The sequence below is a fragment of the Myotis daubentonii genome, chromosome 5 (assembly GCF_963259705.1).
Source record: "Myotis daubentonii chromosome 5, mMyoDau2.1, whole genome shotgun sequence".
Lineage (NCBI taxonomy): Eukaryota > Metazoa > Chordata > Mammalia > Chiroptera > Vespertilionidae > Myotis > Myotis daubentonii.
In genome coordinates, this window is record NC_081844.1 from 18,346,259 (window position 1) to 18,414,957 (window position 68,699).

A 68,699-nucleotide genomic window follows, 5' to 3' on the forward strand; every position below is an offset into this window, starting at 1 on the left:
TATAGTTCGTTTGTTCATTTGTTTGCTGTAAGGGTTTGCAAAGGAACTTGTAGGGCTGGTTTAAAATAAAATGTGTGAATAGAAAAGTTGAGGCTGAGTAAGGCCAACAGACCAGAAATGACTGCCATTGAAAAGATGGTTTGTTAGTTTCCAGAGGAGGGAGCATGCCACACCATGCAGGAAAGCATCCGGATGGCTCAAGAGGGAGAGAAGAAAACTGAGACATTTTTCTGCCTGGAAGGAATAAGATGAGAACAGAAAAAGTCGCCTCCTTTTGTCTGGCTTGAACGCTATGCTAATGGCTGGAGCAGAGGCAGCCATCATGCACCCATAAGGGAGTGACACCAACATCTGTTAATGGTGAAGTAGAAAGGTGGGTGGCATCTGAGTCATTGATGCCATTGTCGGGCCACTAGACGACCTCTAGCCCTCCCATCTCTCACACATTCAAACATTAAACATTAGATGCATTTGTAGTTTAAGCCACTCTTTGTGGGATTGTCTGTTACTTTAGCCACATATCTGATACAACCTTCAAGTCTCCATTGAAAATGGAGATAATACCCCCAAACTCAGCAGCTCAATGCAGGAAAGGCCAAGATGTTAAGTCTTCCAAGCTAAGAAGTCCACACACCCATTCACTCCTCAAGTCTCCACCCCAGGCCATGCTTATGTCAGGACAGAATGACTCATACCTGGCAGGGATCAGGATACAGCTATCTAGACTCTCAGCTCAGGGCTGTGTCCAGAAACCTCAACCAATCATGGGCCTGGAAGTACTGGGGGGAAAGGACGTTGTCTGGATGAGGAAGCTGGGCTCTGGAGCTGGCCTGGCTGGGCTTCCCAGGGCTCCTCCATCCCCATCTCACTCAGCATCCAGGTTAGTTATCTGAAGCAGAAAGGATTGGGCAGGTCCATGGACTGGACATGGACAACTTTGTTTGCTCCTTCTGTAGCCTGGGCCAATACCCCCTCATCAAGACACTGCAGCTGGAGCTAAGTGAGTAAGGGGCCAGGGACCAGAATTCAGGGATAGGATATGAACCCTCTTCCCTCAACGGCAGGTACTGACTCCTTCTGAGGAAGTGACTTTGCCCCATACTATGATTTCCCAAACTTCTTGCACCCCCACCCCCTCCATGAGCTGAGGAAGTGGTTAACATGATTCTCTTTTCATGCTCTTCTGTAGCAATGCCTGCTCAGGGTGTTGGTAACAAGGGCTTCCCTCCAGGGGCCCTCAGACTGGGAACAGCAACTGGCTTCTGTCTCCTCAAGAAGCAAGCCTTCACTCATCCTCTAGTGTGAGACCTCCACGGGCCCTATTATATGGTTGGGCTTTGCAGATGGTAGATGGCCACTGCCTGCCTGTTACATGCATAGCCCCAGTGTTTAACGGTGTGGCCATTGTCTGGCTAAATGTAAACTGTGGGATGTTGAGCTGCTGCCTGCCTAGGGTTGCTGACCATGTGCATGGCCTATGGATTTGGGATCTCTTGGCTGAATCTTTAGTTTTCCCAGGTCTTCCATATATACATTTATCTCCCTCTGCCCGCCCTCCTCCCCTCACCCCCCACCTCTCCACTCCCCCACCCCCCACCCCACCCCCCACTCCCAGCTCCCCCCGAGCGTGAAGTTCCCATATCAAGCCAGAGGTCTGAACCTGAGCGTGGCCCCAGCCTTGGACAAGACACCTTCTGCCAGGGCAAACCTGACAGACTCTACCCCAACCCTCAGGACAGGTCCAGCTACTACAGCTCTGCACGGTGGCTGTTCCAGCAAAGCTGCCCCAGGAGCCTGGTGTCCACTCCTCCTGTAAATACTGCATCTGGAGTTGAGTCCCCAAGGCCCCTTCAACCCTAGCCTCCATGCCAGAGCCTGGGAGCCCTCCACAGCCTGTCTCCCTGCTCTCCTTAGGGCCTGCAGTCTGGATCCTACAGGCCTCTCTGTGGTCTGTGCATATCCAAGCTCTCTGCTCTCAGACCTGAGTTCCGTTCTGTCTGTTGCACCTGGGTTGCCTCTTCCACGCAAAATGAATCTTTGGTTTGCACTCCACTGCTCCCAGATGTGATGATTTACAGAGGCTTCCTAAGAACATTGTTAGTTCAAGAACTGTCCTTGCCCTAGCCTTAACCCTAATTCTAAACCTAACCCTAAGCCCCTAATCTTCTAACCCTAAGCCCCTAATCCTAACCCTAAAACCCTAGCCCAAACCATAGCCCAAACCCCTAACCCTAACCCTCTCACCCTTACCCTTATCCATTAACCCTTACCCTAACCCAGAACCCAGACCCTGGACCCAAACCCTAACTTCCAACCTTAACCCTAACACCCTATCCCCAAACCCTAAACCTCAAACCATTAAGCCCCTAAACTTCTAACATCCTAAACATAAAACAATGTTACCATTTATAACATCATGATATTAAATGAAGTACAAGAGAAACTGATGCAATCAAGAGACAGTAAACACAGGATATATGAGGTGTAACACAGCATACTGGGGTATTTTTGTTGTTGTTTTCTGTTTTGAATTTCCTCTTTATTACAACACTACTTAAAAAAATCAGCATATTACAAATTTAAATGCACTTATGTGTATTTCCCTTTACTCTAAATTACAGCTGAGGTAAAAAAAAAAATTACTCTAGAAATATCTTTATTTCCTTTTTTTAAAATATATTTCATTGATTTTTTACAGAGCAGAAGGGAGAGGGATAGAGAGTTAGAAACATCAATGAGAGAGAAACATCGATCAGCTGCCTCCTGCACACCCCCCACTGGGGATGTGCCCACAACCAAGGTACATGCCCTTGACCAGAATCGAACCTGAGACCCTTGAGTCTGCAGGCTGACGCTCTATCCACTGAGCCAAACCGGTTAGGGCTCTTTATTTCCTTTTTGAAATTTATCTTTATTGTTGAGAGTATTACAGATGTCCCCCATCTTCCCCCATTGCCCCCTCCATCCCAGGCCTTCACCACACTATTGTCTGTGTCCATGGGGTGTATATATGCATATGTTATTTGGTTAATCCCTTCCCATCCCTCCACCCCTCTTCCCTCTGAGATATGTCAGCCTGTGCCATGCTTCCATGCCTCTGGATCTATTTTGTTCATTAGATTCCACATATAAGTGAGATCCTGTGATACTTGTATTTCTCTGACTTGCTTATTTCGCTTAGCATAATAGTCTCCAGGTTTACAGGATATAAAACACAGCATACTGTTTCACAGCAAACATTTTTCTTCATAAGTAGAAAGAGCACGTTCTATGATAAAATGATAGTATAGTAAATACATGAACCAGTAACATGATCATTTATTATTATCAAGAATTTTGTATTGTACATAATGTATCTGCTATGCTTCTATACAATATGTTTACACCAATATTACCACGAACACGTAATGCATTGTGCTACCACCAAGATGTCACTAGGTTTTCACTAGACAGCCATAATGTCACTAGGCAACAGAAATTGTTCAGTTCCATTATAATCTTATGGGACCACCATATACGTGGTCTGTCATTGATCAAAATATCATTATGTACTACATGACTATACATATAGGTGAATGGAACTGAACTGAGAGCCCAGAAGTAAACACCCATTTATAGTCATTTAATGTTGGACAAAGGCAGAAAACATTAAATTGGGTAAAGAAGGGTCTTTTCAATAAATGGTGCTAGGCAACTGTCTTTTCACATACAAAGGAATGAAATTGGACCCTTACCTCACACCACATATAAAAATTAACTCAAAATAGATAAAAGGCTTAAATGTAGGAGGTTAAATTATAAACTATAAAAAGAAAACATGGGGATGAATCTTCATGATCTTGGATTTAGCTATGGTTTCTTAGATCTGACACTGAAGCACAAGCAATGAAAGAAAAAATACATACATGCGATTTCCTCTAGATTAAAAACTTTCATGCATCAAAAGACTATCCAGAAAATGAAAAGACAGCCCACAGAATGGAAAAAAATATTTGTACATTATTTATCTGATAAGTCTATTCTCTAGAATACAGAAAGAACTTTTACAACTCATCAACAAAAAGACAACTAAACTTTTTTAATGGACTTTAAGAGACCCTTCTCCAAAGACATACAAATAGTCAATAGCACACAAAAAATATAAAACAGCACTTTTCATGATGCAAATACAAATTAAAACCACACTCACTAGCCCTAACCAGTGTTTCTCAATGGTTAGAGTGTAGGCCCTTGCACCAAAGGATTGTAGGTTCGATCCCTGGCCCCTGTTGGGGCATGTGCAGAAGGCAACCAGTCAGTGTATCTCTCTCATATCAATGTTTCTCTTTCTCTCTCTCTCCCTCCCTCCCTTCCACTCTCTCTAAAAATCAATGGAAAGGGGAGGATTAACCAAACAAACAAACAAAAAAAAAACACGCACACACACTGGCATGGTTATAATGGAGAAAACCCAGACTTCTGCTGAGCTCTTCTGCCCATCCCCTTCATCAAGTCTCTCAGTGTTTCAATGACATTTCCAGGGTCTTAAGAGCAGAACACTACCCAAAGATTCCTATCACAAAGCAGCAGCAATGTGATTTGCAAATATCTCTAATACATTACATTTAAGGTCAAAAGATATTTTACTAATAAAGATGTTTATAGATGGATAGAGGAGGGGGAAGGGATGGAGGTGGACACAGATGGGTGTTGGACACAATTTTACGTCTGTGTCACAAGGAACATCTTCCTGTCAGTGGATCACCTTATATTTGGTACTTGTACTGAATTTTCATTATCTTCCAAATGAAATCAAAGTAGAAAAGCAAATAAATATCCTCTAAAGAAATTCTCTAAGGTTATAAAACATATTCCGAAAGTTAGTACTAAAAGAAACTAGTGTCATTGTCATGAGCAGCCACACACTGCCCTCTTGTGGCCAAACGAGAAATGGTACCAGTGCTACAGTTCTCATGGTTCTATCCCTAATAAAAGTCAACACCAAACTGAGACATCTCCCCCAGACTTGCTGTTAGACCAAAATAAATTTCGTTAAGATTTAATCTCTGGGTGGGAAGGGGGGGGGTGATGTGTGTGTGTGTGAATTCCAGTAGAAGTCATTATCTTGGTATTTCTCACTGTGAGAAAAAGTAGTCTAGTTCCCAAGTACAATATTTTTAGGGAGTATTTATGGAGCACCTGAGTCAGGCCCTGGGTTCCAGGACAGAAAATAGGAAAAGTATGGAAATAACTTGTCTACATCACAGCTCTGTGTGTCTTTATTTTTTAAAAAATAATTATATAGCCCTAGCTAGTTTGGCTCAGTGGATAGAGTGTCGGTCTGTGGACTGAAGGGTCCCAAGTTCGATCCTGGTCAAGGGCACATGCCCAGGTTGCAGGCTCATCCCCCAGTAAGGCACGTGCAGGAGACAGCCAATCAATGATTCTCCCTCATCATTGATGTTTCTATTTCTCTCTCACTCTCCCTTCCTCTCTGAAATCATAAAAATATTTTTTAAATCATAATTATAATTACTGCTTCAATTTCATTAGTTGTTGTTGGTTTATTCAGATTTTCTGATTCTTCCTGATTCCGTTTTGGAAGATTGTATGTTTCTAGGAATTTGTCCATTTTACCCAGGTTGTCCTATTTGTTGGCATATAGTTGTCTGTAATGTTTTCTTACAATTCTTTGTATTGCTGTGGTGTCAGTTGTTACTTTACCTCTTTTGTTTCCTATTTTATTTATTTGGTCCTCTCTCTTTGTTTCTTGATGAGGCTGGCTAGCAGTTCATCAATGTTATTTATCTTTTTTTTTTTTTTCTTTTTTTTTTTTTTTTTTTTTTTTTTTATATATTTTATTGATTTTTCACAGAGAGGAAGGGAGAGAGACAGAGAGTTAGAAACATCGATGAGAGAGAAACATCGATCAGCTGCCTCCTGCACATCTCCCACTGGGGACATGCCCGCAACCCAGGTACATGCCCCTGACCGGAATCGAACCCGGGACCCTTCAGTCCACAGGCCGACGCTCTATCCACTGAGCCAAACCGGTTTCGGCGATGTTATTTATCTTTTCAAAGAACCAGTTCTTGGTTTCATTGATCTTTTGTATTTTTTTTTAGTCTCTATGTCATTTATTTTCACTCTGATCTTTATTATTTCCTTCCTTCTACTTACTCTGGGCTTTTCCTGTTGTTCTCTTTCTAATTCTTTTAGATGTAGGGTTAGTTTATTAGAGATTTTTCTTGTTTCTTGGGGTAGGCCTATAGTGCTATGGACTTCCCTCTCAGGACTGCTCTTCAGTAGATGAGTAGATAAAAAAGATGCTATGCAGCTGTAAAAAAAGAAGAATCTCTTACTCCTTGAAACAGCATAGAGGGACCTGGAGGGTATTATGCTAAGTGAAAAAAGCCAGTCAGAGAAAGACAAGTATCACATGATCTCACTTATATGTGGAATCTAATGAACAAAATAAGCTGACAAACAAAATAGATGCAGAGATATGGAAGCATACACCAAACTGACAAATCTTGGGGGCAGGGGGAGATAAGAAGAGATTAACCAGAGAACTTATATGCATATATGCATAACCCATGGACACAGACAATAGTTCAGTGAAGGTCTGGGGAGGAAGCGGGAATGGGGTGGAGGGGGTCAATAAGGGGGAAAAGGGGACATCTGTAATACTTTCAACAATAAAGATAAATTTTAAAAAAATTATTATATAAAACAAAGGATATTTGTGATCTCTTTCTGGTTATATGAATAAAACATTCTAGAAAATTAAAAAATAATAACATCTGTATAATTTCATCTAAGTTTATATAGATTTTTTTAAAATATGTTTTTATTGATTTTAGAGAGAGGAAGGGAGAGAGAAAGATAGATACATCAATGATGAGAGCGAAACATCAGCTGGCTGCCCCCTGCACCCCCTACTGGGGATCAAGCCCACAACCCAGGTATGTTCCCTGATTGTGAATTGAACTGTGACCTCCTGGTTTATAGATCGATGCTCAACCACTGAGTCACACAGGCTGGGCTTATATAGATTTTTTGTTGTTGTAGTTCGGTCTAGTTTTACCCATGTCACTGCTTTTAGCCTGGAGTATGTGCCAGGGCTGAGTGTATCTCAGGAGATAGTGTCAGAGCTGGTTCTGGAAATGGCTCTAGCTCTATCTTGGCTCTCAATCTGGGACAGGAGCTAAAGTCAGAGCTGGTGCTGGAGCTTGCTCTAGCTCAGGAGGTGGTGCTAGGGCTCATTCTGGTGTTGGCACTAGCTCTGGAGATTGTTGCAGTTTCATAACCAATCTCTAGCCTACCTCTATTGCCAGCTCCAAGGCTAGAACCTTATCCAAATCAATTCCAGGTTAAAGACAGCACCAGGTTTAGAGGAAGAGCCAGCGCTGGCAACAGATTCACCTTTTAAAATATTTTGTACAATTTAGGACATTAACTACATTCGCTATGCTGTGCACCATCACCACTATATAGTTTCGAAATATTTTATTACCTCAGGGACCTCATACCCATTAAGCACTTCCTCCCCCATCCCTACTCATCTTAGATTCTGGCAACCACTAATTTATTCTAAGACAGAGAAAAACAAATATGATCTCATTTATACGTGGAATCGAAAAACATGGAACTCAAAAAAAAGTAGAATTGTGGTTGCCAGGGACTGAGGGGTAAAGAAAATAGAGAGAAATTGGTTAAAGTATATGAACTTCCATTTATAAGAGGAGTAAGTTCTGTGGATTTAATGTTCATCATGGTTACTATAGTTAACAATATTGGATTGTATACTTGAAAGTTGCTGAGAGTGAAACTTTAATGTTCTCATCATAATGACAATAACAAAATTGTAATTAGGTGAGGTGATGGATGTGTTAACTAACCTTATTGTGGTAAACATTTCACAATATAGATACATATGTATCATATATCACATTGTACACATTAAACTTACACAATAGATATGTCAGTTATATCAGTAAAGCTAGGAATAAGTAAATAAATATCATGAATTGCCATTAAAATAAGTGAACATGGATGTTTATAGCAGCTTTATTCATAATTGTCAAAACTTGGAAGTAACTCCATTAGGTGAGTGGATAAACAGTGGTTCATCCAGATAATGGAATATTATTCAGTGGCAAAAATAAAGGAGCTATTTGGACATAAAAAGACATGGAGGAACCTTAAATACATATTATTAAATGAATAAGACACTTCGAAAAGGTTCTATATTGTATGATTCCAGCTATATAATATTCTGGAAAAGGCAATACTATAGAGACAGTAAAAAGATTGATGGTTATCAGGGGTTGGTGGGAGGAGGGATGAATAGGGAGAACAGAGGATTTTTTAGGGCAGTAACACTACTCTGTATGACACTAGACTAGAGAATGATGGACGCATTTCATCATATATTTGTTTAAGTCCATAGAATGTACACCATCAAGAGTGAACTCCAGTAAAATCTAAGCCATCTCACATAGCAATATGTTTACGGATACATCTCCTAGCAGTGGTTCTCAACCTTCCTATGCCGCGACCCTTTAATACAGTTCCTCATGTTGTGGTGACCCCCAACCATAACATTATTTTTGTTGCTACTTCATAACTGTAATTTTGCTACTGTTATGAATCCTAATGTAAATATCTGATATGCAGGATGTATTTTCATTGTTTGTGACCCACAGGTTGAGAACCGCTGTAGGGCAAAGGAAACTAAGGAGAAAATAAACAAATGGGACTACATCAAAATAAAAAGCTTCTGCACAGCAAAAGAAACCACAATCAGGTTGAAAAGGGAACCCACTGGATGGGAGAACATATTTGCCAATGTTATATCTGATAAGGAGTGAATATCCAAAATATATAAAGTACTCATACAACTCAACAAAAAGAAGACAAACAATCCAATTTAAAAATGGGCAGAAGGCCCTGACCAGTTTGGCTCAGTGGCTAGAGTGTCGGCCTGTGGACTGAAGAGTCCCAGGTTCGATTCCCATCAAGGGCATGTACTTTGGTTGAGGGCACATCCCCAGTAGTGGGTGTGCAGGAGGCAGCTGATGGATGTTTCTCTCTCATGGATGTTTCTAACTCTCTATCCCTCTCCCTTCCTCTCTGTAAAAAATCAATAAAATATATTCAATAAATAAATAAATAAAATATAAATGGGCAGAAGACCTGAATAGACATTTCTCCAAAAGGACAAACAAATAAATGGCCAAGAGATACATGAAAAAAATGCTCAAAGTCACTAATCATTAGAGAAATGCAAATTAAAACCACAACGGATATCACTTCACACCTGTCAGAATGGCTATCATCAAAAAATCAACTGACAAGTGCTGGCAAGGATGTGGAGAAAAGGGAACACTATTTCACTGCTGGTGGGATGCAGACTAGTACAGCCACTATGGAAAACAGTATAGAGTTTCCTCAAAAAATTAAAAATGGAACTTCTATTTGACCCAGCGATCCCACTTCTGGGAATATATCCTAAAAACCCCAAAACTCCAATCAGAAAGAATATATGCACCCCTATGTTCATAACAGTATTATTTACAATAGCTAAGATTTGTAAACAACCCAAGTGCCCATCAGTAGATGAATGGATAAAAAAAAATCTATGGGATTTTTATACTATGGAATACTATGCAACTGTAAAAAAAAATGGATCTCTTACCCTTTGGGACAGCATGAATGGACCTGGAAAATATTATGCTAAGTGATATAATCCAAACTGAGAAAAACCAGTATTACATGATCTCACTTATTTGTGGAATCTAATGAACAAAAGGAACTGACAAACAAAATAAGACCCAAAGCAGGGTGGCATGGAACAGATCAAGATACCTCAATGTGGGGTTCAAGAAGAGATAAACCAAATAACTTATGTACTTACATGCATAGCCCATGGATACACGCAATAGGGTGGTGAAGACTGGGGGGTGGGTAGGGTCTTGGAGGAGGGGGGGAAGAGGAAGAAAATGGGAAATATCTGTGATACTATCAACAATAAAAAATATTTTTTTTAAAAAAGAGTGAACCCTAAATTGGTGGGGGGTGCAGAAAAAAGTCAAGGAGCGTAAGAGGTGATAGAAGGAGACTTGACTTTGGGTGGTGAACACACAATACAGATTATGTATTATAGAATTGTACATTTGAAACCTATATAAATTCTATTAACCAATGTCACCCCAATAAATTCAAAAAAAAACTTTTAAAGTGTAACATTGAGTGCTCGCTTCGGCAGCACATACACTAAAATTGGAATGATACAGAGAAGATTAGCATGGCCCCTGGGCAAGGATGACACACAAATTCGTGAAGCATTCCATATTTTTTAAAAAAATAAATTAAAATAAAATAAAGTGTGACGTTGGGTGATTATGATGCATTGACCAATTGTAACAATGTACCACTCCAGTAAGGAATGTGATAATATGGAAGGCTATAAATGTGATATTATAGGAAACTAGAGGCCAGGTGCACAAAACTCAATTCATGCGCTTGGGGGGTGGGGGGTCCCTCAGCCGGGCCTGTGCCCTCTCGCAGTCCAGGAGCCCTCAGGTGATGTCGGGCTGACGGCTTAGGCCCCTAAGCCGTCAGTTGGACATCCATAGCACTGCTATGGAGGCAGGAGAGGCTCCTGCCACCGCCACTGTGCTCACCAGCAGTGAGCCCAGCTTCTGGCTGAACAGAGCTCCCCCTGTGGGAGTGCACTGACCACCAGGAGACAGCTCCTAGGTTAGCATCTGCCCCCTGGTGGTCAGTGCATGTCATAGCGACCGGTCGTTCTGTTTGGTCGATTTGCATATTAGCCTTTTATTATATAAAATAATTCTACCTTTCTCTCAATCTTCTTTGGAACTAAAATTGCTCTGATAAAATAAAGGGTTTTTAATTTTTTTCCAGTTTTATTGAGATAAATTGACATACATCACTATATAAGTTTAAGGCATATAGCATAATGGTTTAACTTACATAGACTACAAAATGATTACTACATGTTTTTAGCCTCCATCATCTCATATAGAAACAATAAAAAAGTGAAAGCAAAAAAGAAAATGTCCTTGTGATGCGAACTCAGAATTTCCTGTCTTAATAAGTGTCATAGATATCATACAGCAATGTTACGATAATCATGCTCTTAGATGCCTAGTACTTACTAACCTTGTCACTGCTTTGTGTACCTCTTGACCACCTTTCTCCAGTCCCCCCACCCCCATCATCGCCAAAGATTTTGTCAGCTCAACTTTGTTCAGTTGAGCTGCCACAAAATCATATTTTCAAAGTCTGAGAGAAGAAAAATGTGCTTCTGTAATTTGGAATTGCATTGAAGATTAGAATAGAGAAAACAATTACAGTCATGCAGAAATTTACATGTCGTTTCTCCAAAATTCTTTGATGATCTCTGAAGAGGCCATAAGGAGCCCAGACAAGGAAGAACTGACTGAGGCTAAGTTGTTCAATGTTTGACAAAAACTCATACAGAAAAAGAAGAAAAAAAAGGACTCATTTTTAAAATAAGACTGCTTCAGAATTCAAAATGTCATCAGAAAAGGACAGTCGAATTAAATAGGACATTCTCAATTTCTCTCCTAACTATTTGGATGCCAACTTTGATTACACAACTTCAAATCACCTCTATGCTTTAAAACCGTTCTCCCCGAGAAGGTTTCCTTTATACTGCCTAATGGGACAGAAATAACGTCATCGTTATTTTATTAAATATAGAATAGTATCTGTCTTGCTGCATTTAAGTTCTCCTTTTACACAATCTTACATTTATGTAACTTAAGAATATGCCACCAGATTTAAATATCCAACAAAAAGTTTAAAAAGTAGGTCAAATAAATTGCTGTATAAGAGGACACAAAGAAACACTATAAAAATAATTCCACTTTTTTCTCCCATGCATTGTTTAATCAATCGTACTATAACTACTACTACTTGTCACTGTTAAGTAGTTCTATTGCGGTTTTGTTCAAATGATAGCGAGAAAGTAAATAAACACCAATTTTTCATATTTGGATATTAAAGCAGTAACTTGGTGTGTGTGTATATTATCTTTTACATGACGGCTCCTGCCCAGCGTGGCGGTGTCCTGAGCTAGCTCCCCAACCCGCCCCACAGCCCTGCCCAGCACCCCAATAGAGAAACCCCGGGGCCCCAGGCGACCTCCCTGGGCCCCGCCCCGCAAGCCCCGCCCCCATAACAAACCCCGCCTCCCCAGCGCGTCCAGGGCCGGGAGTTCCGGGCTGGCCCCGCCCCCGCGGTGTCAGGCTCCTCCCCGGCTGGCTACCCGGCGGCCCGCTCTCCGCGCAGCTCCGAGGCGCGCCGGCCGCTTCCGCTCCAGGGGGCCCCGCTGGCGCCAGCCCTCCGAGCCTCGTCTTTTCCGGTCTCAGGCAGGCGTGGCGGGCCGGCCGGCGCCCCAGCCCCTCCATATCCTCTCTGTCATGGCGGCGCCCTGCCTCTCCTTCCGGCCAAACCTGTCATGGCGGCATCCCGAATCGCCCCTTCTGGACCTAGCCCCTGACGACGGTCTGGCTCTTAGTACTTCCGGCTGCCATGGCGGCGCCCAGGGTTCACCGGAAGTGAAACTTCGAAAGTGAGGCGGGCCTCTGCCCGGAAGCGAGCGCGGCGCTAGGAAAGATGGCGGCGGCGGGCAACGCGCTGCCTAGTGGGGCCCGGTCTGGTGCGGCTCGGCCCGGCGGACAGCCCAGGCCCATGCCGCAGCCGCGCACGCTCCTTGCCGCCGGGCCGGCGCTCATCGCGAGCGGGGACGAGCTGGTCGCCGCCGTGTGGCCGTACCGGCGCCTGGCGCTCCCGCGGCGCCTCACGGTGCTGCCCTTCGCCGGGCTGCTGTACCCGGCCTGGCTGGGCGCCGCGGCCGCCGGCTGCTGGGGCTGGGGCAGCAGCTGGGCGCAGGTCCCCGAGGCCGCGCTGCTCGTCCTCGCGACCATCTGCCTCGCGCACGCGCTCACCGTGCTCTCGGGGCACTGGTCCGTGCACGCTCACTGCGCGCTCACCTGCACCCCGGTAAGTGCGCGGCCGGAGCCCGACCTCCACCGCGTCGGGTCTCGGGGCGGGCCGCCGCCGGCGATCACGTCCATCCCCATCCGGCCCGGGCCTCCCAGCGGCTGGGCCCGGGTCCCCAGCGGCGCCCTGGACTCTGTAGCACCGGCATAATTGGGGGGGGCCGCTGCTGACTTGCTGTGCGACCCCAGCACAGGCATTTCCTTCCTTTGGGGTTCCTCCCCGGTGTTGTCATTTAGATCCCGTTCCGTAATACCCGTGAGAAGCATAGCGCAGGGCCCACCATATGTCGCTGTTGGATCGTTCCCATCCTAGCGGGCACTCGGCTGTTTCTCCCGGAAACAGTCCTGCCTTCCTCCCACCGTGGTTTTCAGTGAGGCGAGACCTGCCGGGGGGTTTTCCTGTGTGTGAAGCCTGGTTTGGAAACTGCACATCAGTCCTGCCGTCCAGTGCCCGGGGGCCGCCGGTGCGGCCACCAGAAAGAGCTTGAAATACAGTTCATAGCCGCGCTTAAAAGAGCTATTGGTGACCAAGTGACTTCCCTGTTTGGGGTCCCTTTCCACCTGTCTGCAAGGTGGGGGTGATGATGGTGTGGACTTCCGTCAGGATGCGACCCGTAACCCCAACATGGGGATGAGGGAGAGCTGCCCTGGGTCAGCAGTCCATGTCCCCGGGCCTTGGGCAGATGACCCCGCGGGTTTGGAGCAGTGGGTGGAGAGGTCAGCCTCCGGCCAGCCTCCACCTGACCCCAGGTGTGTGTCTGCTGAAAGAAGGGGGAAGGCAGCAGCACCAGGGCTGCAGAAAGAGGCAGGAGCCCCACCTTTGACCTGACTGTGGGCTGAATCCTCTTTCTCCTCTGAGCATGTCATCTCCCTCGGCCCACAAGCCTTATACCAGGGAGGGGCTCAAGCTTCGGGGCCTGGTAGAGCCGAGTCAGTACCATGGAAGACCCCAGCGAGGGACAGAAGAATGGAGGGGGTTACGGGGAGTGGGACACACACATCCGAACTTCCAGCTGCCTTTGGGCCGGTAGCGTCAAAGCGCGACAGCCTGCTTTGGAGAACAGGAAGGAGCTAAGCAGCCATGGGATGAGGGCGGTCAGATCTGGGTTCGCATCAGAGATCGCAGACACCAGTGCTTCTGCTCTCTGGGTTTCAGTTTCCCCTTCTGTAAAGTGAGAGCCGTGACACCTGCCTCGGGAGCCACGGTGAGAAGCATGGTGTCTGCAGAGCCCCTGGTATGGGGCCTGCGCGGGCGGCCTCACCAGGGTTCAGAGATAATGTGTTGTTTTCTGCCTGCCTCCATTGCCCAGCAGCTCTGAGGGGCAGGGCCTTGTTTGTCATAGTCACTGCGGCGACACCCCCCTCCCTCCGTCACACACGGCAGAGCGGCAGTGGGGTGGATGCAGCCTGTGCTGAAGGAGTGCTAATTGAGCTCCATTTGCTGCTTCTGTGTCCTAAGTGCTGAGGAAACAGCAGTGAACAAAACCCATTGCCTTCATAGGGTTCGTGGGGGAGACGTGTACTCAGCAGTCAGTGCCAAAGAGGGAAAATAGAAATGAGATAGGAGCATAGTGATGGAACTCCACGTGGGCATCCAGGTGTGGCCTCCTGAGAAGGTAACGTGTGAGCAAAGGCCTGGAAGCTGTGTGACACGTGTCCTGGACAGAGAACAGCACATGCCAGCAAGCTCCTTGGCTGAATCAAGGACGAGCCTCCAACCTCCTTGCTCCTCCTTGCTGGAGGACACAGCAAGGATCGTAATGGGGCCCTACCCGGTTTGGCTCAGTGAATAGAGCGTCAGCTTGTGGACCGGGTTGGATTCCAATCAAGGGCACATACATAGGTTGCAGGCTCCTCCCCAGCCCGGTCCCTGGTTGGGGTGTGTGTAGGAGGCAACCAACCGACATTTCTCTCTGTCTTTCCCTTTCTCTTCCACTCTCTAAAAATTAATGGGAAAATACCCTCCGGTGATAAAAAGAATAGTAATGGAGCCTGGCCAGTGTTGCTCAGCGGTTGAGCGTCAACCTATGAACCAGGAGTTCATGGTTCGATTCGTGGTCAGGACACATGCCCAGGTTGCAGGCTCGATCCCCAGTGGGGTGCGTGCAGGAGGCAGCCACATCAATGATTCTCTCTCATCACTGATGTTTCTGTCTCTCCCTCTCCATTCCTTTCTGAAATCAATTTAAAGTTGTTTTTAAAGAATATTAATGGGGTTGGGACGGAAGCCAAGCAACATTAGAAGGGTGAGCTGTGACGGCTTGGTTCACGTGGATCGAGGGTGCACCCCGTGCCGGACAGTAGTCTTCCTACGGTGGCCGGAAAGGACTCAGCAGCATCCCTTTGCCTCTCACAGGAGTACGATCCCAGCAAAGCAACCTTCGTGAAGGTGGTCCCGACCCCCAACAATGGCTCCACTGAGCTCGTGGCCCTGCACCGAGATGAGGTAGGGCCCACCTGCCAACCTGCAGTGCAGGTCTTGGGTGAGATGCTCAGGCACTGGCATCCCAGTGAGGGGCTCTGCCACAGACGGCCTTCTCCCACAGGGCGAAGACGGGCAGGAGGTGCTGTCCTTCGAATTCCAGAAGATCAAGTATTCCTATGACGCCCAGGAGAAGAAGCGCTTCCTGCCCGTGGCCTTTCCTGTGGGAAACCCCTTCTCTTACTACCAGAGCAGCAGAGGGTTTCAGGAGGACTCGGAGATCCGCGCAGCAGAGAAGAAGTTTGGGAGTAACAAGTGAGTCCTGACATCCCACGTGCCCCTCCTGCTGTCAGGACTGGGCCCTGCCTGGGTCATGGGCCTTGCTCTGCCCCAGCTGGTGGCCTGTTTCTGCCCCTTTGAACTCCTAGGTTGGGGTGCAAGTCTCCCCTGAACTTGTTTGCTGACAGGAACCTCCTGGGGGGTTCTTGGCGAGGACCCCTCCTAGGGAGCCTGGTCATGGGATACAAGAGTTGGTTCTTCATCCTTGTCTTGTTCTTTGTTTTGTTGGTTTTTTAATATATTTTATTGATGTTTTACAGAGAGGAAGGGAGAGAGATAGAGAGTTAGGAACATCGATGAGAGAGAAGCATCGATCAGCTGCCTCCTGCACATCCCCTACTGGGGATGTGCCCGCAACCCAGGTACATGCCCTTGACCGGAATCGAACCTGGGACCTTTCAGTCCGCAGGCCGACGCTCTATCCACTGAGCCAAACCGGTTTTGGCCTTGTCTTGTTTTTATAATTCCCCAATTCATTTTCAATTCTTCCTTTTAAAAAAAAATATTTTTTTTTTTTATTGATTTCCGAGAGGATGGGAGAGAGAAATATAAACATCAATGATGAAAGAGAATCCTTGATTGGCTGCCTCCTATACACCACCTACTGGGGATCGAGCCTGCTATCTGGGCATGTGCCCTGACCAGGAATTGAACCATGACTTCCTGGTTCATAGGCTGATGCGCAATCACTGAGCCACACCTACTGGGCTTAAATTCTTTCCTTAAATATAGTTTCTTGCCTGTCTCCTCATATCCTGGCACTTAAAGAATGGTGGTAAAAAAGAAGTCGGTGATCAGGATAGCTCTTACTTGTACCAGGTAGAATAGCAGGTGCTCTGTACACACTTCAATCTTCACCAAAACTGCCAGGGCTCACCCGTGCCTGGGAGGGGGCAAAGCTGAACTTCAGAGCCCCTCAGAACCTGGGGAATTCTTTCTGGGCTTAACTGTGTACCACAGCTGTCAGTCTCACAGGAAGGTTTATCATGTTTACTGGTCCTCACTCCCCACCCCCACCCCCCCAGGCCCAGGCTCCCTTAAAGGCAGCAGACGAAGTACAGGGTGGTTTTTAGTTTATTTTTATCACTGTGGGGCCACTGTGGTCTCTTTATCATATTCCACCCTCAGGAGCCCACTACATACCATGCTGCGCACCCTTAGCGCCCGCTTTTGTCACATTTCTGAGGCTTTTATTCAGGGAGTTTTGGAGAAATCCTGGCCCCAGACCTCTCTCCACAGTGGGATGAGCTCCGGCCCCAGGGGCTCAAAGGCATCTGGCTGCCAGGCCTCTGTGCACCTTCAGCTTCAGGGCTCCTGTTCCGATCAGAGGTTCCTTCTCCACTTGCTGTGTCTGCTGCCCAGATGATGGGTTTTCATCTCACCGGCCCCCACTCGGATGGGGGTGCTGCATGAAGAGCTTGTTGCCAATTCAGAAGCTTCCTCAGGGCTCTGCAGAGCAGAGGGCTGGGGGTTGTCGGCATGCTGCCCCAGTGAGGGTGGAGAGCCACCCTTGAATGGAGAGTCCTGTCGTCTAGAAGTTTGCCAGGGCTTCTCATCTCCTGAGGAGGCTGCAGTGCCTCCAGGTAGAGGTGTCAGGGAGGGGCCTCCGAGGCCTCCCACCGTGAACAGGGTCTGGGTCTGGTTTCTTGCAGGGCTGAGATGGTGGTGCCTGACTTCTCAGAGCTGTTCAAGGAGAGAGCCACAGCACCTTTCTTTGTGTTCCAGGTAAAACAGCAGCTCCAGCACATCGTCCCACCCCATCCTTTAGGGCTTACACAGCCAGCATGACCTGTGTCCAGTTCCAAACCCGAAAACTTCCCTGTCCTAATGGGTCAGAGTCCAGGGGTGGAATGCCCTCGGTGTAGGTCCAGTGCTCAGCAGGCATCCTCATTACGTTTCTGGGGCAGGTGTTCTGCGTGGGGCTCTGGTGCCTGGATGAGTACTGGTACTACAGCGTCTTCACGCTCTCCATGCTGGTGGCCTTCGAGGCCTCCCTGGTGCAGCAGCAGATGCGCAACATGTCGGAGATCCGGAAGATGGGCAACAAGCCCCACACTATCCAGGTGAGGCCAGCAGGGTCCCAGAGGTCTTGGCAGGCCTAGTGCAGGTGTGTTCCCAGAGCTGACCATGCCCCACCCCACTCAGGTCTACCGAAGCCGCAAGTGGAGGCCCATCGCCAGCGACGACATTGTTCCCGGGGACATTGTCTCCATTGGTGAGGCCCAGTTCTGCTCTGTCCCGGTGGCATCTTAGCCTTGGCTCCTGCCTGACCCTCTCTTGCTGCCCCACAGGTCGCTCGCCACAGGATAACCTGGTGCCGTGCGATGTGCTGCTGCTCCGGGGCCGCTGCATCGTGGACGAGGCCATGCTCACAGGAGAGTCAGTGCCTCAGATGAAGGTGTGGGGAAGGGGCGACCTCAGTCCGCTCAGGTGTATTGTGGACCATTCTTGAAGGAGCCACCATCCAGGAGAGTGCCAGGATCTTGTCCAGGCGCCCAGGAGGAGGGATGGAATCCTGGCCAGGAGGCTGGAGGAGGCAGAGCTGCTGATCTCAGTGCCCTGGACAAAGGGAAATTGGGTGGTGGAGAGAGGAGAGGAGAGTCCCAGAGTGTTGGGACATCTGGGTGCCCTGAGATAGCAGATCGAGGTGGACTGAGAAATGGGGAGGGTGTGATTTCTGGGAGAGGCCAGGTGCAGGGTCACAGGGAGTCGACAAACGTGCAACTGGAGAAAAGATGAGATTTGCTGGGCCAGGTAAAGAGCAGGTGGGCTCCACTAGCCCCAGGGTTCAGATCTCCAGAGACGGGGTGGGGAAGGAGGCTGAGGTGGGACTGACATTGGCTTCAATGTCCTCCCTCCTCCCCAGGAGCCCATTGAAGACCTCAGCCCTGACCGGGTGCTGGACCTGCAGGCCGACTCCCGGCTCCACGTCATCTTCGGGGGCACCAAGGTGGTGCAGCACATCCCTCCACAGAAGGCCACAACAGGCCTGAAGCGTAGGTGCCTTGGGAGTTTCGGGGTGTCCTGGCCCCACCTCCTTACCCCCTCCATGTCTGCTTGGCTATGAGGGAGTCCAGACAAAGAGACAGATGGCACTGCCTCTGCTTGTTTCCACAGCGGTTGACAGTGGGTGCGTGGCCTACGTCCTAAGGACTGGATTCAACACATCTCAGGTGGGGGTCTTGCCTGACTGGGGAGGGTGGGCTCCATGGCAGATGAACAGTCAAGATGGCAGTCCTTTCAGACCCCAGGACATCCACCCCACAGGCTCGCTCTGACAGCGGGTACTAGGCAGAGGCCGTGCGGAGGAGCCCAAGATCAGACTCGCTCTCCCCTGCTGAGGGCCTGGTGGGAAATCAGAAGACTGATAGAGACAGTGGCCAGACCTCCTTCCAGTAACTCCTGCGCTATCACGACCACTTTCTTCCCCCACCTCCAGGCCTTGGCCACTGGTCTCCTTAGCTCTTAGTCAAGTTCAGCTGCCGATGTAGCCATATGGCCCCTGGACCATCTGTGTGGTGGGTTGCAGGACTCACTGATGGGCCTGGGGCTGCTGCTCTCTGTCAGCTAAGGGAGGATCTGACCCTGATGCCCTCAAGCAGGGAGGCCACCACCCCATCCCCACACACCCCCCAGAAAGGCCTCTGACTCCGTCCTTCCAGGGCAAGCTGCTGCGCACGATCCTCTTTGGGGTCAAGAGAGTGACTGCAAACAACCTGGAGACCTTCGTCTTCATCCTCTTTCTCCTTGTCTTTGCCATCGCGGCAGCCGCCTACGTATGGATTGAAGGTAAGCACCACGTTCCCCACCTGTCTGCTGGGTCCCATGCCCACCACCACAGGCTGACAGGCCCTGTCTCCACAGGCACCAAGGACCCCAGCCGGAACCGCTACAAGCTGTTTCTGGAATGCACATTGATCCTCACATCAGTAGTGCCCCCTGAGTTGCCCATTGAGCTGTCTCTGGCTGTCAACACCTCCCTCATCGCCCTGGCCAAGCTCTGTGAGTACCTGAAGCAGGGCTGGGGTGCCAAGGGGCTGGGGCCTGGCAGGACCCCTGACCCTGGCTCCACCTTTCAGACATGTACTGTACGGAGCCCTTCCGCATTCCCTTTGCTGGCAAGGTGGAGGTGTGCTGCTTCGACAAGACAGGAACCTTGACCAGCGACAGCCTGGTAGTGCGCGGTGTGGCTGGGCTCAGGTGAGCGTGGAGACCTGGGCCAAGGGGTACCCAGAGGGCTTTCTGAGGGCTCATGGCCTGAGTGCTGCCCACCCAAGCCCCCAAAGTAGGGCCTGTCGGAGGTCTATTCCAGGGGGCTTCCTGTGCAGTCTCAGTATGAGTGACAGCGGCACAGGAATCATCTTAGGCTCCAAGCAGCCATGTGACCTGTGAGAGCATCTGTGATACAAGTACAGATGTCACAAGGACCAAACCGACACCCCTGCTGCCCCTGAAGTGACTGGCACAGATATGGGGGGCCCATCCCTCTTCCTGGCTGGCAATTCCTAGAGGGGTCCCTTCACCCTATAACCAACTATTTCCCTTCCTTGCAGAGATGGAAAGGAGGTGACCCCCGTGTCCAACATCCCTGTAGAAACACACCGAGCCCTGGCCTCATGCCACTCCCTAATGCAGCTGGATGATGGAACCTTGGTGGGTGACCCCCTGGAGAAGGCCATGCTGACAGCCGTGGACTGGACACTGACCAAAGGTGAGGGGCTGGAGTCTCAGGCCCAATGCAGACTCACCACCCGCTCTCACGCTCCCGGGAAGGCAAGCCAGACCCCTCAGGCTGGCGGGTGGGCATGCACACACTTGGTTGTCCTCCTGGGTTGGAACCCACCCCACCCAAAGCTACGGGGCAGGGTCCTCCACACCCAGGTCTCCCAGCTCTTATCCCCAGGAGCCCGAAGGCCCTGGATCTGGGGATGGGGGGAGGGAGGAGGGGCAGGCGGGGGCCTGGCTGCCTCTTTGGAGCTAAGGCCCTCAGGACTCGTACTTATTTGTTTCCAGATGAGAAAGTATTCCCCCGAAGTATTAAAACTCAGGGGCTGAAAATTCACCAGCGCTTTCATTTTGCCAGTGCCCTAAAGCGAATGTCCGTGCTCGCCTCCTACGAGAAGCTGGGCTCCACCGACCTCTGCTACATCGCGGCTGTGAAGGGAGCCCCTGAAACCCTGCATTCCATGGTGAGTGGAGCACAGCCCTGGGGCTCGGCGGGGAGGTCAGTGTGAGGTAGTTGGTGACATTCCTCTGCGTTTCCTACAGTTCTCCCAGTGCCCACCCAACTATCACCACATCCACACGGAGATTTCCCGGGAAGGAGCCCGCGTCCTGGCTCTGGGGTACAAGGAGCTGGGGCACCTCACCCACCAGCAGGTAATGGCCCAGGCCTCTCACCCATGTTCCCACACCTTGTGAGCAGGCACGATCTCATCTTCCTCCTCCCCAGACTCTACCTTTGGAGACTCCAGGTGGCACTCAGTCCTCAGTCCCTTCTCCATAGTGCCCTGCCTCCATGGGACCCAGGCCCATCCTGGAACCTAGGGCTACCTCCACCCAGCTTCCTACCCCCACACCCATGGGTCCTCATGCATCAGAAGACATCTTTTTATTCAGAGAGGAAGAGAGGGGGGAGAGAGAGAGAGAGAGACATCAGTGATAAGGTAGAGTCATTGATCAGCTGCCTCCTGCACGCCCCCTATTGGGGATCCAGCCCGCAACCCGGGCATGCTCCCTGACCAGGAATTGAACCATGACCTCCTGGTTCATAGGTCAGTGCTCAACCACTGAGCATGCTGACTGGCCCAGGAGACAGTTTAGATTACCATCTCTAGTCTAGTTCTGACCCAGCCCAGTTCAGTCACCTGGTTACTGCATGGTTTGGGGACATCCCCAGCTCTCAGTCATACCCCCATGTCCCATCAGCTCTTCTCCCACCTCCACTGCCAATACTCCTTTACCTCCTTCCACCTTGGCCTTCATCCAGGCTGTTTGCACCCAGTGGCCAAGAGATCCTTCCAGAATGCATGCCTGATCACACCCCTCCAGAGCCACTCCTGCTTAATGCCACCCCTCTCACAATCCGGGACCCCTCAGGGGATGTCAGAGGCCCAGTGCACAGATTCAGCCCGATTCCCGCAGGTCAGGCTGAGGGATCCCACCAGTGCACGAATCCATGCACCAGGCCTTTAGTGTACATATAAGATCTTTGGTTAATCTCTTTCCTTCCCTCCCCCTTCCCTCTAAGATTCATCAGTCTGTTCCATGTTTCCATGCCTATACATTGAACACCTGCCCCTGGTGGTCAGTGTGCATCATAGCTACTGGTCAAACGGTCGCTTGGGCTTTTATAGATATAGATGCCTTCCCCAGTAGAAGACAAGCTTAATGAGGGTGGGCATTTTTGGTTTCTGGGATGAGGTAGAGGGTGAGCACATGCTGGGTTGTTAACAAGGAACAGTTGACAGGAGCCAAGACACAAGGTCTCTGTGAGGACATGCCATGCCCACACCAGGGAGTAGAAGCACTGAGGGCGGGGACCACCCAGCCATTGCCAAGCTGCTGTGCCACAGGGAGGACAAGCCCTTCTCTGACCTCTCCACTCAGCACATTGTTGGGGCTTGGGGAATTGCAGGGCTGGGGGACGTTATGATCGTAAGAGCGCCCCATGTTGGTCCACAGGCCCGGGAGGTCAAGCGGGAGGCGTTGGAGTGTAACCTCAAATTCGTCGGCTTCATTGTGGTCTCCTGCCCGCTCAAGGCTGATTCCAAGGCTGTCATCCGGGAGATCCAGAATGCCTCCCACCGGGTATGGCTCCTGGACCCTCCACACCAGGCCCCTCAGACAGGTGGGCGGGTGGCCTTGGCTCCTTACAGAGAGGAGGATGTGACAGCAGAGGACACTGCCACCCCCAGTGGGGCAAGTGGGTGCTTCCTGGGGTCCACAGCATCCCTGACAGGCTGCGGCTGGGTAGAGGGTGTGGGAGCAATACCCGGACGGGTCATGCCTGTCTCAGTGGCTTTAGTCTGTTCATCCTGCTGTTTGTGTTGTTTAATTTGGGACTCGGGATGCAGTTTAACGTGGGAACTAAGTGAGCAGTCTCAGAGGATGGTGGCAGGATCAGTCCCCACCTGGCGCTCAGCAGGCCTCCCGGCTCTAAGCTGGGAGGCTGGACCATGTGGTTCCCACCCCCACACACACACACAGCTTCCTGGGAAGCTACCAAGCCAAAAAGGTCCACGAAAAAACTGCTTCATAATTTAACATGAAAGGTATGGGTGTTCTCAGAAAGACATACATGTATTATTTTTAAAAACATCGCCGGGGTGGACAGATTGTGGCCTTGGAAGCCCAGTCCTCAGGAGGGGGCCCAGACTTCTCTCTGTAGCCTTCCTTAGCGGGGACTCAGGCACTAGGTCTCCAGGCTGGGGTTCTGCCCCTCTGAGCCTTCGCCCCTCTCCCCAGGTGGTCATGATCACTGGTGACAACCCACTCACTGCCTGCCACGTGGCCCAGGAACTACACTTCATTGAAAAGGCACACACACTGATCCTGCGGCCTCCCACCGAGAAAGGTGAGACCCTGAATGAGCACGCCCAGTGTTAGTGAGTGCCTGTGATGGTGGCAGCAGTGCGACATGGGCCTGTGGGTCACAGGCCTGCTCCTCCGGCCATCTGGCTAGAGTTCCACTCATGTCTAGCAGCATGAGGGCAGTCACTGGCTCCAGGATCAGTGATGACATAATCTCAGGCAATCGATTATAGTCACACCATCTCACGTTTCATATCATCACACCCACCTTGGGCCTGACGGCTGCCTGTGCACTGCATGTATACCCCATTCCCAAGTTCAGGAACTGCTGGTGCCAGTGCTCGGCCTGGCCAGACCCTGGGCAGCGGGCTTGGTATGTGTTATCACATTGTCCCTTCACCCTACACAGGAGGGCTTGCTGTCCCCATGCCACGTGGGAGGAAGCCATCTGGGTCAGCTGTTGTCACCCAGCTTTATAGGCAATGAAATAGAAGTGAACCCACCCACCCAGGTTTCTTGGTGTCATTGTGTCTAACCATTTGAACCTGGATGGCCTGGCTCCAGCAGCTGGCCACTCGGTTGGCTGCAAGTGGTCCCCCAGAGTCAAGACCATTCGAGGAGCCGTTCCAGCCCCAGCACTTTCTGCCTGGTAGGGTGGGGCCCGTCAGATGCTGAAGGACTGCGCCCAGTGCAGCACCCGGCCCGGGGGTGCTCGCAAGGCTACAGGCCAGGGGAGGGTGTTGGCAAGGCCCAGCCAGGTCAGCTCCTGGCGCTTCCTGGCCTGTCTCCCAGTCTGCACTGCTGGTCCCAGAGCTCCGTCCGGCTCCAGGCACTGGGCTCCTGAGAGGCCCGGGATTATGGGCAGGCAGCCCAGAGAGGTGGCTGTCAGGGCTGTTGATTGGCAAGTGAAGCTGCTCTAATAAAAGGGCAACAACAAAAACCAGGTGGAGGTTAGTTTCCTGCCCAGCCGAGTCTGTCCAGCTGAGCCATCAGTGCCAGGAGGGCTAGTAGGCCAGCCAGCTGGAAAGAGGAAGTGGATAGCAAGTGTCTGGCCAGAGGAAGTGACTCCAGTGCCCCAGCCCCAGGAAAATGGGGTTTCAGGCAGGCCACAAGGGTGGGGCTAATTAAGTAATAGGTTTAGGGTATGCCTGGGTTGGAATTTGGCCACTTCACGTGGTCTCAGGCGCTGGGTTCTGGGACTCCTCATTTGTATTGGAGGGTTCTGAACAATCTATTGGACGGTCACCAGTCCAAGGCACAAGTAGGTGTGGATGTGGCTTGAAGGAAGGGTGAGGGTCAAAATGGTGCTCCAGAGAGGAGAGACTAGGACCAGGCATGTTGAGTCCAAGTCAGGGGTCTTCCTGGGTGACTAAGCCCTGTCCCTGACTCTGGGCACTGGTCCTGCAGGTCGATCCTGCGAGTGGTCCTCCATCGACGGCAGTGTCGTGCTACCCCTGGCCCAAGGCTCCCCAAAGGCGCTGGCCCGGGAGCATGCCCTGTGCCTCACGGGCGATGGCTTGGCCCACCTGCAGGCCGAGGACCCCCAGCTGCTGCTGCGCCTCATCCCCCACGTGCAAGTGTTTGCCCGTGTGGCCCCCAAACAGAAGGTGAGCGCAGAGGTGGTAGGCGGGCAAGGCCCTAAAGTGGCACACAGCCCTCACTTGTACCTTTGCCCATGTAGGAGTTTGTTATCACCAGCCTGAAGGAGCTGGGCTACGTGACCCTCATGTGTGGCGACGGCACCAATGACGTGGGTGCCCTGAAGCACGCCGACGTGGGTGAGTTCCCCCACCCCCCGGCTTACTGTTCTGCCAGCCAGGGCTCAGCATAAAGGACACCTCCCCTTGCATGGGGAGGCAGTGAGGGGATAGGGCGGGGCCAATATGGTCAGGGATCCACGGGCAGGACACAGTGTCTAAGGAACAGTGTGGCTGAAGCCACCAGAGCCATGGAGAAAGTTTGGGGAGCCAGGGAAGCTCTGTGAGAGAACCCGGGACCCTTTGGTCCGCAGGCTGACACTCTGTCCATTGAGCCAAACTGGCTAGGGTTTGTTTTTATTTTTTAAGTTGTTATAGAAAGTAAGATAAAATGCTCTCTGAGGGTACTCCTGGGAGGGGGGGTCCAGTGAAATGGGAGGTTTGGCTCTGAGGCCCATGGCTCCATCTAGGCATTGAGCTGACACTCACTCTGGCTTGGGGCCAGTGGGCTCCCCTGGATCCTGACACACACATATCCTTCCCTTTCCCCCACCCCAGGTGTGGCACTCCTGGCCAATGCCCCAGAGCGGGTTGTCGAGCGGAAGCGGCGGCCCCGTGACAGCCCTGTCCTGAGCAACAGCGGTGTCAGGGCCACCTCCAGGGCATCCAAGCAGAGGTTGGGGCTCCCACCCCCAGAGGAGCAGTCCACCTCCCAGAGGGTGAGTCTTGGGAGGGGGGCGCCGGCTCCCCCTTGTGTCCAGGTCTCACCCACCGCCACCCCCCCCACAGGACCGCCTGAGCCAGGTGCTGCGGGACCTCGAGGATGAGAGCACGCCCATCGTGAAGCTGGGGGATGCCAGCATCGCGGCGCCCTTCACCTCCAAGCTCTCATCCATTCAGTGCAGTGAGTCCTGCCACCTGCCCCGTCCCCTACCAGCCCTGCCTGGCGCCCATGCCCATGCCTGCATGCACCCATGCTCACACCTACCTCCCCCAATCCATGCAGTCTGCCACGTGATCAAGCAGGGCCGATGCACACTCGTGACCACGCTGCAGATGTTCAAGATCCTGGCACTCAATGCCCTCATCCTGGCCTACAGTCAGAGTGTCCTCTACCTGGAGGGCGTCAAGTTCAGCGACTTCCAGGCCACACTACAGGGGCTGCTGCTGGCTGGCTGCTTCCTCTTCATCTCCCGCTCCAAGGTGGGCTGAGACCCCAGGCAAAGCAATGGCTCCTGCCCTACCCACAGGCACCTCCGCCCTGGAGGTGCTGAGAGGCTTCAGTGATGCACGGCAAGGAACACTGGGGCCTGTCAGAGGTGCTTCCGGGCGGATGTCATCTTTCCTTCCTCACAGCAGCCCTCGGGGAAGCTGTCATCCCCGTGTTACAGATGGGGAGTGGGAGGGAGGGGGCGAGCCCACTGAGCTCTTCCCGGTAGCACAGCTCGGGCCCCAGCACTGTCCACAGGCAAGCAGGGCTCTGGAGGCTAGTGCCAACCCATGGCCCCAGGATGCAGTGACTGCTCTCTGCACCAGGCCTGCAGGAGGCATGTGGTTGGGTGGGTGGCCCAGGGCACTCTGGGCTTGACACTCACCATGTATTCAACCCCCAATACTGCAGCCCCTCAAGACCCTATCCCGGGAGCGGCCCCTGCCCAACATCTTCAACCTGTACACCATCCTCACGGTCCTGCTCCAGTTCTGCGTGCACTTCCTAAGTCTTATCTACCTATACAGCGAGGCCCAGGCCCGAAGCCCTGAAAAGTGAGTGCCGCCCTAGTAGTGGGTGCACAGGGCACCCACAGGAGGCAGCGTCCCTGTGGTGGGAGGTGGAAGGAGGATACAGATGCAGGTGCAGACGTTGGCCTGGGGCAACCAGGACCAGCAGAGAGCCCTGGTTATGTGCAGGGGCAGTGGGAGCCACAGAACGGCCCTCACCCCCATGCATCCTGCAGGCAGGAACAGTTTGTGGACCTGTATAAGGAGTTTGAGCCAACCCTGGTCAACAGCACTGTGTACATCATGGCCATGGCCATGCAAATGGCCACCTTTGCCATCAACTACAAGGTGAGCTCCAGCCCTAACCCAAGCATGCCCTCCCCACCCCACCCCCACCCCCACCCCCACAACGCACACTGTTCCTCTGTCCGCACAGGGCCCGCCCTTCATGGAGAGCCTGCCTGAGAACAAGCCTCTGGTGTGGAGCCTGGTTGTGTCACTCCTGGCTATTGTGGGCTTGCTCCTCGGTTCCTCGCCCGACTTCAACAGCCAGTTTGGGCTTGTGGACATCCCCGTGGAGGTGAGGATCCCTGTGGGTGTGGCCCCAGGACTTGACCTGGGCCCATCGGCAGGCATCCAGCTCATCATCGCTCCCTCCCCTGCAGTTCAAGCTGGTCATCGCCCAGGTCCTGATCCTTGACTTCTGCCTGGCACTCCTGGCCGACCGCGTCCTGCAGTTCTTCCTGGGGACTCCGAAGCTGAAAGTGCCTTCCTGAGACAGCAGTGCCAGCACCCACTGCCCACCCTGCTACCACCGGGCAGGGACCCCATGTGGGCCCCAGGAGGGAACACTGCCCCCCATGGCAAGGCCAGAGCAGCCTTGCCCATTAAGACTGAATTGGGGCCGCCCCTCTCACCCCCCCCCACATGGCCGTCCTTGGACCTGGCTGGCAGAACCAGCCCCCAGCCAGCACCTTTGGTAAATAAAGCAGCATCCACAATTTTAAGAAGCCCTGCCTTCACCTCTGCCTGTACACGCAAGGGGTCACTGGGAGGGTGGGTGTTCTCCGAGGAAGGTCCTGGCACCGCCCAGAGGGTTGTTTGAGGTTAAGGACACCCTCTGCAGGAGTCGGGGCTTGGGTAGGCCGAGCTTCCAGCCCAGAGCTCTGCATATTCCCTGGTTTAATAAGCACCCCCGTATGTCAGCTTCACATTTTCACACCTCAGGCACTCGGGGGAGGCTTAGGATCTATGGCTTTTTCCCCTTTTCAGTTATATGCAAAATGGCAGCATGCCGTCTCTGCATGGTGTCTTATATGTGAGGAAGTTCAATCCACACCATTAGAATGCTGACTCAGGCTGGGGTCCTGAGGCATTTGGGTGCTGTTGCCATTTCAGTCACAGCCAAACTGACCCAGCAGCCTGGCTCTGCCCTCACAATGACTGTCCTTCCTTTCAAAGGGCGCTCAATGCAATCGGCAATGTCAGAGCAGGCAGCACGAGAGCAGCCGGTTGGAGATAACAGCGAAAAACTTTAGGAAGCAAAGTTACAAACATGGAAGTCTAATTACAACCAGAAATTCCACTGAGTGAAGAGTGGGTGCATTTTTATAACAGAAGCTGCTTGTGACCACCTCAGGCCAGGGGACCCAGACTCACACTTCTGGGCCGCCTGCCCACCGATGCTAATTGGGGAGCTCAGTCCTTTCCTGCCCTCGGTCGGTCATCCTCGGTAGCCCACCCCGTCTGCTTCCCCAGTGAGTGGAGTGTAGCCTGCAGGCCTTGGGAGGCCTTGGGAAGCAGCAGGAACCAGCCGTGGATACCTGTGAGCATGAGCACTGGCTGGCCAAGGTCCCGGGGGGTAGTGGCCCCAGACTGCAGCCTGCAGAGGGTTGCTGTGGTCATGTGGAATGTAGAGGGAGGCCAGATCCCTGCGACAACTTGAGGCGACTCAGGAGAGCAGTCTGGAATTGGGTTTGCCAGGGATGATTGGGGGGTCAGGGGAGGGTTTCTGTGCCGCCCTCATCACTACCCCATCCCACCCCAGGCCTGAAAAGAACTGAGGGCTACGCTGTGCTGTAATTGGCCCTCAAGAGCCTGATCTAACTTTGAGGGTCACTGGGAGTCCCCCAGGCCAGGAGTTTCTGGGCACAAAGTGTTAGGTGACTTCTGATTCGCCTGTAATTGGGCAGGACTGCGGGCCTCCACAAGGGGCTCCATGTCTCTAGTCGGGCTGGACGGGTTCAGGGGTCCACGGAGCCCTGAGCAGGATGTCACTGGGTGTGTGGAAGGGTCGAAAACCGGTGGACTCGGGTCACTCCTTGGGGAGTGTGCTGGCGCTTTGGGACCGCGCAAAGATCTGGGAAGGAGAACCCTGGCCAGGATGGAGTCCTGGAGTGCCCAGGTGTGCGGTGGCCGCCCAGGAGGCACTGGCCTTACAGCATCTCTGCCCTTGCGCAGGGAGCTCCTTCAGCGCTTCCGAGCCTGGGGGCGTGGCCTCGGGCAAGGGCGTGTTTCGCTTAATAAAGTGGGGGCGTGGCCTCGGGCAAGGGCGTGTTTCGCTTGATAAAGTGGGGGCGTGGCCTGCCATGGGGCGGGGAGACGCGGAAGCTGGTGGTAGCCCGAGCAGAAAATCTGGGCTAGGCCCAGCCGGCGGTTCCATCATCTCAGTCCCTGTCCCCACCGAGCAACCTGTAGGCCATGGACGCAGCAGAGCCGGGTAGGCGGTCTGGGAATCGGGATCAAGAGGGGCATCAGCCATACCCGCTCCCTAAATTGAGGGCCTATGGTTGTCCCTCTCTGTCCTAGAGCAGGGGAAGGAGTTCCTGAATGGGGAGGACGCCGGGGATCCTCCATTGTGGGCACCGTCCCCCCCAAGCCGAGAGGAGCCCGGGACACCAGTCCCTGACCCCCTCCCCCTTGGAGTCTTCACCCCGGATGCCTGGTTGAAGGGGCCCAGGAAGGGGAAGTGGCTGCTTCTGCTTTTGATATTTGTGATGGGGGCAGGGTGCAACAACCGCGGATGGAGAGGGGAGAGGGCGACAGCGCAGCAGGGTCCGCACCTGCTGCTCCGCAGCCCAGGGAGGAGCAACGCTGATGGGGCCCCCAGAAGAAGGGCGGGAGGAGCTGTTACAGAAATGTAGCAAGTTTCCGCTTGTTGGGGGGCTGTCGTTTGTGTCTCTCTGTGCATGTTGAGTGTCAGTCCTCAGTCTTCATGGCCCGATGGTTCGGTCTGCCAGTGTTTCTGCCACAGCTCTCTGCCTGTCTGTCCCATGTGTATTTCCATCTGTCTGGCCTGAGTTCCATGTGGCTCCATTGCCAGGCTGGCTCTCGCCCCTGGGGACAGTGTGACTGCATCTGGGGCATCTGTTTTGTCTCTTTGCCTCTGAGCCCGTGTGTTTGTGGCTGTCTCTGCTCTCTGTGTTGGGCTGTGCCTGAGTCCATCTGCCTGGCAAAGTCAGCCCCACCCACCCAAGCCCACCCTCCCTCCATTCCAACTCAGGCACCCACCCCATCCCACACTCCCTACAGAACCAGAACTTTCTGTCTTGCTCCTCTTTCTTTCTCTCTCCCCACCTCCAAACAGCCACCGGAGGTGCTGTGGACTGAAGGAGGCTTCGTGTACCCATACATGACCCCCGCTTTCAGGGCTTCCCCCGGCTCCTGAGAGCAGGAAGAGGTACAGTGACATCTTTCGGAGCCTGGACAACCTTGAAATTTCGCTGGGGAACGCGTGAGTCTCAGACTGGGTCGCCCCCAAATCCTGCCAAAATCTCCAAAACACCCAAATTTCACCCCCCCAAAATCCACTGGAAAACCCTATAGTGGTCCTAGAACCCCCACATATCCTCTGGTGACCCCTTAAAACATTTGAGACCCCTATAATCCCACTCTCTGAATCCCAAAGTTACCTGTAACCTGTCAAACTCTGTTTCCTGTCTCATAAAAAAGCTCACCTGGTTGTCCCCCAAAACCCCATCCCTTAGACCTCCCAGATACAAGAGATGTCACTGAGGTGGTATCAGGACCATCTGCCAAAATTCCCTGGGACCCTCAGCACCCTGAGCGGGACAGCCTGGGTGGAGGGTGGTACCCTGATACCCTTACCTCCCAGGACCCTTGAGATGCTGGCTGGAGACCCTATACTTTCAGGAGACCCAGAGCCTGACAAGACCCCCTCGGCCACTGTGGTGAGAGGTGGAGCCAAGGGGGCAGGAAGGAGGGCCTCCAGGAGGAGGGGCTTTAAGGAGGGGCCCCCTGCCCTGCATGTTCCTGAATGCTGTCTCCCTCCCCCTCAGACCAGTGAAACCAGCCATTGGAGTGGCCCCTCCCCAGAGGGTCCTGCACCCCTTACAGGTAGGGGGGTTTGAAGCCAGGAGGTGGGGGCAGAAAGTTCTTCCCTTAAGTCAGCGGTTCTCAAACTGTGGGTCGCGACCCCTTTGGAAGTCGAACGACCCTTTCACAGGGGTCGCCTAAGACCATCGGAAAACACATATATAATTACATATTGTTTTTGTGATTAATCACTATGCTTTAATTATGTTCAATGTGTAACAATGAAAATACATCCTGCAGATCAGATATTTACATGACGATTCATAACAGTAGCAAGATTACAGTTATGAAGTAGCAACGAAAATCATTTATGGTTGGGGGTCACCTCAACATGAGGAACTGTTTTAAAGGGTCGCAGCATTAGGAAGGTTGAGAACCACTGCCTTAAGTCATCACCGACTGCCTGTCCTGTGCACCTGGGACACTGCAGTGCACAGAGCGGATGTGAGCCCCTGCCCTCAGGGAGCCCCAGTCTGGGTGGAGAATCCGCATAAAATTGCAAGTCATTGTAAAGGGTATTTTGGGGAGTCATAGGGTGTAGAATAAAGGTCACTGGTCAGGTCTAGAGTGAGGTTAGGGTTTCAAGGGAGTTTAGGATTCAGAGGTCAGAGGTCCACCTGTCTGCCCCAGGGGAGGAACTGGACTTGCGGCTCATTCGGACCAAGGGTGGTGTGGACGCAGCCCTGGAGTATGCCAAGACCTGGAGCCGCTATGCGAAGGAGCTGCTAGCCTGGACCGAGAAGAGAGCCAGCCTTGGTGAGGGTCCTTCCACCGGCCCCAGGCTCCAGGCAGCTCCCCCTCCCTGCCCAGCTCAGACCCTTGCTGTCTCCCCCCAGAGCTAGATTTTACCAAAAGCATTATGAAGATCGCCGAGGCTGGCAAGGTGTCAATCCACCAGCAGGTAACCATGACCAGCCCCCCTCCCCCCCAGAGCCCAAACCCTTTGGAAAGAACCACAGCCCAACCCCAACCCTAGATCCTCAGCATCTTCCACCCCCACCCCAGAGCCACATGCCCCTGCAATACATCTACACCCTGTTTCTGGAGCACGACCTCAGCCTGGGAGCCCTGGCCATGGAGACAGTGGCCCAGCAGAAAAGAGACTACTACCAGGTGAGGGAGCCATGCTGCCCACGCACCATTCCATTCACTCCACTCAGCGTCAGGGCTCTTTGCTGATGAGGAAGCTAAGGCCCATGCATGCTGAGGAACTTGACCAAGGTTACCCAGCAGAGATTCAAACCAGGCTTCCTGTGCAATTGCAAAACTGCATTTGTTTGTTGGTGGGGCGCAAGGTGAGGTGCTGGGTGTTCCCAGGAAGAGTCTCTTGGCATCTCTGGATCAAGGCAGAAAGGATGAAGTGACCACTAAGTCTTCTTGTTGGGACACGGAGTGGGGGTGACGGTGTCACCGGGGGGTGGCTGGTCAGGGTCATCCTGGGGGCAGGACCCCGCAGGAGTGGGACCTAGGCAGAGGTACATTCAGGGTCTGAGGCAGGGACTGGCTCTCCGTGGAGATGGAGTGAGTCCTGGTACCCTGGGTGAGAAGACCCTCTGGGAGACTGCAGACCCTGAAAAGGATCCAGAGGGTGACAGGCACCTGGCCTCAGGGAACGGAAGGACCAGTGGCCCTGAGGCAGCATCCCCGTCCCCCATCATTGCCAGCCCCTGGCCGCCAAACGGACTGAGATTGAGAAGTGGCGGAAGGAGTTCAAGGAGCAGTGGATGAAAGAGCAGAAGCGGATGGTGAGGCCCGGATGGGTGAGGATGAGCTAGGGGAGGGGAGGAAGGGGCACTGACTGTGCTCCTGCCCTTCCCCCAGAACGAAGCGGTGCAGGCACTGCGGAGAGCCCAGCTCCATTACCAGCATCGCAGCGAGGACCTGCAGGTGCGCACCCAGGCATCCTCAGAGGACCCAGCCCCCCAGGCCTCGCCGGGACAGAGCAAACAGCAAGAGCGGCGGAGGCGCTCCCGAGAGGAGGCCCAGGCCAAGGTGGTGACCCTGCCCCTCGGCCCCCTAGTGCTTCAGTGCTCCCCACCCCATGCTGTCTCCCACCTGTACCCCTGGCCTTGCTTTCTCCAGGTGCAGGAGGCAGAGGCGTTGTACCAGGCCTGCGTCCGTGAGGCCAATGCGAGGCAGCAGGACTTAGAGGCCACCAAACAGCGAATCGTGTCACACATACGCAAGCTGGTGCTGCAGGGGGACGAAGTGATGAGGCGGGTGAGACCCTACCCCAAGCCGAGCGCCCCTCCCTCCTGGCATCTCTGGATCCAGGCAGAAAGGATGAAGTGACCGCTACGTCTTGTTGGGACACGGAGTGGGAGTGACGGTGTCACCGGGGGGTGGCTGGTCAGATCCTAAACTGCCTAGATGGTACCAGGACCCACTCCATCTCTACGGATGGCCAGTCCCTGCCTCAGACCCTCGATGTACCTCTGCCTAGGTCCCACTCCTGTGGGGTCCTGCCCACAGGATGACCCTGACCGGCCACCAACCCCCCAGTGACACCCTCATCCCTAGGCTGCCTCCCACTGTCTGACTCCACGCCCCCTCTCATGTGTGGTCTCCATGGTCTCCACCTGGCAGGTGACCCTGGGACTGTTCCGGCTTCGAGGCGCGCAAGCAGAGCGTGGTCCCCGCGCCTTTACCGCCCTGGCCGAGTGCTGCGCGCCCTTCGAGCCTGGCCAGCGCTACCAGGAGTTCGTGCGGACACTGCAGCCAGAGGCCCCGCCGCCGCCACCACCTGCCTTCTCTTTCCAGGAGTTTGTTCCTACCCCGCACAGGTGGGCCCCTAGGAGCAGAGTCAGGAAGGAGCCCCAGACATGGGCCGGGCTGTTGGCGTCTTGGGCTGAGAACTTGGGGTCAAAGAACTCAAAGCCTCAGCACTTGGAGTTAGTACCCAAGGCTCTCATCCGAGAAGCGGGGGTTGTCCCAGTCCTGGGAGGGTCAGGACTTTAAGATCGCTGCACTGGCCACATGCTCATACACCTCAGGGCTTGCAGACCCAAGTACTTGGAGTTGGATCCCAGATGCGGAGCCTGGGTGCTATCGCCTTGGCCAGTGTCCTGGTTCTCAGAGCCCTCAAACCTGTCCTCTCAGCTCCCCTCTAGACACAAAGAAAAAGCTCTCCGGCCCCCCACCTCCTCGGTTGGATGAGAATGCAGCTGAGCCAGGCCCTGGGGAAGACGCAGGCGCCGGCTGGCAGGGTGAGTGCAGTGAGGGCTGGGAGGAGTGGTGCTGGGGAGGGTCGTCCTCACTGACCTCTCTCCTCCTAGGGACTCCGGGCCCCGCTCCAGGCAGCGATGTGGACAGCGTGGGCGGTAGCAGCGAGTCTCGATCCCTGGACTCTCCCACTTCCAGCCCAGGTGGGGCCAGGACCTGGCCCTGACCCACTCCTAACTCTGACCCTCCTCCAGCCCTGGCCAGGCTCTGACCTTTAATCTCTAACCTACCCTTCGACCTTTAACCTACCCACACTCCTGACCTATTTCTTCAGCCTCTGACCTATCTGACCCCCCACATACACACCTTCAACCCTTTCCCCAAGGATATCTGGGGGTGGTTCTGAAAGGCCTGAAAACTAGGAAAGTCTGCTTAGTTTTGGAACTTCCCCATGACCCCTATGACCCCAACCTCTGGGACCCTCTGACTCCAGGCCCTGGTACGAGGCGGCTGGTGAAGGTCTCATCCACAGGCACTGAGTCTTCAGATGACTTTGAGGAGCGAGACCCTGGTAAGGCTGGAAGCAGGTGGGGCAGGACGGGGGCAGGGAGGGACCAGGCCCCCCTCACCCTACTTTCCCACAGACCTGGGAGATGGGCTTGAGAACGGGTCCGGCAGCCCCTTCAGGAAGTGGACGCTCTCCAACGCAGCCCAGACTCACCGGCTGCGGCGACTGAGGGGCCCAGCCAAGTGCCGCGAGTGTGAGGCCTTCATGGTCAGCGGGACCGAATGTGAGGAGGTGTGGCCCGGGCCGATGACCCAGTGCTCTCTGCTGACCCCACTGACCTCCCCGAGCCCCAGGCACCTCCATGACCTGTATTCCTGTGACCTTCCTGCCCCTGGACCAGCCCTGATCGAATGATTGCCATGAGCTTCCCGTTCCCGATCCTCCCAACCTTCACTTCTGCTGACCCCCCATGACCTCCCTGACCTTTTTTTTAGGAAACTGTTCTTTATTTATGCAAAACATTTTCTAAATTACTTTTTATTTGCTACCAATGAATTTGCTCCCACCCACCCGCAGTGCTTTCTGACCTGCCACAAGCGCTGCCTTGAGACTCTGCTGATCCTCTGTGGACACAGGCGGCTCCCAGCCCGGACACCCCTCTTCGGGGCCAACTTCCTGCAGCTGCCCAGGGACTTCCCGGAGGAGGTGCCCTTTGTCGTCACCAAGTGCACGGCTGAGATAGAACAGCGCGCTCTGGGTGTGCAGGTGCTACCTTGACCCTTGACCTTTGACCATCCCCAGCAATGGCCCGGCCCTCTCCATGGCTGGATTACTACCCAGGTGTTTGTTTCCCACCCTGCCCCACAGGGCATTTATCGGGTCAGCGGGTCCCGGGTCCGAGTGGAACGGCTGTGTCAGGCTTTCGAGAATGGCCGAGCGTTGGTGGACCTGTCTGGGAACTCACCTCATGATGTCTCAACTGTGCTCAAGCGATTCCTCCAGGAGGTGGGTGCCCAGGGGACAGGGCAGGGCCAGCTGGGCAGGCTGAGGCTAAGGACCCTCTGCAGCCCACCCACACCCATGTTCCCTCTGCCATTCCACCCCCAGCTCACTGACCCCGTGGTCCCCTCCCACTTCTACGATGCCTTCATCTCTCTGGCTAAAACCCTGCATGCGAACCCCGGGCACGACTCTGAGACCCCAAGTCCCAGTCCTGAGGTGATTCGCTTGCTGAAGACCCTCTTGGTGCAGCTGCCTGACTCTAACTACAACACCCTGCGGCATCTGGTGGCTCATCTGTTCAGGTGTGCACTGTCCCTGACCTTGAAGTGGATCTGTGACTACTGGACATGTGACTACTGACCCCTGACACTGACCTCTGACCTTTGCATGTATTTTCTAAGCTCTGAGCCTTCATACATGACTTCTGACTTTCGGTGCCTACTCCTGCACCCCTTGGCTGGGCATAGAGCTGCTGGTCTCCAACTATGACCAGGGCACTGACCGTGACTTGGGCAAGTCACCACTAGTCCGGCCTCCAGGTCCCACCTGATAAGTGATGACTGTGCACTCTGTGCCTTTCCTTCTCCTCACCCCAGGGTGGCTGCACAGTTTGAGGAAAACAAGATGTCTGCCAACAACTTGGGCATTGTGTTTGGACCTACGCTGCTGCGGCCACCGGACGATCCTGGGGCAGCTGCCACCGGCTCTGTTACCTGCCTCCTGGACTTCGGGCACCAGGCCCAGCTTGTCGAGTTCCTCATAGTGCACTATGAGCAGATCTTTGGGATGGACGAGCTCCCCCTGGCCACTGAGCTCCCACCTCAAGACCCCAGCCCAGGCCCTGGGCCCCTCACAACCAGCCCCCAGCCAGCACCCCCATACCTTGCCCCAGATCCCCTGCCCCCAACCTTACCCTCAGATTCAGACCCAGACCCTGAGCCCCACAGTGCCCTGGAGAAGCAGCCCGAGGTCATGCCCTCTGAGGTAGGAACCAGCTGGGCCCACAGACATGGGGAGGGTCCTTTCTCCATTTCATCTTCTCATTCGCTCTCCTCCCTTCCTTTCCCTTTAAAATGTTCTCTTTCACTCCTTCCTTACGTACCCTGTGCTCATTCTAGAAGGAGAAGTGAGGAGTGGAACTGGGGAGGGGAGGGAGCGTTAATCATGGAGTGACAACAGGATACAGCCCTGCAGAGGGGGATCATTCATCCCTTCAACAGAATACTTATTTAACACCTACTATGTGCCAAGCATTGCTTTAGGCATATACATCAGTGAGCAGAATATTCAAAGACCCTGTTCTCTTGGTGCCTGCATTCTCATGGGAAAGAAACCAGCAATAAACAAGAAATATGATACAGAGTTAGTTATATAGGATGTTACATGGTGACAAGTACTATAGAGGAAAGAAAGAGTAGCATAAGGTAAGGGATATCAGGGACAGGAGGTGAGAGGTGATGGACAGTTTGTAGCAGTAAGTAGGATGGTGTGGGCAGGTCTCTTGGAGAAGGTGGATTTGAACAAAGACTGGGAGGATGTGAAGGAGAAATAAGCCAGGGAAGGGCAGGGTAAGTGCGTTCCAGGCAAAGGGAATGGCCAATGCAAAGGCCCTGAGGTGGGAGCATGCCTGGTGTGTTCAGGGCACAGCTCCGTGGTGTAATGAATGAAGGGAAGGCGAGGCCAAAGAGGTCACCTACTACGTGAGCACTTTACAGGCTTCCTGTCATTCTCGCCACAGCCCCGAGCGGCAGACACTGTTAGTGAAAACCATTTACAGAGGAGACCCCTTGGGAGGTTTCCTGGTCCCTCGGGTTCCGCTACACCTGCCACTCCTGAGCGTGCAGACCTCCTCCACTGCAGTCCCTAGGGTTGCTGGTGAGAGGTAGGACTCTGAGAGCTGGAATGACTCAAAGTGCTCAGGACGGTTCTGACTCATAGAAAGAGCTCCGGCTGCTATCAGCATTCAGCTAAAGGCAGACTAGGGAGACGGTACAGCTAACTGGGCATAAGACTGCAGAGAACAGAACAGGAAGGAGCGTCGCCTCATCCTAGTGTGGAGATGAGTAAGTCACAGCCTGGTTGGCTTCTGCTGAACCCGGGCGGCCCAGCCCTCACAGCCCACAGGGGAGACCAGTAACATTGCTCTGCACAGCAGGGCAGTTAAGGGCACCACATCGTCCCAGACACCAAAACTACACAGGAACGTGCATGTCCAGGAACAAACTCTCGGTTCTCCAAGAGTCGCAGAGAACTGGGATTTTATTGTGGGGGTCTTGGTCTTGGGTTTCTCCCTACAGATTCTAACTCCACAGAGTGACCAGAGAGAGGAAGTGGCCCAAGACACCAAAGAGGAGAGAGGGGAAGGTGAGTGTGTTGGGAGTAAACCGGGAGTTCTGGGGTACCCTGCCCGGGTAGCTCGGCAGAGAGATGACTCCCGGGAGGGATGTCCAGAGGACGAGTGATGCTCAGCAGTGACCACCCCATTCCGCAGTGTCCAGCCAAGGCCCCGAGGACTCACTCCTGGGGACACAGTCCCGTGGCTACTTCAGCCGCCAGCCCGTGAAGTATCACCGGGGGGGCGTGCGGCCTGTCACCCACCAGCTGTCCAGCCTGGCCCTGGTGGCTTACAAAATTGACGAGGAGACGCCTGTCACATCAGGGCCTCAAGGGAGCTTGCGGGGCAGGGGACCGGGCCCTGCTGCAGCCTCCCCTGAGGGCAATCCACCGCGCCGCACCCCACTGCCCAAGCACTTTGAGATCACCCAGGAGACAGCCCGGCTGCTCTCCAAGCTGCACAGAGAGGAGGTGCCCACGGCCACCTGCTGCCCGGACCTTCCGCCTGAGGATGAGGAAGTCGAGCGTCTCTGACCAGCCCAGCCCTCTGACCAAGTGGCCCAGGACTGAGGACATAGACTCACTTCTCCCCAGTTCAATGTTGGGGGATCAGGAGAGTTCCTATAAGGAAAAACTACAGGCCTGGGGGAAGACTAAACCCTTTTGGGGACAGTGTACCAGGATCCCCCCACGAGACACGGGTTACTGCCAAGCGTCAGGGCCACTCAGGTTCAGCGGTCACTCAGGGTCAATACTCAGGTCCAATACAGGTCACAGGATCCTTGGGGTCCGCCCTAGTCTCTGACCCCTTGGACAGGGGTACCGTTGGCTACTTTGGTCGTGGCCACTTCCCCACCTCAGCCCACCTCCTTCGCTGACCCCAAGTGACCTGCTTCTGGAGTGGGGGGAGTGACAGCCAGATACATCCCGGCCGGCCGGTCGGTCGGTCGGTCGGTCGTGCCTGGGGTCTGACGGCCCCTGAATAAACTGTGTCCTTATGCCCGTCAGTGTCTTTCTTTGCCAGGTGAGGGCAGCAGCCTGTGGCCCCGTTTTACCACCAGGGAAACCAAGGCCGCCTTTCTTTGGGCACCGATAGGCGGTCAGGCTGGACGGGGGCACCGAGCTGAGTCATGCCACCCGGCCCTGCGGGAACTCCCGGCCCGTCCTGCATAACCAAATATAACAAAGTGAAGATAACCCGGACAATGGAGCTGTGTGCTCTGGGCCGGGCTGCGGGAGCCCAGGGCCCGGGCAGGGGGCAGCGCCGCCGGGGCGGGGAGGCGCGGGGGCGGCACTTCGAGAAACCAGCGCGGCGGGACCCGACAGCCAGCCGAGGAGGTCGGCAGAGGGCGGGGGCCGCGGCGCGGGCATCTCCCGCCGGGAGCCCGCGGTGGGGCGGGGGTCCGGGCGGTGGGCCCGGGCGGATCAGGGCGGGGCCTGGAGCTCGGCGGCGGATTGGACGCGAGGGAGCGGGGCTGGGCCGGGCCGGGGTGCGGACCCTGGGACCCCCGGAGCCGAGCCCGGGCGGCGCGAGGTCACGGCGGGAGTTCTCCAGCCGCGAGTGACTCAGCCGCCCCGAGGCCCGAAACTGCGGGCGCGCGAGGTGTGCGGGGACGGGCGGGGGTCCCACGCCGGAAGTGGAGAGGGGCCGCGAGGCGGGAGGAAATGGGGGACCGCGGTTCCGGGCGACCCTGTGCTCCGCGGGCGGCGGGGGCGGGGCGGGGCCCCCCAGGGGCGGGGGCGGGGCGCCGGGGCTGGGCCGGGACCGGCTGGGACAGGACCGGGAGGGCGGCACCGCCTCCCGCGCCGTGTGCTGCCCGCGCTGAGCGCACTCACACTTGCGCTCCCTGCGCGCTCGCTGGGCCATGGGTGCCCGGCCCGGCCCTCCGTGCTGCGCGGCCGCCCGGTCTGCGGCGTGAAGGACCGCCTAGGTGAGGCCGGCGCGGACGGGGCGGGTGGGCCGGGCCCCCGGGAGGGTGTGGCGCCTGCCCGCGGGGCCCAGGTGCCGCCCTCCTCCCCTCACCCTCCTCCCAGCCTGGGCGCTCGAAAGCCCCGCCGGCTGCGCCCTTCGCGGAGGCCACCGGAGCCCGCGTCCCCCGAGCGGCCTGACCCCGCCCGCACCGGCAGCGCTCTCGTCCGAAGCCCGTCGCCCAACTCCCGGGCTGTCCGCTCGGCCCCAGTCACCCCCAGGCCCAGCACCACCGCCTGCGGGGCCCCAGCAGAGGCCCCACCGCGCGCACATGCCCCTGAGCTCTGCTCTCTGCAGCGACCCCGACACTGAGCTTACCTCCCTCCCCGCTCACACCCCTTTGTCCTGCCCTAACCCAGCCTCCCCGACCAGAACAGACTGGACCCAGACTGGTGGAACTGGGCAGATGGATTTTGTTTGTTCCTTTAGGCTACAAAACAGAACCAACTGGGGGGCGGGCGGGAGACACACAAACAAACAAACCCAGCCAGTTGTTTGATTTGGGAGGTAACTTCTGTAAGAGTCTTTTTCTTTCTTTTTCTTTTTTTTTTTTCTGTTAACTCTCACCCGAGGATATTTTTCAAGAGTGTAAGGGAGGGAGAAAGAGAGAGAGAAACATTGATGAGAGAGACAGTCAGTTGGCTGCCTCTGGCTCACACTCTGACCAGGGATGGAGCCTGCACCCTCGGTGCGGACCCTTGACCGGAATCAAACCCGGGACCCTTCAGTCCACAGGCCGACGCTCTATCCAGTGAGCTAAGCCAGCTAAGGCTGTGAGAGTCTTATTTGTAAATGAGCAACAGCTGTCCCACCAGCACCCCACAACCCACGGAGCTTGCTTTTCTAGGTCACTCTGGTCCCCCAAACACCACTTTGCCCTGAGGCCTTTGAGTTTGAGAGCTTTGGCCTTCTTGTCCTGATCCTGCCTGTGTGCTGCTCCTTTCTGCGTCCTTCCCACACGTGCCGCCCGCATTGACCTTTTCCTCTGCCCCCAGGTGGTCACCATGGCCCAGTGCTACTACAACGAGACCATCGGCTTCTTCTACAACAACAGTGGCAAGGAGCTGAGCTCCCACTGGCGGCCGAAGGACGTGGTGGTGGTGGCCCTGGGCCTGACGGTCAGCGTGCTGGTGCTGCTGACCAACCTGCTGATCATCGCGGCCATCGCCTCGAACCGTCGCTTCCACCAGCCCATTTACTACCTGCTTGGCAACCTGGCCGCCGCTGACCTCTTTGCCGGCGTGGCCTACCTCTTCCTCATGTTTCACACTGGCCCGCGCACAGCCCGGCTCTCGCTCCAGGGCTGGTTCGTGCGGCAGGGTCTGCTGGACACCAGCCTGACGGCCTCGGTGGCCACGCTGCTGGCCATCGCCGTGGAGCGGCACCGCAGCGTGATGGCCGTGCAGCTGCACAGCCGCCTGCCGCGTGGCCGCGTCGTCATGCTCATTGTGGGCGTGTGGGTGGCTGCGCTGGGCCTGGGGCTGCTGCCCGCCCACTCCTGGCACTGCCTCTGTGCCCTGGACAGATGCTCACGCATGGCCCCCCTGCTCAGCCGCTCCTACCTGGCGGTCTGGGCCCTGTCCAGCCTGCTCGTCTTCCTGCTCATGGTGGCTGTCTACACCCGCATATTCTTCTACGTTCGTCGGCGGGTGCAGCGCATGGCGGAGCATGTCAGCTGCCACCCCCGTTACCGCGAGACCACGCTCAGCCTGGTCAAGACTGTTGTCATCATCCTGGGTGAGTGGGACCCCACTTTCCCCCAACTCCTCCAAGACCTGATGGAGGAGTGTGATGGGAGGAGAGGATTTGGGTGGGGAAGGTTCTCCAAGGAGGTGATATCTGAGCAGAGACCTAATTGCTAGAGAAGGGGAAAGAGTTCCTGGCAGAAGGACAGAGAACCCCAGGCAGCAATTCCAGAGAGGAGAGCAGGTCAGCACAGCCTCAGAGGGCAGAGGTAGAAGTCAGATTTTGTTCTGAATTCCTTAAGGGGGTAACATGGTCACTGGCTGTTGCAATGTAGGATGGTCTGGGTGGGGGAGGCAGCAAGAGGCCTTCCCATTAGGATATACCTACCCCCACCCCCCACCCTCCCCCCCACACACACGCACAAACACACAAGAACAAGGAGTGACTCTTCCAATGGTCTCCTTCCCCCCACGGGGTAGCTGGCCTGTCCCACAGTGACGTCTTTTCCCCACAGAGCAGATCTCCATGTAGAAATGCCCAGGGCTCTGGCCACAGTGCACCAATTCAGAAAGGTGTCCCTTCTGGCAGATGAGTCAGTGTAAAGAGACCCTTCTTAGCAATTCTGCCCCATCACCCTGCCAAGCCAGCAAGACAAGCCTCCCTCGCACTGCAAACCACAGCTGTTGTCCACGCTCTGGACACCCCTCCAGGCCTGAGCTTGGAGCTGTGGGTCACCTCGGGCTCCATCCCGCAGGGGCGTTCGTGGTTTGTTGGACGCCGGGCCAGGTGGTGCTGCTCCTAGACGGCCTGGACTGCAAGTCCTGCAACGTCCTGGCTGTGGAGAAGTATTTCCTACTCTTGGCCGAGGCCAACTCCCTGGTCAACGCTGTGGTGTACTCCTGCCGCGATGCTGAGATGCGCCGCACCTTCCGCCGCCTCCTCTGCTGTCAGTGCCTCCGCCGGTCCACCCAGGAGTCTGCCCACTACACATCCTCCACCCGAGCAGGCGCCAGCACTCGCATCATGCTTCCTGAGAATGGCCACCCCCTGATGGATTCCACCCTTTAGCCAACCTTGGACTTCAGCGGGAGGCAGCAAGTGCCCGCTCGCACCCCTGACCACTTGTGGATGTGCCCGGTTCAACCCAATTTGAAGGACAGAATTAAAGGCAGACCCTCGGTCCGGATGCCAGACCTCCTCAGACACACACAGCTCTGCCTGCTCCGGGGCCTGGGCGTACGTGTCATCTCCAGGTGCCCGGGACAGTGTCAGATGGGGCACCGGAACTGGCTCTTCAATCATCTCAGGTTTGGGGGTTTTAACAGACATGTTCCTGTTTCACTGCACATCCCTGGTAAACCCTGTGGACTGCTTCCTTGTCCGTGGTGGTGTGTGTTAAAGGTCGGAGAGATGAGGACTCTCAGGCCATGATGCCCAAAGTCACAAGGACAGATCATGGATGCACCATGTGCCTGAGGCTGATTCCTCAGGGGCACAGAGTTTGTGGCCCCGTGAAGCCTCCGGGCTTGCCTGTCCCCGTTAGACTTGAGGGTACCCACAAGGAGGACATATTAAGGAGTAAACTTTTATTTTTCCTCTGAGGTCTGCAAAGCACTTTCCGTCGTCAGCTCAGTCTGTCACTGTGTCCCAGAATTGTCCATCTCTGCAGCCCTGTTCTTGTTCCCCTTCAGTCTCTGGCTGGCTGTTCCTCCGTCGCGCTTGGAGACTTAGATCTGTTCCCTCTTGTCTGTCGTCTCCACTTGTTCCCTTGCCTCCATCTTGCCAACTGCCTGTCTTCATCCTCTGGAGCTGAGTAGTTCATGGACCATGTGAGCCCTCTCTTTCCCGCCTGCCCTTTTGTCCCAGTCCAGGTTAACAGTCGCGCGTGTCCATCCCATTGCACACTGCACACCCACAGTCAGGGTAGGGGGATCCATGGAGCAGGGTGCCAGATTTGAGTGTTGCCATTTCGCAAGCTCCCCTGATGTCTGGCACACTGATAAGCACTTCCGGTGCATTATTTAACCATCACCTGCAGGTATTACACTTATTTTCAGGTGAGGACAGTGGCTTTGAGAGGTTGAGATCTGGCCCATGGTTCCACAGCTTTGAAAGGACACAGAGATGCATGCAGGGACTGGAGAGGCCCCTGGGGAAGGAGCTTCTGGTTCCCACAAAGTGTGAAATTGGTCACAAGCTCAGCCTGGCTTTTCCCACCTCACCCCACAGCCCCCCGAAGGCTTCAGACACACCAGACTCCTGATGAGGAGCCCCATCTCAGATGTTCATAGAAGCACCTGCTAGGCATAGTGCAGACCAGGGTCTGGATGCTCTGCTTCCACCTAAGGAGGAGCTGGGGTTATGTCGCTACTTCAGGTTCACACACAGAATAACAGCCGATTCTGAAAGCAGGCCTCCCATCAGAGGCCCAGTTCTTTTTTTTCTTTTTTTTAAGTTTTTTTTTTAAATACATATTTATTGATTTCAGAGAGGAAGGGAGAAGGAGAGAGAGAGAGAGAGAGAGAGAGAGAGAGAGAGAGAGAAACATCCATGATGAGAGAGAATCATTGATCAGCTGCCTCCTGCACGCCCCCCACTGGGGGTCAAGCCTGCAACCCAGGCACGTGCCCTTGACCGGAATCGAACCTGGGACCCTTCAGTGCGCAGGCCGATGCTCTATCGCCTGAGCCAAGCCGGCTAGGGCTGAGGCCCGGTTCTTAAGCTACTAATGTACGCATTGCCAAGGAACCAAAAACATCTAGGTCTGCGGTTCTCAACCTGTGGGTCGCGACCCCTTTGGCGGTTGAACAACCCTTTCACAGGGGTCGCCTAAGACCATCCTGCATATCAGATATTTACATTATAATTCATAACAGTAGCAACATTACAGTTATGAAGTAGCAACAAAAATAATTTTATGGTTGGGGGTCACAACATGAGCAACTGTATTTAAAGGGCCAGAAGGTTGAGAACCACTGATCTAGGTCCTTCTACATTACATGGGGCTGGGCTTCCCTTTGGGGAAACTCCCAGCCCTAAGGCAGCTTTGTGAGGAGGCAATAATGAACTGGGGTGCTGGGTACTTCTCCAGGGTCCAAAGTGGGCAGCATGGCGCCTGGGGCTGGGGCTGGGGCCTGCAACTCCAGAGGTGATGACCCAGGATGGCAGCTTCCAGCAGGTGCCTGGGCACCTGCCCATGAAAGATGCCGTCTTCGCCTCCACGGAGCTCTGGGCCTGTTGGGTAGACGTGTCATTTTGGGGGCCGAGGCAGCCGACCAATTCCTAGGACCTCGAAAGACAGCTCTGTGCTTCACCGGCTGAGCATCCTCCAGGTTCTAACTCACAGTCCTTGACTCTCCTTTGGGATTTCGTCCCACCAGTTTGCCCTCTCTTGCAGGTCTCTATTCTCTACCTGGTGACTTCAAGTTTTTGTCCCTGCTGGTCTCTGAAGCTTTCAAACACCCATCCCCTCACTCCATTCTCTAACGGACACCAAAGCTGCCCACTATTTTCAGGCCGCCTGTGCAAGAACTGTGCTAGCAGCTGACCTTCCTCAGCGGGCTTTCGCTCTCCGTGGCGCCCACGGCCTAGTACTTCCTGTTATTGGGGCCAAGTGTCAACTCTCATCAGGAAGCTTTTGAGGTTGTTCTTACACTGGCCCACATCACTCATTTCCATTCCCTGCTGTCTCTTGGGGGGGGGGGTCCCTAATCCAATCTCCAGGTGGTTACTGCATCTCCTCTCCAGCAGCGATGGGAGCCCTGCCCCGGAGGGCTGAGCCTGCATCTGGGGGCGGCCCTCAGAGCGAACAGGCTCCAGGCAGTCCACGAAATTGCGTAAGTAATTCTTGTCCAGTCTGTTCCTCTTCTCTCGAATGAGGAGCTGCTGTCTCGGGGTGCACCGCAGGTTGGTCTCCTGGAAGTATCCATTCGTTACCCATGTGGTAGCGTTTTCTGGGCCTGGAATGCTGCAGAGCAAGAGGATGAATAAACAAGAGAGTGGTCACGCTCAAGGCAGACCTTGTAAGGTGAACAGAACTAACTTGGACAGCTGAGAAACCCACTCCGTTCTCACCTCCCAGCACCATCCCGGTGCCCCTCAGGGAAGGGTGATGGAGCCTTGAGGGCCAAGGGAAATTCTGAGCAGGAAGGGGTGGCTGGGGGGACGGCGGGCTGCTCTGAGATGTGGGGGACCCTGAGGACCACTGAAGCAGGCGGAGCGGGTCTAGAGGAGGATGGGGGGGGGGGGGCGGGGAGCGCCTTTACAACCCCGCGCTCTCCCGGCCGTGGCGCGGGCTGTTGGGGTGCCCGTGGGCGGCGCGCGGCGGCTGGGAGGGTCGGGGCGCGGCTCACGTGCAGCAGCTCTTGGCCGCCGGCCCACGCGAGTGCCCCAGGCTCGGCGCCTCCTCCCCGCGCCCTCCGGGCCCGCCGCCAGGCCCCGCCGGCCCAGCTCGGAGACCCCTGCGGCCGATCACGGCCTCGCCGGGCGAGCGGAGCCTGGAGGAGGCGCGGGGGGTGCTGCGCGGCTCGGCTGGGGCCGGAGCCACCGAAGTCCGGCCCAGGAAGGGGCGGGCCCCGCGGCGGGGCGGCTGGGCGACAGCACCGGTGCGTGTCTAAGCGGGGAAGCAGGTGTGGGGGGGCTTGAGGAGGACGAACAGGGGTTTATGGGGTTAAAATGTAACGGATTGAAAAGCTTATGGGGCTAACGGGGACTGGGAGAGGGCGGGGGGCGGGGGGGGGGTAGGAGATCGTCCCGGGGCGAGAGGGATGGGCTTAAGGGGCGGCCTACGGTGAAAGGGGGTTTAGGGAATTGTGAGGGGGAGGAGGCATGTTGGGGTGTGAGTAGATTAGTTAGTGGGATTCATGAAGTGGGGGATTTTGAGTGCAGGTAATGGGGAGTTGTGGAGAATGGACTTGGGAATAAAGGGATGGGTCCCTGAGTAGGTGTGGGAGCCATCAGGAAAAATGGTCACTCGGGGAGCTGGGTGGAAACAAAGGACCCCCCGCTTTTTTATTAACTTTTCGAATATTTATTAGATACTGTGTGCAGAGCTACTGGCTTCTGGCACAGTCCCAGTTCTCAAGCTCATGGTTTGAGAAAATAAGTGCAAAAAACTTAGTATAGCCCAGCCGGTGTGGCTCAGTGGTTGAGCGTGGATGCCTTCACCAAGAGGTCACCTGTTCAAGTCCCGGCTGGGGCACATGCCCAGGTTGTGGGCTCCAGTCCCAGTGGGGGGCGTGCAAGAGGCAGCCAATGACCAATGTTTCTCTCCCTCTCCCTTCCTCTCTCTCTACAATCAAGAAACACATTTAAGAACAAAACAGTATAAATTGTGAGAAAAGCTGTAAGGAAAGGGGTGGCACGCTGCGGGAGGCCAGGTGGAGCGGGCACGGCACCTTCAGAGGCCCTGAGGTGGGAAACGGGGGCAGAAAGCGGAATCAGGGACTGAAAGTCCCCAGTTGAGTTTGGAGAGAGGCTGGAACTGGTCGCACTAGGCCTACGCGTCTCAGAGTTGGGGTTTTGTTTCAGTTGTGAGGGGGAAACCACAGCAATTACAAGACCGCTGTCCCACTACCCCACCCGCCAGCCAGCCAGGGTTGGTACAGCCTCCTTCACAAGGCAGCCCATAGTGTTTGGGTTCTGCCAGAATTATTAGAAATGGGGAAGGACCGGAGTCCTTCAGGAGGATGAGGTCTTAAATGAGAACCTGTTTGAGGGAGAAGGATGGGCCCCGGGGAGGGAACCAAGGCCTGGACCCAGTCAGTCACTGGAGCCTTCTATGGAAGAGGGCTTACAAAGCCAGCTGACAGCAGCCCTGGGCATTTCATAACCTCTATCTGGAAAGTTAGGGGTGTTACCCACCACTACCACCGCCACCGTGCTTATTCCACTTGTTGACGCATCGTGCGAGGTGCTAGAGAAACCAAGACAGCTAAGATATTCTCTGCCCTCTCGGAGCTCACTGAAAAGCAGAGTGTGTGGGAGACTAATTTGTAAATAGTTTTCATATCCGCGATAATGCTGAGTAGACGTAATTCCTGGCGCAAAAGACTGGGCTGGGAGAGGGTGCCTTTGTGTGATGCCGTATTTGCTAGACCAGTCTGAGAGCAGGGACCTGGTTGTACTTTCCTTTGTATTCCCAGGGCCTGGCACCCAGCATGCATAGCGTTTTGTGGCTCTTAGATTCTGGAAGGATGAGCAGGAGCTGGGGGGCGTGGGCGGGGGGGGGGGGGGGCTCTACAAGGGCAGGAACCACCGAGGCAGTGCTCGGCGTGTTTGTGGCGCTACCTGAGCTCCTTTGCTTCTAGGTGGAGAGGTGTGTGAGGCGTGAGCTCTGCCCACGAACTGTCACCCACGACAGCCCCGGGCTGCTGGCTTTTCTCTTGTAGCAGTCTTTCCAGACTCCCCCAGTTAGGCTCCGGAATAAAATAAAATGTACCTGTCACCTCTTCTTGCTCTTCTTGAAGACAGCTCTTTCTCTCTTCAGGCTAAGGAAATGAATAGTGGGATGTGACACATGCTTGACAACATGACTCTTAGATAACTGGCTCCTGGCTTCTTTCTGTGGCAGAAAGATACCTGGGCTTTCACCTGTGGTTCTCAACCTTCCTAACGCCGCGACCCTTTCATACAGTTCCTCATGCTGTGGTGACCCCCAGCCATAAAATCATTTTCATTGCTACTTCATAACTGTAATTTTGCTACTGTGATGAATCGTAATGTAAATACCAGATATGCAGGATGTGTTTTCAGGGGTCGCGGCCCACAGGTTGAGAACCGCTGGTAGGCGAACTCAAGGCCCTAAAAGTCCCCCAAGTCCAGACAATAGTCTGTAATCCTCAGGTGAGCCACGCACTCTGCTCTCGAGAAAACAGCTTGAGTGGGTCTTCCCCTCTAAGTCAGCTCCGCAGCCTGGCGGGTCGTGTCTCTCCTGGTCGGCTGACTGGGTACGTGGCCTTTGCAAGCCTTCCTGACCCTGCCCTCTCACAGGGTGCCTGCACAGGGAGTCAGTTTAGCTCAACTGGTTAGCAAGAAAGAATGTCTCATCTCAGCTGTGAGGCCCTCTCAACCTGTTTTGTCACCACCAACGTGTTTAAAAAAGGAAAGCAGAAAAACTGTACTATTCCTGTCTTCCAGTCAAGATGGTGGCGTAGGTAAATGCAGCATTGGCGTCCTCCCACAACCACATCAAAATTACATCTAACCCACAAACAACCATCGTTCAGACCTGCCTGGAATCTGGCTGAGTGGACGTCCTACAACTAGAGACTTAAAGAAGAAGCCAAACTGAGACTTCTTCTTTAGGAAGGGCAGAGGCGAGGAACAGGCTGGTCCCATACCCACATGTGGCATTTTTTTAATCGGGAGGGATATCTTGGCTGCGGAGGTCTACGTGAGGAGCAAGGGTCCCAGCCCCACACCAGACCCCTCTGTCCGGGGTTCCTGTGGCAGGAAGAGAAGTCCCCATGACTTCAGGCTGTAAAAACCAGTGGGGATTGTGGTTGAGTGACATGTAGGCTTCTGGAGTCCCAGGTATTCCTCTTAAAGGGCTAGCACACAGAATTACTCAGACTCACTCCCTCTGAGCTCCAGTGCTGGGGCAGTAGCTTGAAAGGATCCGGGGACATACAGGAGGAACTACATTGTCTGGCATCAAGGCAAGATCTGGGGGGCAGCTTTCTCCCAGACAAAAGTGCTGGCAAAGGTCCTTGTTCCTAGGCTGAGACCTCCTCTGCCACAGAGCCAACTGGCAGGCGCCATATCTGAGTTTCCATCAACCTGACTCACACTGTTCATCTGACCCTGCTGATTCCCCAAGACCTCGCCCCACCCAATTTGCAGCCCCACCCAAGCTGTTGGCAGTGGTCTTTCCATATGAATAGCCTGTCCTGGCTTAGGCTTCAGTCTTTTCTAAAATCTTTCAAACAAGCAGGAGCTGACCTCAGCATGCCCTATAATAAGAGGCCTCAGGCTCGGTACTAGCAGCAGCCTGCCTTGGTTCACAGCTTGGCCTCTCCGGGGCACCCCCAAGCAGCCATCTGCAGATCACCCTGTAGCTCATTCTAGCTAAAGTCTTGGGACAGTGAACTGTGTGTTGTTCTTGCTTCTGACTACACAGATAATGGGAGGACATTGGGAACTTTGGGATGCACCATCTTAGTTTAGATTCAGCCCAGGTCAGCTGGAGACTTCCTGTGTGAGGGCTGATCAGTCTCCCTGAATGATCTTCTGACCTTCTTAGGCCATCCCCTGAGCTCTTCCTGGAAAAGGGATAGTTCCACATCTTCTGATTTGAACCTTTTACTGATCATGTTCTTATTCATCTCTTGTATGGGACCAGTAAAGCAGAAATTTTCATCTCATTTGCCAAGGATTGTCTGAATATTTTGCTCTTATATGCATAGACTTTTAAAAATGATTGATTGATTGATTGATTTGAGAGAGAGAGCTGTTGTTCCACTTGTTTATGCACTCACTGGTTGGCTCTTATATGTGTCCTGATGGGAGATTGAACCTGCAACCTTGGCATATCAGGACAATGCTCCAACCAGCTGAGCTACCCAGCCCGGGCACCTTAGGTGTTTTTTTGTTTGTTTGTTTTTTTATTTAATATATTTCTTTATTGATTTCAGAGAGGAAGGGAGAAGGAGAGAGATAGAAACATCAATGATGAGAGAGAATCATTGATTGGAGGCCTCCTGCACACCCCACACTGGGGATGGAGCCCGCAACCGAGGCATGTGCCCTTGGCCGGAATCGAACCTGGGACCCTTCAGTCCACAGGCCAATGCTCTATCCACTGAGCCAAGCCGGCTGGGGCTGGGCACCTTAGTTTTTTATAATAATAAATTTTACAACCTTTTACAGTTTACATAGTTATTTCATTTGCTTCTCTCAACTACCTTTATGAGGGGTATATGAGGGTTATCAGACTAGGATTGAGAGCTCCTCTGTTAGGATTGTCAAACTCCAAAGTCCTTCCCTCCTCTCAGGGTCCTTGGCCAATGTTTGAGTCATGGGCCCTTTTTTGTTTGTTTGTCAGTCGTCATCTGAAATTATTTTTCCATTGATTTTTAGAGAGAGTGGAAGGAAGGGGGAGAGACAGAAAGAGAGAGAGAAAAACATCGATGTGAGAGGAGACACATCCATTGGTTGCCTCCCGCATGTACGCTGACGAGGGCCAGGGCCTGCAACCAAGGTATGTGCCCTTGCCTGGAATCGAACCCACAACCCTTCCATCAACGGGCTGACACTCTATCCACTGAGCCAAACCAGCTAGGACAAATCATGGACCCTTTGAAAATGTGTAGCAAGCTCTGGGCCCTTGCCCATTCCCTCAGCAGCCTGCCAGTTTACAACACTCTCGGGGGTCCTCGAGCCTCAGGTGCCCTGGAGCCTGGACTGCTTTTTGTCTAGTAGTGAGATTCCTAAGGAGTCAGTATGAAAACTCTAAAGTTAGGAATGGCTGAGGGGTGAGTTTTGGAAACCAGATCAAAAAAGGAAGCAGAGCCTAGCTGGTTTAGCTCAGTGTTTAGCGTGTCAGCCTGCGGACTAAAGGATCCCAGATTGGATTCCGTTCACAGGCATGTACCTTGGTTACAGGCTCCATCCCTGGCCCCAGTCGGGGCAGGTGTGGGAGGCAACCAATCGATGTCTCTCTCACATCGATGTTTCTGTCTCCCCCCCTCCCTTCCACTCTCTCTCTCTAAAAAATAAAAATAATTTTAAAAATTTTTAAAAAGGAAGCAGAATGGTCAGCAGCGTCATTTTGAAGACCCAAGCTCCATACAATGCTCTGGCAGAAGCAGCTGAAGAGGACTGACCCTCCTGCAAGTCGTTCTGCATGTTAGAAGGACAAGGGTGGGGGGTGGGGGTGGGGGCGGTGTTGCTGGGTTGCTAAATTTGGCTGGAGTGGTTACTTCTTTTTTTAAAAAATGTATTTTATTGATTTTTTACAGAGAGGAAGGGAGAGGGATAGAGAGTTAGAAACATTGATCAGCTGCCTCCTGCACACCTCCTACTGGGGATGTGCCCGCAACCAAGGTACATGCCCTTGACCGGAATGGAACCTGGGACCTTTCAGTCCACAGGCCGACGTTCTGTCCACTGAGCCAAACCGGTTAGGGCTGGAGTGGTTACTTCTTGACCCTTTGCTTGCAGGTGCACACAGATACACTAGAGCAGCGGTTCTCAACCTTCTGGCCCTTTAAATACAGTTCCTCATGTTGTGACCCCCAACCATAAAATTATTTTCGTTGCTACTCCATAACTGTAATGTTGCTGCTGTTATGAATCGTAATGTAAATATCTGATATGCAGGATGGTCTTAGGCGACCCCTGTGAAAGGGTCGTTTGACTGCCAAAGGGGTCGCGACCCACAGGTTGAGAACCGCTGCACTAGAGAGTTACACTGTTTAAGGTGGTAGCCACTCACCATGTGTCTTTTTAAATGAAAATGAATCAAAATGAAATATATTAAACATTCAGTTCCCCAGTTGCGTAGTTACATTTCAGGTGCTCAATAGCCTTGTGTGGCTAGTGGCTGCCATATTACCTCAGATGGGGAACGTTTCCGTCATCGCAGAAAAGGCTCCTGGACAGTGGCGTTCGAGAACAGCGCTGCTCTGCATGCAGCACGTCTGTGGGATCTTCCTGCAGCGCAAGTTGGGCTATCGTAGGTCTTTGGGGGCAAGAGTCCACATTTCTAACAAGCTCCCCAGGTACCACCGTTGCTGATCCCAGACCACACTTGGAGGTCAGGCTCTCAAGAGTGGAGATGAGCCCTGACCGGTTTGGCTCAGTGGATAGAGCGTCAGCCTGCGGACCCAAGGGTCCCGGGTTCGATTCCGGTCAAGGGCATGTACCTTGGCTGCGGGCACATCCCCAGTGGGGGGTGTGCAGGAGGCAGCTGATCGATGTTTCTCTCTCATCGATGTTTCTAACTCTCTATCCCTCTCCCTTCCTCTCTGTAAAGCATCAATGAAATATATTTAGAAAAAAAAGAGTGGAGATAATAAAGTCCCATTTATTTCAGTTTTCATAAATCGGTTTACCTGGTAGTTGGTTAATCTGACAAATGGGAAATTATTCTTGAGCCTGAGTTTGATTTGTAGACACCGTGGATTTTAAATTGATCGCCAGGGCTACGTAGTGGCGTTGTTTTGCCTACTTTTTCAGAAAGTAGTTTTGTGGGGTTTTCTCTAAATGAAACACTTGGCCTGGGGCCTGGGGCCCCACTGTTTTCATTTTCCAGTCTAAGAAAATCAGGGTTGAAAGGTTCCAGGTTGTGCCAACTCAAATTTGTGTGCATTTGTGGAACTTGAGTATAATAGAAAATGACCATTGGGGGAGGGCATTAAGGATTTGGGGACAAAAATATCTTTACCGCCCTGGCCGGTTTGGCTCAGTGGATAGAGCGTCGGCCTGGGGACTGAAAGGTCCCAGGTTCGATTCCGGTCAAGGGCATGTACCTTAGTTGCGGGCACATCCCCGGTGGGGAGTGTGCTGAAGGCAGCTGATCGATGTTTCTAACTCTCTGTCCCTCTCCCTTCCTCTCTGTAAAAAAATCAATAAAATATATTTTAAAAAATATATATATCTTTACCTATAGTGAATAAAAGCATGATAGAGAATAGTCCCTGTCTTACATGTTTTAGGAGTAATATGGCATATGAGGTGGTGTGCCTGAAACTAAAAATATTCTATTTAGAAATTGGCTTTTAGACAATGTAATAGGTATTACAATTACGGCCTTCAGAGCATTTCTTAGGAAGAAAACTCGCTGAAGTTTTTTGGGTTTTTACACATACTTCTTAAGCATCTTCTACCAGTAGAAATTCGCAGGACTTTTTTTTTTTTTTTTTTTTCCAAATTATAAGAGAAAGTTTATTTAGAAAGTTACAGGGGTAGAAGAAGTGAGCCAGCTGAGCTGGGCTGCGTAGGCTCAGGAAATAAGTTACAGAAGCTAAAGAAGGGCCCTTGGAGCTTAGGAGAGAGAAAGGCAAAGGTAAGGGGCCTGGGAGGGAGGGGAGGGGGAGGGGAAGGCGCCAGTGCGCCCGGAGAGGGAGGTGCTGGGTTCTTCCTCGTTAAGGTTTTAAAGACGGGCGGGGCGGGGCGTTTAGGTGAGGCCTAGGGGAGGATCGAAATAGAATATGAATCAGCTTTATGCTGATGTGCCAAAATGACATTTATTCTTCCTACTTCATCCGCATGACTTTCTTTTTTTTTTTTTTTTTTTTAATTGATTTTTTTACAGAGAGGATGGGAGAGGGATAGAGAGTTAGAAACATCGATCAGCTGCCTCCTGCACACCCTCTACTGGGGATGTGCCTGGAACCAAGGTACATGCCCTTGACCAGAATCGAACCTGGGACCCTCAGTCCGCAGGCCGATGCTCTATCCATTGAGCCAAACCGGTTAGGGCTGCATGACTTTCTTGATTTGTCCAGTGTTTCTGCAGATTGACTTTGCTTATAACATCAATTAAATTCTAACAATTATTAAAGGGAGATGATGTAATGTTTACTATCCTTACAACTTACCCCAAAGGCAAGGCATAAACTGTCCACCTAGCGATGTGCCCCTGCTCTCGATACTTCTGGAATAGTACATTAGGGCCTATAGACCTTCAGAAGTATGCACATTAATGCATGTCAGCCTCTGCTTTCAGCACGTCCATTCAAAGAATTCACGGGGTCAGAGGAGGAATGTATGGTGTGGAATTCCCCAAAGCCAGATAGCATTAGCATGAGAGAAGTAGACTTGCAGTGTGGAAATTTTCTGTTTCATCATTCTTAAAGAGCTGCCTTAGATACTAGTCAACTTAGTGCCCGCAGTCTTTGTGCCTGGCCTACTGACAGGTTTTAGCTGGACTCTTAGGTTAACATGCTTATCTTGGCTTGGCCAAGTGCCAAAGGAGTCTTGATGTCCTAGAGGACTTGGAGTTTAATTTTTGTGGTTTTAAAACAACTTCCTGAAACTATCTACAACCTAGGGTCACCGTAAAATCCTTTTTGACGTGACTTCATAGGATGCTTCAGAAAAGTTTCACAGACGAGCCGGTACCACTCATTCATTTAAGTGGCAGTTACTGAGTGCCTCAGCCTGAACACAGACCTCCCCAAATCCTAGGCAGTGAGTGGCTTCTCAGCGAGCCTCTTCCTGAGGAAGTGGTCCTGCGTAAGAACTTGCCTGAGGTCAGCAGTTGGAGGGTGGCTGGGTGGAGATTTGGCTTTCTTCTCTTGAACTCTGCTACTGCCCTGCAGCCTCCTTTCTTCTCGGGCAGCTCACTAGAGTATGACATCACTTCCTGCGTCCAGTACTAGATCATCCCGGTGGCCTGAGTCTCCAGAGGAGCAGAGAGAGGGTGATGAGGAATTAACTAGGGCAAGAAAGACCGCCTGTCAGCAAGACGAGAGCCTGCGGAGCCTGATGCGACCCTAGAATCCAGCTGAAGCCAGGCTGGAGCTCGGGAGCCTGCCCCAGGGAGGTGACCGTGATCTGCGTGTGAGCCTTTTTGCCCAGCAGAGAAAGGAGGCCCCGCGTTCCGGGCTGGGGACATGCGCGCGTGCGGGGAGGGCCAGGGCGAGAAAGCATGCAGTCTGGTTCCCTCCGGCCTGAGTGGAGGGCATGGCCTTCGAAGGGGGACTCGCTCGGGTGGGGTGACTGCCTTCGCTGCTGCTCAGCCAAGCATGGCCTTGAACTCCTTGCCAAGCAAGGAGTGAGCATGCAGTGTGTTGTGTTCCTTGTTCCTTCTCAAAGTGCTCTGACCTTTCTAAAGTATTTGTCTTGGATCAGAAGAAATAGTCGTCACATCTGTTTCTCTAACCACCGCTGGGAGAGTCTGTGCACTTTTTAAGGCCGCGAGAATGATTAGATTCGGGGCCATTTGCATAACTCGAGTTGATTTCCCCACCTCAACATCCTTACCCTTCGTCACATCTGTTTTGCTTTCTCTTGTAAGATAACCTATTATATGTCTGAGGACAGCACCCAGACACCTTTGGAGGCGTTCTTCTGCCAACCAGTTCCCACTACAGGCAAACAAGAGCCAGAGTCGGCCCCCCGTGTTTCTCCGACCTTACGACGTGGCTCTCTCACTCACCTCTGACCTCACAGCATCCTGGTTTCTTAAAATGCCAAGTATGCTCTCACTCAGGGCCTTTGCACTGGCTGTTTCCTCTGCCTAAATTATGACTCTCTCCAGCCCTTTTCCTGCCTGACTTCTCCTTGTCATTCCAATCTTGGCTTTGGTGTCACCTCAGAGATATAGAAATTCCAGTAAACTTCTAGTCATCACTCTGGTTGAAGTTGTCACAAAGCACCAGCCATGGCTGATGGTTTTCTTGACTGTGTGTGTATTCGGTGTCTCTCACTCCCTCCATCTTAACTGCCACATGGGTTGGAAACTTGTCTGTCTGTGTCTTTGTGACACTAGGATGGTGTGTGGCACATAGTAGGTGCTCAGTAAACATCTGCTAAGACTAGCAGCGGTTCTCAACCTGTGGGTCGCGACCCCTTTGGGGGTCGAACAGCCCTTTCACAGGGGTTGCCTAAATACATCCTGCATATCAGATATTTACATTACGATTCATAACAGTAGCAACATTAGAGTTATGAAGTAGCAACAAAAATAATTTTATGGTTGGGGGTCACCACAACATGAGGAACTGTATTAAAGGGTCGCGGCATTTGGAAGGTTGAGAACCACTGTGCTAAGTTATCGCATGGCCCTGGGGTAGGATGCCTGGGGTTTCTGCTGCTGCATGGAAGTGTGCTACTACAGGGCAATAGTGAGAGCACAGCTTCCAAATCACTGCACCTTGAAACGGATAGTTCGTGATGTGTCGTTGCATTGTTTGTATTGTTTAAAATTCTACGTGTAAAGGGAAATGTTTTGTATATTGTTGTGTCGCTCTATTTACACTTTGTACAAATTGAATTCATATGAAATGCTATGGTATGTACCTTGCTGAGGGGTTTTCAAAGGAACTGGGTCACTCAGTATGAAGGATCTCAACTCTGGTGGACAGAATGACACCCTCTTCCTCATACACTTCTGTCCCTTCCCTTTCAGAAAGCGTGCCCTTAACTTACCAGGGACTCTCTGAGGGGTGGCTGTTCTCCTAGGCCTCCGAAGGGATCAGGGCTTTTGGGAACATGAAAGGCAGGGCAGCAGGTCAGGAGCCCAACAATTGGAAACGAAAGTTGTAGGAAGCGTGTTCCGTCCCAGGCTACGGAGATCAGCCTGGCTAAGTCCGGAGGCAGACAAGCAGGGACCCTCTCGGGACTGGTTCCATAGCGTGGAGTCCATCTGTCTGAGCAGAGTCAGTCCCTGGTTCCAGGGCCTACCCATCCCTACAGCCGTTCGGTTAGTCTGCTCCCCGGATATGGGGTATAACTCCCCGGCCGGGTGGCACCTGATGCCAGGAGATCCCTGTGGACTGGAGTCCACCTGACTGAGCAGAGGGAGTCCATCCTCCGGGTGACTGGCCATCATGGTAGACCAGGTGGCTGGTAGTATCCAAGGTCAAACCCATGCCCCAGGTAGGTATTTCCCAGGTGGAAAGGGACCCGTGCTTCTGTGGCACTCCGACCACAGGATGATGGCCCAGCACAGCCCGGAGGCTAGCTGGGGTGCCTCTCACGTCCAGCTGGGAGTTCTTATCTGTCTCTCCGTGGATGGGGAACCAGCCCACCGTTCCTGGAGAGATCCCTTTGGGTGAAACTTGACCCTGAATCCCTCAAGCTTCTTTTGCAACAGAGCCTGGTCCCACTATAAAGTGGACAATGAAGTTTGGTCAGTTAATGGCACCCTTAAGTTTAATACTATCCTGCAGTTAAACCGGCTTTCCCATTCTCAGGGAAGTGAATGGAGAATGAGGCCTCCTGAGATCAATGTGTCTTTTCCATACATACAGCCTGACTCGCTGAAATGACCCTCAGCCATATGCTACCTATAAACTCTATAATTGCTACAAAGTCTGAGAGAAAAATACACACAAGTGGAAAGAAACATCCCAAAAATGGATAAGTGAATTTGTCTTTTGCCAACATTTGCCAATCCTTGAGGTATTAAAAACGACTGTCCTTGCCGAAACCGGTTTGGCTCGGTGGATAGAGCGTCGGCCTGCGGACTGAAAGGTCCCGGGTTCGATCCCAGTCAGGGGCATGTACCTGGTCTGCGGGCACTTTCCCAGTGGGGGATGTGCAGGAGGCAGCTGATCGATGTTTCTCTCTCATCGATGTTTCTGACTCTCTATCTCTCTCTCTTCCTCTCTGTAAAAAATCAATAAAATATATTTTAAAAAAACAACAAACAAACAAACAAAAAAAAACGACTGTCCTTGCCCTAACTGGTTTGGCTCAGTGGATAGAGCGTCGGCCTGCAGACTCAAGGGTCCCAGATTCGATTCCAGTCAAGGGCATGTACCTTGGTTGTGGGCACATCCCCAGTAGAGGGTGTGCAGGAGGCAGCTGATCGATGTTTCTCTCTCATTGATGTTTCCAACTCTCCCTTCCTCTCTGTAAAAAAATCAATAAAATATATTTTTTTAAAAGAGAGAGAGAGAAAATGACTGCCTTTGTTTTACAAATAAAGTCTTTACAGAGAAAAAAAAAAAAAAGCATGCCCTTAATTGCCATCTGATGAAACCTGCGTTCCTCATGTGCTGTGTGAAATCCAGGAAAAGGCAAGTAGGCCACTGAGAAGACACTTCCTGTGGATCCAGGACCACAGCAACTGCATGTCTCTGGTCTTGGCCAAGTGTGTGCCGTCGGCCTTCTTGCCCGTCACATCTCTCTCTGGCCGTGGATGGTTCATTTCTGTCCCGTCAGAGCCCTGCTGCTGGCGTGTCACATCCATGGACTTTACAGCTTACAGCTGGAGCAAGACCGTTGCCAGTGAGTAACGAGGAAGACCCAAGAGGCACTGTGGCATGCAGTTGTTTTCAAAAAGGGAAGATGATAGAACTTAAAAAGTAGAGCGATAACAATTTCATTTTGTTTGTTTTTTTTCTTTTCTTTTAAATTTATTTTTTATTATTGACAATATTACAGATGTCTCCCATTTTTCCTCCCTTTGGCCTCCTCCACCCAGCCCCACCCCACCCCAGGCCTTCACCACACTATTGTCTGTGTTCATGGGCTCTGCATATAAGTTCTTTGGTTAACCTCTTCCCACCCACCCCCGCAATTAGTACTTTTTAAAAAATGTATATTTTTATTGATTTCAGAGAGGAAGGGAGAAGGAGAGAGAGATAGAAACATCAATGATGAGAGAGAACCACTGATCAGCTGCCTCCTGCATGCCCCCCACTGGGGATCAAGCCCGAAACCCAGGCATGTGCCCCAGGCCAGAATCGAACCTGGGACCTTTCAGCCCGCAGGCCGATGCTCTATCCGCTGAGCCAAACTGGCTAGGGCCACAATTTTTTTTTTTTAAATATATTTTATTGATTTCTCACAGAGAGCAAGGGAGAAGGGATAGAGAGCTAGAAACATCGATGAGAGAGAAACATTGATCAGCTGCCTCCTGCACACTCCCCACTGGGGAAGTGCCCGCAACCAAGGTACATGCCCTTGACGGGAATCAAACCTGGGACCCTTGAGTCCGCAGGCCGACGCTCTATCCACTGAGCAAAACCGGTTAGGGCACAATTTGTACTTTTTAAGCCCTTCACCTTTTTCACCATTCTCCCCAATACCCCTCCCACCTGGCAACTTTCAAAATGTTCTCTGTATCTATGAATCTGTTTCTCTCCTGCTTTACTTGTTTTTAGATTCAATTGTTGATAGATATGTATTTATTGCCATTTTATTGTACATGCTTCATTTAAAATTTTATTGTACATACTTCATTTAAAATAATTTTATGATTATTAAAAATTTTTTACAAAAGTTTATTCTTTCTTTTTTTTTAAATATATTTTTGTATTGATTTCAGAGAAGAAGGGAGAGGGAGAGAGAAATAGAAACATCAATGATGAGAGAGAATCTTGGATCTGCTGCCTCCTGCATGGCCCCCACTGGGGATCAAGCCTGCAACCTGGGCATGTGCCCTGACTGGGAATCAAACCATTACCTCTTGGTTCATATGTCGATGCTCAACCACTGAGCCACGCTGCCTGAGCCAAAAGTTTATTCTTAAATGTACAACAGTCTCCAAGACAACACTTCATTCTACCTGTAGGTGGCAAGACATGTTATGACAGGGAATCCAGATGTTGAAACAGGAATGGAATGAAGGATCACCCAGGCACAGGAACTGCTAGCTCACTTTTTGCCAAATTTCTTAATCCCACCTGAGGCCAGGGGGCCCCTCCCCACGGCATTTAACTCAAGTTTCTTCAGCTCCTCTTTTTGCTTCTGCTTGAATGCCTTATCTTCCTTGGCCTGCTTCTTGGGCTACTTCAGGGACTTCTTCTTGCCACCTTTGTGGCCAGACATGATGCCTCGATTGTTCATATTTTTATCGGTTTTTTTTTCTTCTTTTTAAAGAAAACCCTTTAACATTTCATGTAATACTGATTTGGTGGTGATGAACTCCTTTGGCTTTTTCTTGTCTGGGAAGCTCTTTTTATCTGTCCTTCCATTCTAAATGACAGCTTTGTGGGGTAGAGTAATCTTGGTTGTAAGTGATTGCTTTTCATCACTTTGGATATTTCTTGCCATTCCCCTCTGGCCTGCAAAGTTCCTGTTGAGAAATCATCTGATGGTCTTATGGGAGCTCCCTATACCAGTAGACAACTAACTGCTTTTCTCTTGCTGCTTTTAAGATTCTCTTTGCCCTGGCTGGTGTGGTTCAGTTGGTTATGCATCGTCCTGTGCACCAAAAGGTTACTGGTTTGAACCTCGGTCAAGGGTGCGTATGGGAGGCAACCGATCAATGTTTCTCTCGCATCAATGCTTCTTTCTCTCTTTCCCTCTCCCTTCTTCTCTCTCTCTTAAATCAATAAAAACATTTTTTAAATATATTTTTATTGATGTCAGAGAGGAAGGGAGAGGGAGAGATAGAAATATCAATGATGACAGAGAATTACTGATCAGTTGCCTCCTGCACACCCCACACTGGGGATCGAGCCCACAACCCAGCCACATGCCCCAACCAGGAATCAAACCTTGACCTCTTGGTTCACAGGTTGACACTCAACCACTGAGCCACAACAGCTGGGCAAAACATTTTTTTTTCAAGAGTCTCTTTTTTTCTTTAACCTTTTGCATTTTAATGATGATGTGTTGTGGTGAGGGCCTCTTTTGGTTCATCTTGTTTTGGACTTTCTGCGTTTCCTGGACTTGTATGTCTATTTCCTTCACTAGGTTAAGGAAGTTTTCTGTCATTATTTTTTCAAACAGGTTTTCGATTTCTCTTTTCTCTCATACCCCTATGATGTGAATGTTGGAATGCTTGAAGTTGACTCAGAGACTTCCTACGTTATCTTCATTTAAAAAAAAAATTTTTTTTATTGATTTCAGAGAGGAAGGGGGAGGGAGAGAGAGAGAAACATCAATGAGAGAGAAACACTGATCGGCTGCCTCATGCTGCCCCCTATTGGGGATAAGTCCGCATGCGCCCTGGCTGGGAATCAAACCGGCAACCTCTTGGTACATGGGTCAATGCTGAACCACTGGCCACACTGGCCAGGCTGTTCTAATTCTTTTCCCTTCTAGAGCACTTTGTAACCCAGAATGTCATATTCCTTTTGGCTTACAAAGTCATTGCAGCTTGAGTCCACATTTGTTCTCATAGGTTTGTTTGTGTATATTTAACTTTTTGTTTTTTTAACTTTTTATTTTGAAGTAATCACAGATTTACAGAAATGCTCATTAAATTGTCCATGTACACATCAGTATAGAGTATAGACTGATGGAGTCTTATTTTGTCATGGTCATTTACTATCATCATTCATTTTGATGCCCAAATTGTCCCAGCTTTGGATAGAAAGAGTCTCTTCAAAGTAGCCTTGAGTCTGGCGTGGCGCCATCATGTTTTGAGTACTTCCTTACTTGTTGCTAAAGGGTTCCATACCCGTTTCCAATGTGTTGGCCAGAGGTTCCCCCACATTGGCAAGTAATTCTTGGACACCAGCTGGGTATCCTACAAGTCAACTCAATTCTGAAACTACCTCTGTAGGTAATCATCAGATCCTACAGGTTAAAGGCTCCGTCTCCTAAGACTGCACACTCCCGCCTCCCATGTCAGATACCCAGGTTCTCTGTCACCTATGCTTCTGACACTGCTATAGATGGGAGGCTCCAATGGCCCCTCTTTGGGTTTGATTAATCTGCTAGGATGACTCAGAGAACTCGGAAACATTTCACTTGCTAGATTACTGGTTTATTATAAAAGGATGTAACTCAGGTACAACCAGATGAAAAATGCATGAGGCGAGGTATGGGGAAGGGGCACAGCTTCCCTGTCCTCTGAGCCCACACTCTCCCCCGTCTCCAGTCGTCCAACAACCCAGAGTTCTCTGAACACCCCCCTTTTGGGATTTTTTGGCGGCCTCCTTACATAGGCACGATTGGTTATGTCACTGGCCATTGCTGACCTGTTCCACCCCAGCTCCTCTCTGCTCCCTGGGGGTCTGGAGATCGGGGTGTGTCCCCTGGCAACCAGCTTCCACCCTCAGGTGCTGTTCCAAAGGCACCTCATTTACAAACAAAAGACACCTTCTCCAAGACGTTTAGGAGTTCTAGGCCAGAAACGGGGACAAGACCAAGTACTGTATATATTTCTAATTGTAAATCACAATATCACAGCCACCAGAACATGTTCTGAGCTCATGTTCTACACCCTTTGCTTCAGCCAGAATCAGCCATTTCTCCAAGAAACCCTGGGGCTCCATTTGGAGTCGATCTTGGCCCTGAGTGTGCTCTTCGCTATTGAGGTGGTACCGCTCTGGCCGCTCTCAGGAAACAGAGCTAAAGCATATTTGTGAGTGATGCACATTCACATCTAGTTTTCCTGTATCTGTATATGTTGAAAACCATGAGTTCGTCCCACTGTATTTAATTCTAGTTCAACACCGCAGGGTTCATTCTGTTTCTCCTCTTCACGGATTTGTAACTCCTTTTTCTGATAGTAAGAACCCTGCCCCATTCGCCTCAGCACTTTCACTTAATCAGCCGTTCCCTCCTACACGCCGTCCACCTCCCCCACTCTCCTCTCCACTCCTTGGGCTCCTGACCCACTGCTGAGGGCTCCCCCGTGACGCCCTCCTCACCTTTCTTGGGCTCCCCCACCCAGGGCTGCGTCCCCTCCTCCAAAGACACGGCCTCCCTCTGCAGGGCTGTGAGGACCCGTGCTGAACCCTCTGCTCAGGTGCCTCGCGGGTGTCTGACTGGCTAATGGTCTGGTCTCATCTGTTCCTTGTTTAAATTATGGGGAGCAGATATTACGGCTTCCAGTGAATGGAAGCACAAAGCTCGGCTTTTGTGAGGGTTAAACAAGTTCGCCCTCAACTCCTGGCAGCATTCCAGCATTTTGGGTGAACTGGGTAAGCAGCATTCCTGCACCCGGTACCTGCGGGCTGAGAGAAACCGACCCCGAGTCACAGCAGCCTCCATCCCCTGAGTCGCTGGCTCCTTAATGCCGTTGAGCTGTGTGATGTTGGTCACCCTGATAGGGACGCCCTTCGGCCTGGGAGTGGGTCAGTGTCCCATCCTCACCGTGCTGGCCTGTCCCTCCCAGGCACCCGCAGAGGCAGGCAGGGTCTCCATGAGTCTGAGTGTGCAGTTTGGGGAGATGCCTGTTACCAGATCCGGTTAAGGAGGCTTCTCTCTATTCCTGGTTTGTAAGGGGTTTTTTTTGTTTTTTTGTTTTTTTGTTTTTTTAAATATATTTTATTGATTTTTTTACAGAGAGGAAGGGAGAGAGATAGAGAGTTAGAAACATCGATGACAGAGAAACATCGATCAGCTGCCTCCTGCACATCTCCTACTGGGGATGTGCCCGCAACCCAGGTACATGCCCTTGACCGGAATCGAACCTGGGACCTTTCAGTCCGCAGGCCAACGCTCTATCCACTGAGCCAAACCGGTTTCGGCGTAAGGGTTTTTTATCATGAATATTTTACTTGGTTCTATTTATTTTTGCATCTTTTAAATATATGTATTTTTATTGATTTCAAAGAAGAAGGGAGAGGGAGAGATAGAAACATCAAGGATGAGAGAGAATCACGGATCGGCTGCCTCTCGCACCCCCGCCCCTCCCCATTGGAGATCGAGCCCTCAACCCGGGCATGCGCCCTGACCAGGACTCAAACCGTGACCTCCTGGTTCATAGGCTGATGCTCAACCACGGAGCCGCACCATCGGGCTCTCTTTGCATCGTCTGGGTCAGGGTTTTTCCCCTTTAGGTGACTACGGTGATTTACACGGAAAGATTTTCATCTCCATTGATGCCCATTGACGTTGACTCACTCTGACAGGTTTGAAAGTACCTGTGTGCAGAGATAAGCCTCTTGCTGATGATTCATACGCGCCCACGTGGACGCTGCTGGCTTCGTGTGCTGGTCGTTCGTGTAGCCGTTTCAGCTCACTCCGTGGTGCTTCCTGATGGAGCACCGTCCGTTTCTTTGTATGATGAGTGGGTGAGTTTTCTGTTTCTTTTCTTTTTTTAAATATATTTTTACTGATTTCAGAGAGGGAGAGAGAGAGAGAAACATCAATGATGAGAGTCATTGATCAGCTGCCTGCTGCACGCCCCCTACTGGGGATCGAGCTCACAACTCAGGCACGTGCCCTTGACCGGAATCGAACCTGGGACCCTTCAGCCTGCAGGCCAATGCTCTATCCACCGAGCCAAACCAGCTAGGGCTAGGTGGCTTTTCTTGAGTGTCTTCTCTGAAGCAGTTGATTGGGGCTCTCTCTTCCTGGAGGGCCTGAGGGTGCTGGTCCACAGAATGTCCTCACGGCCTCTGGGAGAACTTAGCACAAACCCCGTTTCTGGAGCGTGATTCTGCAAGGCCAGGCGCTACCCGGGGCCCCGCGAGCAGGCAGTGCCACACAGCAAGACTAGAGGGACGTGTGCCTCCGGGGCCTTGCGGGGGTGCTGGGCATTCCTGGGCCCCAACCATGACCTGAGGGGTTTTCATAGCGGCAGCCCCCAGGCACCCAGGTGCGGGGTGCGGGCAGCAGTGTGCCCATGCTTCCCTGGGGATCTCACTGAATCCTCATGTGTGAGATTCCCAAATGAAAGACACCGGAACGAGGGTCCAGAAACTGCCCAGGCCCAGTGACATCAGAACTGACTGAGTCTGAATCACACTCTTTCCCTGACAATAAGCCTCTGCTCTGCAGCCTCTGCCAGCTCCCCAAGCCCCCCCGCCCCGGGGCAGGGGGTGGGGGTGAGGGAGGGGGCTGCAGCAGTTTCATGGCTCCCTGGTGAGTCTGGAATTGGTTTGGGAGACCTCTAACCTATTGGATGAAATGACCCCGAGAGCACCCCCAGCCCCCACAAGCTTCTGAGTCCTCCAGCCCTGGGCCTGTGTCATCCTGTCAGTGAAAAGGAGTGAATTGTCCTAACCGGTTTGGCTCAGTGGATAGAGCGTCGGCCTGGGGACTGAAAGGTCCCAGGTTCGATTCCGGTCAAGGGCATGTACCTTGGTTGTGGGAATATCCCCAGTGGGGAGTGTGCAGGAGGCAGCTGATCGATGTTTCTCTCTCATCGATGTTTTTCATTCTCTATCCCTCTCCCTTCCTTTCTGTAAAAAGTCAATAAAATGCTGTATATTTTTTAAAAAGAAAGAAAAAGGAAATGAGTGAATTTCTGAAAACATTAGAATGGTTTTTATTTAGGACCTTGCTGTCCGCCCGAGCGAAGAGCTTTGAGGAGCCTTGACAGTGCTCCGACTCTGGGAAAGTGGGGGCACTGGTGTGGAGTCAGTGCCGCGGCTCGCGAGCCACATGCGGCTCTTTGGCCCCTTGAGTGTGGCTCTTCCACAAAATACCACGTGTGGGCGCACACGTACAGTGCGAAGTTGACTTAGAACTTTAAGTGAAGTTTATTAAGTTAATTTTAGGGAACGCTGTGGAGTGAAAGAAGATGTGGTGTTGAGGACTGAGAAAGGCATGTTGAGATGGTTTGGACATATAGGGAGGATGAACGGAAGGAGATAGATGAAACAAGTATACAAGACGAGTGTGGGTGGGAGAGTTGGAAGGGGTCGACCTCAGCGAACGTACCTCAATCAGATTGAGGACGTTTTTAGCAAAGGCCAGCTTAGGAGTACCCTAATTAACTTAATAACAACGTACCTACCTATATAGTTTAAGTTTTAAAAACTTGGCTCTCAAAAGAAATGTAATCGTTGTACTGTTGATATTTGGCTCTGTTGACTAATGAGTTTGCCGACCACTGGTCTAGTGCATCAGTAGTTGCAGTGATGGCACATGCCGTGTAATGATGCACAGTTTTACCGAATGAAAGCGAGGTACAGAAAAATGAGGTTGAGTTGCCCTGCCCCCTGGTGTCAGGATTTTTAACTACAGTCTGGAAACAAACGACTTCACTCTGAGGTGATTTTTTTGTCCTCACTCAAGGATTTTTCCATTGATTTTTAGAGAGAGTGCAAGGGAGGGGGCAGGAGAGGGAGAGAAATATCAGTGTGAGAGAGACGCATCGATTGGTTGCCTCCTGCACGCGCCCGGATTGAACCTGCAACACAGGTGCAAGCCCCTGGCTGGGAATCAAATCCGAGACCCTTCAGGCCGCGGGCTGACGCTAACCACTGAGCACCAGCCAGGGCTTGGAGGTGACTTTGGTGAGGATGTAGAAACAACAGGCCCTGTTTCCTGTGATCATTGATCTTCAGCCTTGAAACTGTGTGGGTCACACACCTGATCCCTCCCCCGTGGTTTGTGCCTTGTGCCTTCGTAAGAGATTTTAGGAAAGTTCTTTCTGTGTTTTCTTAGTTACTAGTTATGGTCGGAAAGCACCCTCGCCCTTCCTCAGTCCCTTCCCAGCCAAGGGCTGCGGGTGACAGGGTGGGCAAGTGGCTGATTGGAGGGGCCAGCCCGGGCATCTGACGTCTCTGGCGCTCACTGGTGGTTTGTTTAGACTTCCTCCTGGGCCGTCGGGAGGTCCTGAGTGGCTCCCCCGACACACACCCTGGCACAGGGAGCGCTGGAGCACCCTAGTGGGGCAGCTGGCAGTGTGGGGCGAGTCAGGGCCCAGGAGGCTTTCCCTCTGAGCCTTCTCCCCCCCCCCGCCCCCCCCCCCTCAAATCGCCACGCCTTCGTCCCATGAGTAGAGAAAGGAAAAGCGACTTGGGGTCATGCTCCTGTGTTGGTCTGCTCAGGCTGCCATAGCAAAATGCCACCGACTGGGCGGCTCAGACACAGACATCTATTCCCTCACTTTGTGGAGGCTGCGAGTCCTCGATCAAGGAGGTGCGGGTGGGGGAGAGGGCTCCCTGGTCAGAAGGGCACCGTCCTGCGGTTCGGAGCCCACCCTAATGACCTCGTTTGACCTTGATCACTTCCTTGCAGGCCCCGTCTCCACATACAGTCATGCTGGGGGTTAGGGCTTCCACGTGTGACTGGGGGGGGGGGGGGGATGGGAGGGGGCACAATTCAGTCCGTAGCAGCTCTATATTGTTTCTTACAAAAAAACATCATGTATCGATAGTCACACTTTTGTCTTACTTCGTTGTTGCTTTACTGGGAGTTTTATCACCCTCGGCAAGTTGGGAACAGAAGAAATCTGGCAGTTTGGGGTGGGTGCCTTTATTTCAGGCCCCACCTCTTCTGAGTGCCTCCAGCAGACGGTGGCCCTGAGCTGAGCTCCTGTCCCCAAGGCCTTCTGCCTGCCAGTCGGGGGGGTCCCCCGGGGGGCTGAGGAGCAGGTCTGAGATGTCTGGAGCAGCACTGGACGTGAGCCAGCAATGGACAGCAACGAAGGTCTAATGAGCGTAATTAGGCCAGTGACCGTGCACGGGGACAGACGCGCCATGTGAGGGGGAGGCGGGCCTGCACGGGAGGGGCTCCTGGAGGGAAAGACACTTTGCAAGCCGGTGAAGCCCAAACACATGGGCCTGGTGTGGCCTCATCCACAGCTGTGACTGGCAGCGGTGACCGAGGCACCAGGTAACATTTTCGGTAAGCTGGCTTTTCCTCATGCACGTTGCAGAAAGGCACGGCCTTAAGGTAATAAAGCTGGCCCTGGCCAGTGTGGGTCAGTTGGTTGGGTGTCGTCCGTGCACCAAACGGTTGCCAGTTCAATTCCCTGTCAGGGCTCATGTCCAGGTTGTGGGCTCCATCCCCAGGGGAGGGGCGTAAGGGAGGCAACCGATTGATGTTTCCTTCTCTCTCCCTCTCCCCTCCTCTCTCTCGAAAAAAATCAATAAGAACATATTTAAAAATAAATAAGTAAAGCTGGTAGCGTGGTCGTTGTCATCACAGCGCCTCAAGACATACGCCTGGTTAGCACCGTAGGCGCGATAGGCGCGTTGTCTCCTTATCCAGAGACGTCTGGGCAGCTTCCGTTCTTCACAATTATAAACAGCGCGGTCATGTGCATCCTGTAAATGCAGCATTCACAGGGGCCGCCTTCCGATGGGACAAACTCTCCGCACAGGAGTTTGGAGACCAAAGGACACACACTTTTCAATATTGATTAGCATTTCAGAACTGTCCTCCCAAAAAGGCTGCACCAGTGCACATACCCTGGGAAGAGAAATAAGAAAAGCCTCGGGCCTAGCCGGTTTGGCTCCGTGGATAGAGCGTCGACTTGCGGACTCAACGGTCCCAGGTTCGATTCCGGTCAAGGGCACATGCCCAGGTTGTGGGCTCAATCCCCAGTGGGGAGTGTGCAGGTGGCAGCCGATCAATGGTTCTCTCTCATCATTGATGTTTCTGTCTCTCTCTCCCTCTTCCTTCCTCCCTGAAATTATTAAAAATATATATTTTTTAAAAGCCTTGGGTAGTGTCTTCATTATTTAGAGTTTTCATTTTG

At 52.6% G+C, this 68,699-nt stretch overlaps 3 protein-coding genes, 1 non-coding gene and 1 pseudogene across 9 annotated transcripts; 4 read left to right on the top strand and 1 right to left on the bottom strand.

Annotated features, from left to right (window-relative positions):
* The first annotated feature begins 10,233 nt into the window (after positions 1-10,233).
* Positions 10,234-10,340, top strand: LOC132236195 (U6 spliceosomal RNA). Its single transcript, XR_009453162.1, has one exon. It is a non-coding gene; the product is annotated as a U6 spliceosomal RNA (small nuclear RNA).
* A 1,995-nt stretch (positions 10,341-12,335) lies between these two features.
* On the top strand, positions 12,336-27,757 carry ATP13A1 (ATPase 13A1). The gene is made up of 26 exons (XM_059696060.1): positions 12,336-13,038; positions 15,394-15,483; positions 15,584-15,774; positions 17,451-17,523; positions 17,706-17,861; positions 17,944-18,013; positions 18,090-18,196; positions 18,665-18,794; positions 18,916-18,971; positions 19,461-19,587; positions 19,663-19,800; positions 19,878-19,998; positions 20,352-20,509; positions 20,812-20,987; positions 21,067-21,177; positions 22,483-22,608; positions 23,266-23,374; positions 24,739-24,938; positions 25,013-25,109; positions 25,587-25,747; positions 25,818-25,932; positions 26,035-26,231; positions 26,650-26,792; positions 26,984-27,095; positions 27,184-27,327; positions 27,413-27,757. The coding sequence occupies exons 1-26, from the start codon at positions 12,652-12,654 to the stop codon at positions 27,521-27,523; spliced, it is 3,606 nt and encodes a 1,201-aa protein (XP_059552043.1). The 5' UTR covers positions 12,336-12,651; the 3' UTR covers positions 27,524-27,757.
* A 1,553-nt stretch (positions 27,758-29,310) lies between these two features.
* On the top strand, positions 29,311-39,090 carry GMIP (GEM interacting protein). 4 transcript variants are annotated; one of them, XM_059696061.1, is made up of 22 exons: positions 29,336-29,466; positions 29,754-29,886; positions 30,396-30,480; positions 30,862-30,937; positions 31,046-31,103; positions 31,713-31,838; positions 31,919-31,983; positions 32,088-32,195; positions 32,747-32,827; positions 32,904-33,074; positions 33,165-33,302; positions 33,669-33,865; positions 34,182-34,288; positions 34,358-34,447; positions 34,738-34,815; positions 34,889-35,043; positions 35,329-35,517; positions 35,620-35,757; positions 35,860-36,056; positions 36,351-36,738; positions 38,052-38,118; positions 38,246-39,090. In XM_059696061.1, the coding sequence occupies exons 2-22, from the start codon at positions 29,844-29,846 to the stop codon at positions 38,620-38,622; spliced, it is 2,934 nt and encodes a 977-aa protein (XP_059552044.1). In that variant the 5' UTR covers positions 29,336-29,466; positions 29,754-29,843; the 3' UTR covers positions 38,623-39,090. The 4 variants fall into 4 exon arrangements, with proteins under 4 accessions (XP_059552045.1, XP_059552046.1, XP_059552044.1 ...); XM_059696062.1 differs by lacking the exon at positions 29,754-29,886 and having other exon boundaries at positions 29,311-29,466; XM_059696063.1 differs by lacking the exon at positions 29,754-29,886 and having other exon boundaries at positions 29,327-29,466; positions 30,334-30,480.
* LPAR2 (lysophosphatidic acid receptor 2) lies at positions 37,087-43,344 on the top strand. Of its 3 annotated transcripts, none has more exons than XM_059696066.1 (3): positions 37,087-38,118; positions 41,053-41,794; positions 42,498-43,344. In XM_059696066.1, exons 2-3 carry the CDS (start codon positions 41,062-41,064, stop codon positions 42,809-42,811), a joined length of 1,047 nt encoding a protein of 348 aa, XP_059552049.1. In that variant the 5' UTR covers positions 37,087-38,118; positions 41,053-41,061; the 3' UTR covers positions 42,812-43,344. The 3 variants fall into 3 exon arrangements, with proteins under 3 accessions (XP_059552049.1, XP_059552050.1, XP_059552048.1); XM_059696067.1 differs by lacking the exon at positions 37,087-38,118 and adding an exon at positions 39,569-39,691; XM_059696065.1 differs by lacking the exon at positions 37,087-38,118 and adding an exon at positions 39,862-40,019.
* Positions 43,345-59,728: 16,384 nt separating this feature from the next.
* Positions 59,729-60,190, bottom strand: LOC132234099 (translation machinery-associated protein 7B-like; annotated as a pseudogene).
* Positions 60,191-68,699: the final 8,509 nt, after the last annotated feature.

Bases quoted from the DNA above. Each gene is read 5' to 3' on its own strand.
- ATP13A1 (XM_059696060.1), top strand. From the start codon at position 12,652: ATGGCGGCGGCGGGCAACGCGCTGCCTAGTGGGGCCCGGTCTGGTGCG. The intron at 18,197-18,664 runs GTGTGGGGAAGG...CCTCCTCCCCAG, and splicing joins AGTCAGTGCCTCAGATGAAG to GAGCCCATTGAAGACCTCAG. The intron at 22,609-23,265 runs GTATGGCTCCTG...CCCTCTCCCCAG, and splicing joins TCCAGAATGCCTCCCACCGG to GTGGTCATGATCACTGGTGA.
- GMIP (XM_059696061.1), top strand. From the start codon at position 29,844: ATGGGGCCCCCAGAAGAAGGGCGGGAGGAGCTGTTACAGAAAT. The intron at 36,057-36,350 runs GTGTGCACTGTC...TCCTCACCCCAG, and splicing joins CTGGTGGCTCATCTGTTCAG to GGTGGCTGCACAGTTTGAGG. The intron at 36,739-38,051 runs GTAGGAACCAGC...TTCTCCCTACAG, and splicing joins CCGAGGTCATGCCCTCTGAG to ATTCTAACTCCACAGAGTGA.
- LPAR2 (XM_059696066.1), top strand. From the start codon at position 41,062: ATGGCCCAGTGCTACTACAACGAGACCATCGGCTTCTTCTACAACAAC. The intron at 41,795-42,497 runs GTGAGTGGGACC...TCCATCCCGCAG, and splicing joins GACTGTTGTCATCATCCTGG to GGGCGTTCGTGGTTTGTTGG.